At 49.3% G+C, this 71692-nt stretch overlaps 1 protein-coding gene and 1 pseudogene across 1 annotated transcript; one reads left to right on the top strand and one right to left on the bottom strand.

Annotated features, from left to right (window-relative positions):
- Positions 1 to 6103: 6103 nt before the first annotated feature.
- Slc2a1 (solute carrier family 2 member 1) lies at positions 6104 to 34106 on the bottom strand. Its single transcript, XM_032899178.1, has 10 exons — positions 33886 to 34106; positions 22819 to 22914; positions 11166 to 11326; positions 10784 to 11024; positions 10140 to 10302; positions 9861 to 10048; positions 9481 to 9585; positions 8994 to 9095; positions 7462 to 7665; positions 6104 to 7191 (listed from the first exon to the last, which is right to left on the bottom strand). The coding sequence occupies exons 1-10, from the start codon at positions 33901 to 33903 to the stop codon at positions 6991 to 6993; spliced, it is 1479 nt and encodes a 492-aa protein (XP_032755069.1). The 5' UTR covers positions 33904 to 34106; the 3' UTR covers positions 6104 to 6990.
- Positions 34107 to 54458: 20352 nt separating this feature from the next.
- LOC116887123 lies at positions 54459 to 54847 on the top strand (annotated as a pseudogene).
- Positions 54848 to 71692: the final 16845 nt, after the last annotated feature.

The raw sequence follows: 71692 nt of genomic DNA on the forward strand, positions 1-71692 counted from the left end.
ACTTCTTGAAAGACAAACGTTTACAACCTTGTCACGCAAAAGGGAGCAGATGATGTAAGCTGTCTGGAACCAGTAACTAACAGACAGCCAATCAGCAACAGGAAGAGGTGGGCTTAGCAGTGAATTTTCCCAAACACTTAAGGATAAGCTATACCAAACCTCTACAGTCTTTCCTTGAAGACAGAAGCAGACACGGACTCCTAAGTTATAATTCGGCTTTAACCCGAGATCAAGAGGCCCCATTGCTTTGGAGGCAATAACCAACAACTTTCTGGTTTGATTTAAAGCCCTCCCTACAAGACAGGACTCATGCTTGATACTTTTACTGTTACCTGAGACAAAGCCCAGGGCTGGCTAAGCCCTAGGCCCAGGCGAGAACCTGCTGCCATTCTTTTGCCAAGTGGGCATATCGACAAACTGTTCTCTATGTCTTTACCTTTCTAGTCACACATTAGTGCCTCTCTCTGCCCGTATCAGAAAAGCCTCTTTTTGCAGTAGACAGAGATGAACAATTTACAGAGGTCCACATCTGGCCAACACATGGATTAGGAGGCTGTGGAGTAATCGGTCCTCAGAAATCCATAGCATGCTTCTTCCCCCCGAGACTCAGGGAATGGCTGACAAAGAGAAGGTGGGAAAATTGCAAAGGCCAGGGACTGTAGGCATCTCCAGTCAAACATTTTCTGCTCAATGTGACGTTGTTGCACCTATGAGCTCATATGCAGCTGCATGCAGGAGACGTGTACAAGATCCAAAACCCCAGCACTGCTGGTGTGGTGTTCACGAAGCCCCCTCTATCTGCAGAGCAACTGATGCAGTGCAGGATGCCAAGGGATGGCTCCTGGGGGTGGGGGTCGATTTTCTTCAGGGAGGGAGGCAGCCCCTGGAAGGGCTACCCATGCTCTAGTACATGGCTCTACATCCATGCACATACAGGCGGCACTGCATGGAGTAGGTTTAAAAAGAGAAGAGGGATTCTGTAGAGATGGTGCCTTAGTTCAGCTCGGGCTGCTCTTCCACATTTCCATTCTGAGCTCACACATGATAGCTCACAACTGTCGGCAACCCCGGATCCAGGGGGCTGACTCAGTGCCCTCTTCTGGCCTCCACAGACACCAGGCGCGCACGCGTGGCACAGACATACACACAGGCGAGATGCTCATATACAGGAGATTTTAGAATAGCTTGTCTATTTACTTATTTTGTCTGAGACAGGGTCTCACTGTGTAGCTCTGGCTGTCTTGGAATTCATTATGTAGACAGCAGGCTTTGAACCCACAGTGATCCACCTGCCTCTGCCCCCATGCCCAACTAGTTGAAATACCAAAGCAGAGGGGTGAGCTGGGCTCAAGCTCTCTCCCTTCCCATCCCCCCATCCTCCCACCACCTCTTCTCCTCATCTTCATGTGCGTTTGCTCACCCCATCACTCTCATTCTGGTTTTGTCTTTTTTTTTTTTTTTGGAGCTGGGGACCGAACCCAGGGCCTGTGCTTGCTAGGCAAGTGCTCTACCACTGAGCTAAATCCCCAACCCCTTTTTGTTTGGTTTTAATCCCAGCACCACAGAGGCAGAAGCAGGCTGATCTCAATGAGTTCCAAGCCAGTCTGTTCTCTACAGTGAATTCCACTCCAGCCAAGGCCTCATAGTGAGACCCTGTCTCAAAACAGAAAACAAAAAACACACAAAACGAGAGTGACTGAAAGAGCACACAGGAAGACCGAAGAAGAGGTTGTGGAAGGATGGGGGATGGGAAAGGAGCGAATGCTTGTGGGGTGGCGGTCGATTTGATCAACATACATGCCTGAAACTCTCATTTTAAAAAGTCTTTGAGGGAAGTATTGCTTTCTGAAAATCAAAAGGGAGAATATGATGAGACCTCAGCTGACACCTGCTTCACACTTATTCCACTTCCCCCACCCCTGGTTTTTGTTTGTTTGAGACAAGATCTGTGTAGTCCTGACTGTCCGGGAACTCACTCTGTAGACCAGGCTGACCTCAAACTCAGAGATCCACTTGCCCCTGCCTCCAGAGTGCTGGGATTAAAGGCGAGCTTCACCACCAACACCACCCGCATACTTATTCCACTTTAATGGGGCCACGGATGAGGGCACTGGGGATCAGAAGCGAAAAGAGACTTTCCCGAGATGACTCAGCTCAGAAGCAAGTCTAAAGTCAGCTGCTTCTGACTCGTTTCTAAGGCAGTGAGTGCGTAGTGCAGGAGGGTGCCCTCGGAGCGCACTTGATTACTTAACAGTTGAAGGAGTGAACAGACGCCTCACAGAGAAAGTGACAGTTAATTTGGAGTCGTGTGACCACACCACATTGCGGACGTGGAATGCTGTCCTCTGAGAAGAGCAGCCATTACCACCCAGGCTTACGGCACGCACAGCGGCACCTGGCCTCGTCATCACCGTGTCATCCAGAGCAGCTGGGATGACTCACAAGCAGCCCTGAGCTTTGTTCAGTTTCCCTCATCGACGAACCAGGTGGGACAAGTCTTTAGACCCCGCCCCCTTGAGGTTGCTCGGTCCCCGCACCTCCCCCCATGCTGTAGGCTACTATGCCCCAGCTACGCATGATCTCGGGAAGATGCTACAGTTTACAGAAGGTGAAAGGTTAATTGAAACGGGAACTCAACACCATCTGTGAGGCTGTGGACAACTCAACCCATGATGCGGAGAGAATTCTCAGTGGGGTAGCTGTTTAGGGGTCACCTGTGTCCCTGGAAGTAGGGCCAATAAACTCTTTGGTCCTCTAAGCTACATTTGGGTGGCACCTCTGTTCTTTCATTGGTTCCTTGTCTGGGGTGCGTAGATATTTACTCATGTCTCCCCAAGAAAAGTGCAGGTAAAAACGGAACAAAGGCAGACCAGGAGGGAAAAAAGCTTTCGCAAAACTGCCGGGTTAAGACAGCTCCAGGAGGTGTTTCTAGGGATTACTGAATGGTCAGCTTGCCTGGAGCATAGAGCACCAAGCATGTGGTGTGATCTTTAAGAACTATAATTCAGGTAAAAGTTCTGGACCGCATCATGAGACAGTGTGGAGTATTAAGGCATGTGATAATATGGCAGATGGTGCTTTAGTGAAATCCATTTTGAGGGACTGGAACAGGGGGACCAAATGGACCTGACCCCTTCAAAGCAATTTATTCTCTTAACGAGAGGCCGAGGTTAAAATCAGCCGTGAGTTAAATTCACCTACCAGCCACTAGTAGGCAGCAGTGCGCCGATGAATGGATAGACCCAGGCCTGGTTTTCCCACAAGAAGGGGCAGTGGTGAAAGGAACATGCAAAAAAAAACACTTTAATTTTCAGACTAAGAAAGATAGAAATTCAGATGTGCTCAATGATAAAACAGAATCAAATCTGATATGGGGGGAACCAACTACTTTCTGATTGAAACTGAGGCCCGTTCTACAGGAGAGAAGTCATGTCGGGGGTTGCAAACCCTTCCAAACCAATGGCTGGAAAGGTCACAGGCCCTAGTGGAAAGTTACAGTCATTGCTTTGCTAAATGGATGCGGCATTCCCACCAATTTGCCTTCTAATAATCATGTCTCACCCACAGACTAGTGCCAAGGCCAGTTTCAGTCAGAGGAGCTTCTTCATGCAGTAGGCAGCAGTAATTGTAGACTCATAGCTGGCTAAAGTTGTTCAGCCGTTAAGTGGGGCACTTATATGGTTCCATCTAAAAAGGTCACCGGGAAGAGAGGGTAGAAAGAATGCAGGAACAGAAGGGTCACCACCTGGAGAGTGATGGAAGGCTGGTTTCCGAACATGGTGTTGGCTGTGTCACTCATGAACTCACAGCATAAGATTCAGCCATCAGCACAGGGAGGGAGAGGAGGGACCCCACCCATCGCCAAGGATCTAGAGGCCATTGATGTTAACAGTTGCTGAAGGATAGCGTGATAGTTTCTTTGAGGTGTAGTCACTGGCAAGAAGCCCATGCTTCTGTAAACAAGCTGTCAGCCATGGTCCTTCAGGCAGTTCTAGTGAAACTCAAGAATAAGGAGGAAGAGAAGGATAGGGGAGGGAGAAGGGGAGGGAGGAGAAGGAAGGGCCAGTGAGATGGCTCAACAGGAGGAAGTGCTTACCACTAAGGTCTGACCACCTGAGTTTGATGCCTGGAACCTACAGAGGAAAACCAACTTCCACAAGTTGTTCCCTGACCTGGACACACATGGGAGGCATGTACACTCTCCCACTGCCGCCACTCCAATATAATGAAAATCTTAAAATTAAAAGAAAAAGAAAGAAATTAGAGAGGGGCTACTTGGTAGAAGCGGGGACTCGGGAGAATGAAGGGTAACAGTGTAATGGAGGGGAATATGAACAAAACACAATTCATGCATGAATAAAATGCTGTAAGGAAACCCATCATGTGTAATATATGCAGTGAAAAGAAAGACGGGTATTACCCCGAGGGAAAAAGGGTACCCAGGAAAGATTTATAAGAAGAAAGACACTAAATTTTAGAAGGATCACTACCATGAGGAGATTGAGAGGAAGCTGTAGCATGATTTGGGGAAAGCAGCTGGACGGGGGACTGGAGAGACCGTTGAATGGGAGGAGGGGCCATGAACATGCAGTTGACAAAAGACAATAGGCACTCTTTCCCTATTAATGAATGCACTTTCTGAATGGGCTCTTCTGCCTAAAACTGCATCGGAGGAATTCAGTTTGGGAAGCTAAGAGTGGGTTTTCATGCTCTCGTTAGAAGTCCTGACCAGATTCTCTGATGGAAACTGAGGTCTAAGAATAGTTTAGCCTTGCCCCTCCTTGCTCTGGCAAAAGGACTGTAGACTCCTGCCATGGATGGACAGCATTTTAATGAGGAAAATACAGGCTGCCGCCGAGTCCAGATAGTTCTCAGGGAGACTGAAGCAGGGTTGCAGATAAAGTACCAACTTGTCTAGGAGCTGGTGAGACGGGGGAGGAAGTAGCGACAGGGAGAAACCCCAGGTTACTGTAGGCTTTCAATCAGAACTGAAGGCTTCACCTGATGCTAGACAGGTGTGCCCCTCCCTAGCTCAGAGCCCGCCCCCTCACTCTAATTGGTGAGGGCGTCGCTAATCCCGCCCCCCAGCACGGTAGCCGGAAGAAGTGGCAATCTCGGCCCATTTGCGCCTGCGCGTCGCTGTGTTTAAGGACAGGCAGGCTCCAGGAGAGAAGGCTGCAGATTCTGGCTTTTTCAGCCGTGGACCCGAACTGAGTGATGACCGGCTTCTCCGGAATCTGGAGCCCTTTGGGCCTTAAGGCCACTCGCCTTGGCACGCACCTAACATGCTCCCCACCTGACCCTACCCTGTGTGTTAACGGACAAATTACTAGGCAGTGGGAGGTCTTGCAGGTAGTAAAAGGGTAATAGGACCGTACTCTAGTTTGCCTCAGTTCAGGCGTGGCCCTCCTCAACTTTAACTTGGACACCAACTGGAGTTAATTCCTTATACATTCTTTGTAGTTCCCTTTCCTTAAGCCCTTTGTCATGCTGAGATTGAATAGCTGTATGAAGGGGAAATTCCCTTTAGGCTTTGTAAAGGAGAATTTTTTTTTCAGAGACAGGGGGAGACCCATGGCACTCTACTATAGCTATTTCCAGAGTGCCTAGCCCTGGATTGAATAATGCTCTGAATCCAGGTAAATCCAGACAAGTCAGATGATACATTGCCAGTCCCTTCAGGTGCCTCTGAATTAGGTAAAGGGAGGTTCTCTGGGAAGGATCTGCCTGTTTAGTGGGGCCCAGACACCCTGGACACTCCCTCAGGTGGCCTCTATGCTTCCTTGAACACAAGGCATCACAACAGTGCACTGTGGCAGTACGATGATGGGCTCATTTTGCTGGGAGACTGGGTATGGGCAAGGAGTAAAATGTGCCTGTCAGATTCCTTCCTACCTTCACTTTCAAGGTAATGTTGAAGCTTGGAGTCATGGTTAGCAATCAGTCTGAAAGCAGTGTGATGAAATACTGACTTGAGTTTTCCTCTGGGACAGAGGTCATACAGATTTGAGATCCCCAGCCACTGCATGGTCATAGCCATGCTGCCCTTCTCACTTCCATCCAAACCTGCCTGGCCCCAATCCACAAGCATTTTGAAACCAAGTTTCTAAAAACCAGCCATTTATGTCTGCTTAGGTAAAGTTACAGGAGTTTGTTGGTGTATTTACAGGTGGGTTTGTCCAGATATATACTATAACTTAGTGTCTGTATTTAATATTGACAACCAAAAAATATATAAATATCTTCCATCTATACACAGCAGGGCAGGAGTGTCCGTGTCTTCAGCAGTAAGTTCTCAGCCTCCGAGGTCCTTCTCATGGTGTTTGTCTGGCCCTCAGTGCACAGGAGACCTGAACCTGGCAGCCCAGCCTGGCCCTTCCCTCTCCTCCCTGCACTCCAGTGCTTTCAACTGGTCTCAGGCAAGGAAAGATTAATCGAGTGGTTGGTTGGGTAGGAAGAGACAGGAATGGGCGAATCCTAAATGGAGCCTGGACCCCTATGGTGTCGAGATCCAGGCCTGCAGAAGTGGGTGGCAGCTACCGCCTCCTGCGGTAATGCCTCCTAGCTCATTGTTCAGTATTAGTGTGTCCTTAGCCAAAGGTCCAGCCCTACAGATTAGCTTGGCAAAGAAGGCATGTGTCTGGACAGGGCGTGGTCTCCACCCTCAGGCACTGGGCCAATCAAGGTGAAGACTACAGTGTGGAGATAGGAGAGTGGCTGATAAAAAAAATAATAACAAAATCAGTAATAAAAAAAATTATAAAATCTGCTGCTTATCTGAATAGATCTGAGCAACAGTCTTGCTTTCATTAAAAATTCTGGAGCCATCAAAGTCCTGAATATTCTTCTGGACTTCATTGCTGACTGAAGAAAGGCGCCCAGGCCCGGCTCGCCCGAGATCTGTCAGTCTGGAGAGGTCTCATCTAGCTGCCTGTGCTCCAGAGAGATCCTCGGGGCTGCTGGGAGCAGGCTGGGCTGGCTGTGGGCTCCTCACACTTGGGAGTCAGCCCCCAGAGGGTGGAAGAGCTCCTCAGGTGTCTTGTCGCTCTGGCTGGCACCCCCCTGCCGGAAGCCGGAAGCGATCTCATCGAAGGTCCGGCCTTTGGTCTCGGGAACTTTGAAGTAGGTGAAGATGAAGAAGAGCACCAGCAGCACCGTGAAGATGATGAAGACGTAGGGGCCACACAGTTGCTAGAAAAAAAAACCACACACACACGCACGTCACCCACCAGCCTGGCTAAAAGGACCCTGAACCTTTGATCTGAAGAAGGGAATTGCTACCAGCCACCCAGAAGTGCTGGGAAAACTGAACCAAGGGGAGGGAGAGCCTGGACCGGGCAGCCCTGCCAGGTGACCTGGGCTTCTGGGCTGTCTGTCACATGACTCGGGCCAGCACATCACATAGCGTGCTAGCTCCCTCCATGGAGTTGAGTGATGGAGGACAGTGGTGATGTGGCTCACCTCCACATATTGGAAGCACATGCCCACGATGAAGTTTGAGGTCCAGTTAGAGAAGCCAGCCACAGCAACAGCAGCAGGTCGGGGCCCCTGGCTGAACAGCTCGGCCACAATGAACCATGGAATAGGACCAGGGCCTACTTCAAAGAAGGCCACAAAGCCAAAGATGGCCACGATACTCAGATAGGACATCCAGGGAAGCTGCTCCTGTTGAGGGAGAATGGGTGAGGTTAGGTGGGATGTGACAGCTTCTCAGGAGGAAGAGAAGCTGCAGAGGGGCAGGCCTGGGGTGACTTGGATAGGCTCACGTTGGAATGTTTGGGAAGGACAGGGGGTGTGGCCTTGCTGGAGGTGTGTCATCCTCAGTAAGGACCCCAGCATCAGGCCTGCCTTCCTGCTGTGAGCTCTCTAGCATCATGGCTGTGGACTCTGCAACCATGAGCCCCCAGGTCAATTGTTTTTATAAATTGCATGGTGTCTTATTACAGCAATTAGAAAAGCAACAGACACACCCAGGTACCCTATGCAGGGTCTTGGTCTCATGGGGGTCTGTCTAGTCCATGTCTGTCCTTTAGTGCTCTTGGGCTCCATGGTGCTTTTCCTTGTTGGGTGGGACTCAGGAGAGGGATGTGTGTGTGTGTGTGTGTGTGTGTGTGTGTGTGTGTGTGTGTGTGTGTGTGTGTGTGGTGTCATAGTGGTTAGTGTTTAGTGACAGACTAGGGACCAGCTGACCTAAGATCAATTCTTAGCTTCATTCCTTATCCAACACGGGACTTTAAGTAAAATGGGAAATGCAAGGTAAACATCTCTAATCTGAAAAACCAGAAATGCAAAATGCTTCAAAATCTGAAGCTTTGGGGTTGGGGATTTAGCTCAGTGGTAGAGAGCTTGCCTAGGAAGTGCAAGGCCCTGGGTTCGGTCCCCAGCTCCGAAAAAAAAAAAAATCTGAAGCTTTTTGAGCTGGTCACATGGTTCCAGAAGGGAAAATTCCACCTGACCATGTTTGATGTTAGTCAAAATATAGATATGATAAAAATACCATTTAAATTTGCCACCAGCCTGTGTGCAGAAGGCACATATGAAACAAATGAATTCTACTTTCAGATCTAAGTAACTCATTGAATATATGCAAATATTCACAAAGGGTAGTCCTTCAGATAAGCTCAGTTCCTGGTTTGGAGAATGGAGGCAGGTGTGTTTGTGCACCGCTGTGGTATTGAGGGGACCATTATATGGCTGAGGGTTGCTCTGGAGATGAATTGAGGCTATAGAGGTAAAGACTCTACAAGGTTCAGCTTTAGGCAAGGCACTTTCGCATGGAGATGAAAGTTTGGGTCTACACGATATCCCAAGTCCCCAGGCAGGGAAGAGGAAGCTCAAGATGGGAGGGTCAGATTCCAGGCCAGAGACACACTGTATGGACAACCTAGGCTGGGTGCAATGTGGGCATTTTGGGATCTAAATCCAGGTGATATCTGCAGTCACGGCACCTTGAACATGCCCGTTGTGTCTAAATCCAGGTCCCCAGCACTCACCAGCAGGGCCAGGGCGATGGTCATGAGCACAGCACAGCCCGCCATGCCAGCCAGGCCAATGAGGTGCAGGGTCCGACGGCCAGCTCGCTCCACGACGAACAGCTGCGAAAAGGAGAAAAGCATGCTCTCTCTGTCTGGTGCCCCTTCAGAGCTAAATTCAAGGCAACACACACACTAGTGGGGGAACACCTTTCCCCACCAAGCTCTAGCTTGGGGAGCTTGTAGGGACGAGGGAAGGAATATGCCTTCTGAGCCCAGGGTACGGGGTGACAGGTACGGGAGGTCAGAGAACTAATGTATACTGGCTGTGACCTTGGGAGAGCACTTGCCTTCTCACCTCCCTGGGCATCTGAGTCAGCTGAAAGGTATGAGTAACGAGCCTCACAAGTTTACTGACATTTAGTCTGGCTCCCACAACAGGCTGCCATTCTGTCCTGATGTCCTGAACCAGACCGGATCCTGGCTGCTGACCAAAAGCACGACTTACCGACACCACAGTGAAGGCCGTGTTGACGATACCCGAGCCGATGGTGGCATACACAGGCTGCTGCACACCTGCCTTCTCGAAGATGCTCGTTGAGTAGTAGAACACCTGCCAGGAAGGGAGATCGTTGGAGACAGAGCCGCCATGTTTGTGGCCTTCTCCTTCCGCTGTGCTAGTTACAGTGGGTGTGGGACCCAAGGGGAATGAATAAGTGGGTATGTGTGTGTGTGGAGGGGGATGAACACTACCCAGGCAGGTAGATAACTGCTGCAGGTTGTGTACCCGTGGGCAGACTAAAATAATTTTCCTTGGGCCTCAGTCACGGTGTACACTGGAGCCTGGACTTGGCTGGGGCCACAGGAAGGGGTAGGTGGGGCACTCACAGCATTGATGCCCGACAGCTGCTGGGACAGCTGCAGCACCACGGCAATGAGGATGGGCTGGCGGTAGGCGGGTGAGCGGAACAGCTCCAAGATGGTGACCTTCTTCTCCCGCATCATCTGCCGACCCTCTTCTTTCATCTCCTGCAGGTCTCGGGTCACATCGGCCGTCCCTCGAAGCTTCTTCAGCACTGGTGGGACCGGAGGGAAGGTGGGGTGTCTCAGAGTGGGGAAAGGCCTGAGCTCAGGGGGGCAGGGAGGAGGGCAGGGCCCAGCCCGTACCACTCTTGGCCCGGTTCTCCTCGTTACGATTGATGAGCAGGAAGCGGGGGCTCTCAGGGCAGAAGGGCAACAGGATACACTGTAGCAGGGCTGGGATGAAGATGACACTGAGCAGCAGAGGCCACAAGTCTGCATTGCCCATGATGGAGTCTAAGCCGAACACCTGGACAAAGAAACCAGGGACTGTGAGTGCCCTGCCCTGGCCCTACTCCAGCATCCACCCCAGCCACCAAGCGGGCCTTCCCTGCCCACCAGCTGCTGGGCGAGAGGGAAGGACCTCTCTGACCCCGTTCTCTCATCTGCAAAACCAGCTCATATTATAAAAGACAAGGGATAAAGCCACGTATAAATGTGTCTGCACACATGTGGGGGTTGCTACTCTGGCTGTAGGACTAAAGGGTGGGTGGAGGGACCTCCAGAAGAGGAGTACCCTACTCATGAAGGCTTCTAGGCCTGGAAGCCCAAATGAAGGCCAAGGGCCCTAGCTGTAGGCAGGTGGGCCTGGGGCTCCTGTGTGCTCTGGGATCTGCCTACCATGAGGCTGTCCTAGGCAGGGCTGGGTAGAAAAGCTCTGCTCGACTGTGACCCGAGGGACAAAGCTGTGCCAGAGGCAGTGCTGGTCAGGTAGACCCAGACCGGCTTACCTGGGCAATAAGGATCCCAACGACGATGCCCAGCTGGTGCAGGGTGCCTAGGGCTCCACGAAGAGCTGTGGGTGACACCTCCCCCACATACATGGGCACAAAGCCGGTGGTCAGGCCACAGTACACTCCAATGATGAAGCGGCCCAGGATCAGCATCTCAAAGGACTTGCCCAGTTTGGAGAAGCCCATAAGCACGGCAGACACAAAGGCCAACAGGTTCATCATCAGCATGGAGTTCCGCCTGGGGATGGGTCACAGGTTAGCCAGCACCCAGGACCCTAGGCTCCCCAGGGATGAGGCCATAGTCAGGGATGTTTCTGCCATCAGCTTCCCCCAGAGCTCCCCATGCAGGATGACGTGGGCTGGCGTCTTTCCTGCTTACCTGCCAAAGCGATTAACAAAGAGGCCCACAGAGAAGGAACCAATCATGCCCCCGACAGAGAAGATGGCCACGGAGAGAGACCAGAGTGTGGTGAGTGTGGTGGATGGGATGGACTCTCCATAGCGGTGGTTCCATGTTTGATTGTAGAACTCCTCAATTACCTGCAGGGAGAAGAGCCTGGGTAGGTGTGGCCACCTCACCACAGATGCCAGAACTTGGCTCTGCTGCAAACTACTGTGTTCTCCAGCCAGCTCAGTGTCCTCCTCGGCTCTCTTCCTAAGTTGTTCAAGACTCTCTGGGGAAGATGGCCAAGGATGACAGCTGGTTTTGGGCACAGAGCAGGAAGGTACAGGAAAAGAAATGCTTCTGCCCAACTGGCCCCTTTCAGATGGCTCCCAGCACACTCTAGGCCACAGCTGTAGGCCCTGGGCCCTATCCCAACCCCCTGCCAGGGAGGAAGGGCAGCTGGACAGACAGGTTATGCCATTCTCGAGCCTGTAGGAAGTGTACACTCACTGACTCTGCATTTTGAGCCTGCAGGACTAAGGGACACGCTCCAAGGCACACTGTCACTTCTGTCTCCCAGGCCCAGCTCCCCTGTGGCTGGCTGGAAACGCCACCTGAAGGAACCAAGGCCTCCTTTCCTTTCCAGGTGCTCATCTGGGATGTTCAGGGAAAGGCCCGAGGCAAGAAAGTGGTTCCAGGAACTGGAGAATCTGTCCTGGTGTGGGCCTGCTCACGAGCCCTGCCCCCACACCAGAGGGCCTAACCTAGTGCCAAGGATATGGCCATGGGCAGGTGGCACTGGTTCTGACACACTCACCACTGTCAGGCAACACTGACAACACCCAGTGCCACAGGCCTAGCCGGACCCACCCAGCACATATGCAGCCACAGACAGGCCCAAGTACACACAGGGAAACAACTTTCTGGTCCACACCCTGACGTGACACAGCATAGCTTGCATTTCACTTCACTTTTTTTCTTTCTTTCTTTGAAACAGAGTCTCAGGAGCTCATAGCAACCCTCCTGCCTCAGCCCGTTGAATGTTAGGATCATAGATGTGAGTGGCCGGGCTTGGATCATATGTACCCATAAGGCTCCCGGTTTCGGCCAGCCACAGCCCCTCCTCCACCATCACTTGTAGCTTACCCAATCCCCACACTAACACAGGTGCACACTGCATGCCCCTGTGCATGGAACAGCACGTGGCCTTCACAGCCATTCGGTATCCAGTCCTGATTCTAAACCTCAAGTATGGCAGAAAGGAAGGAGTGCAGAAAGGAAGGCAGTCAAAGTGTGTGGAAGTGGGGCAGCCGAGGTCGGTTGCCCTGGTCCTGGGCCCTCGTCCCTCCTCCTCTTTACCCCTGCTCTGTCACAATGGTTTGTGGGTCAAGTCCAGAGACAGAGCAAGCCAGGCTCGATTGGGAAAAGGCAGCCTAAGCACATACTGTATACAGAGTAAGCACCTGCTGTACACAGAGAAGCCAGGCAGCACAGGGATCAGAAGCTGGTTCTGAATGGGAATGCAGTCGAGTTCTCATCCCAGCTCACTCCTTTGCTCCCGGCTACTGTGGGCATGGTGAGCAGCTGTGAGCTCCAACCTCCTCCTTCTCTAACACCAACTTCGGCATTGTGGTCATGCATCACTTAAACGGGGCCCACTCTCTGAAATGTGTTATTAGAGTGCATTTGGAATAAAACTAAATGGTGTGGGTCATTCAGGGTTCTTGATGCAATTAAGGGATGGCAAACATGAGATACGCCAGGATGCTGCCCTGTAACCCTGAAGGGTGTTTTAGGGCAGGCTGTTCTAGAAGGAACTCTCTGTGAAATTATGATTAAAAAAATAAACCCAATAAACTAATGATGGCTACCTACTTCTGTTACCATTTATAATTTTTGAAAATTTTATTCTAAAGTCTATGTGTTTATCTGTATGTGGGTATGCGCACCTGAGTGCTGGTGCTCATGTGGGCCAGAAGGGGGCGTCAGATTCCCCCAGGGCTGGAGGTATAGGAAGTTGGCAGCTACCTAAACCTGCAAGAGCAATCTGTCTTTTGCACCGCTGAGCCGTTCCTCCAGCCCCTATTGTCATATATGGTATTGTTACTTGAACATGACCGTGTGCTAAACATGTTTCTGTCATAGTGAAGACTAAAACTTGGGGTCCTGGGTACACTAGGCAAGGGCTCTAGTGCCTGTTTAGCCCCGTGCTAAACTTTAATGACTGGCAGCACAGTGGGTACATTTACAGACCCATGAGTAAATGTGCCAATGTTGCTGGATCACAGAGCTACTCTTTTCTACATGGCTTTGTTTTGCGGTGCTGGGGATAAGCTCAGGGCCCTGCACATGTTGGTCACATGTTCTACCACTGAGCTACTCTCCAGCTGTTACAGCATGGCCAGTGTGCATACACTGTCACGGAAAGTCTTTATGTGTGGCACACACTGCTTCCTCTACAGTGCCAGAAGAAACTGAGGAAACACACTTATGGTACCTACACCACATGGTACTGGCCCCAGTTCAGTGAAAGCCACTGTCAAAGTCTGACTACACTTTCCCGCCATAATTCAACATTGAGGGCCGTACCTTGCTAATCCAGCCTCTGCTCTGATGGCCATCTTCCACATGTTACCTCCCTTCCTGCTGTCACTCCTGCCTCTGAGATCCAGCCCAGATTTCCAGACTCCCAAGAGTTTGTCCTCCCTGAGGTCAGGACCACAGCCAGTGGTAGGGGTATCTTGAGTCAACAAAGGGTCCTAGGCTCTCTTCCTAGAAAACTTTGGTACTTCAGGGGTCAGAGACCGGGCCAACTCTGGCAAACAGAACAAAGTGCTTGTGTTCTTCAAGGGATGCACACCCCAGAGAGCGGCTGGAATGGCCAGGCCTGTTTATCAGGCTCTACAGAGGACAGGCTGTTCTGAATAAGGGAGCCACACAGATAAAAAAAAGTGCCTCTCCAGGGCCTACAGCTGGGAACTGGGGCTCTTTCCCTTTGGTTGTGTAGGGTGACCAAGCAGATCCACAAGCAAAACTGAAGGGTAATGGGGGCCTTGTAGACAAAGCACTCATACACATAAAAAAAGTTTTTGAGACGGGTCTGTCTATGTAGTCCTGGCTGTACTGAAATTCTCTATATAGACACCAGACTGTCCTTGAACTCAGAGATCTGCTTGCTCCTGCCTCCCAAGTACTTGGGACTAAAGGCGAATGTCACCACAACTGATTAAAAATTCTGTTTTGAAGCCAGCTATTGGAGCTGTTCAGACTTAAGCTGCCTACATGAACTTCAGGACGAGCCTCTCTTCCTTCAGCTCAAGTCTTTATAGCTCTCCTCACAGTGCAGGGACAGAAGCAGCTAAGTGATGATGTGCTCCCAAGCTCTCCCACATCCAGGGAAGTTGCTGGCCTGGGTTGTCAGCAGGGAACCAAAGCTCACCCTTTCCCAGCTCCTCTATGCTGCTAAGCCATCTGCTGAGCATGAAGAAGCAGGGGCAGCCAGCTGCCTATATTGTAACAGTGGCCCCACACTCAGGGACAGCAGAGGCTGAGCAGGGCTTCCCATGAGAATCAGAAATACTGTTTGAGAAGTTTCTGGTTTTCTAGTCCTGCTGCTCTCTCTGGGAGACTCCTTTTATAAAGCCCTCATGGGGCTTCAAGCTGACACTGGCTCAGGAAAGAGAGGGCAGCCCCAGAGAATCCTAAGAATTCTCTATGGGGAAAAGTTCTAGGGTCACCTGTTCTATCCAGCTCCTGCCCGTAGCGTCCATCCGGGAGAAGGGTGTCCGGCAGGGACAGAGCGTCTGCTGACCACTCCCTCACAGGATCCAATGAAGCAGCCTTCTCAGCCCTGGCTTACACGTAGGGTGAAGAGTGGTAGCTGCCTGTCCTGAAGGCTCCCACCCCTTGTGCCAATCACAAGCCCAAGAGCTATCCCTGATGCTGCCACTGTGCCCACCCCAGGCATCCCAGGTCTGCTGAAAGTGCCTCCCATCAGTCTGCTGTGCTATGTGGCATCCGCACGAGGTCCACCCTGTGTTGCTGTCTTTCACCCCCAAAGCAATGCCTTTATGAGGGTAATGAACTAGCACAGTCCTCCACTCACCCCTCCTTGTTGGGAGCATTTGCGTGCACTGAATTAGACCAGTAAGAGGCAACAGTTGAGGTTAAGGAGGCCTATTCGGAAGGGCCTGGGCACAGCTCTCACTTGCTTCTCATACAATCCTTTTAAACTGTAAAACAGCAGGGCTGGAGAGGGGGCTCAATACTTTGTTCTCTTGCAGAGGACCCAGGTTCTGTTCCCAGCACCCAAGGGCAGCTCACAACCATCTGCAATGCCACTTCTAGGGATCTGATGCTCTTTTTGAGCCTCTGTGAACACATGGTGCAGATATGTATAACAAAACACCCTCCAAATGTAAAATAAAAAATAAAATGTGAAACCATTTCCTCCTGGGTTCATGCTGATGAGATAGGGAGGGCTCTAATCAGTTGAGAGATCTGTCGTGAGGGCTGACATCTTAGAGATGCTCTTTGTTGGCGCAGAGGGCACTCAGGCTTCCTTGACCACACTCATGGTAAGCACATTGCTCGGTGCAGCTGAGGCCCCTGGGCTGAGACAGTTTACGAGAAAAAACCTATTCCTCACAACCTGCTCGCTCCCTAGAGTCAGGGGTGGGACCTGCACACCCACCCCTGGCTTCTTAGAAAATCCTAGGCCACACTCTACCAGGCCGGGGCAACTGTGTGTGAGAATGCCTGCTCTCTACAGAGGAAGTACTCGCTTCCTCTCTGTGGTGGCAGGGTGGTGTCTGTCTGTAAAGGGACGTGAGGCAGAACACGTAGCCTACTCACAGAATAAGCCGGTATTGATGTTACTTTTGCTCCCCAGGAGAGAAGCCACCTTTCAGAGAGAAGCAACGGGGGGCTAAGCTGACTCTGCTGTAGAGAGCTCGCGTAGCACACCAAGGTCTAATGTTCCAGCCTCAGGACAGCAAAGACATTCGAAATAGAAAAATACCTAAACTACAGAGGAGCATCTGAGACAGGGCTCCCAGCTTACACTGCCAGGGATATACGGACTACAGGGGGCAAGAAGAGCCTGAAGGATCTGGGGGCTTGACTCAGGAACCCTAAAGGCTCTGTGGCCTGAGAGCAGAAGCCCCAGGCTCTTAGGTTTTTGATAAGAGGCTCCCCACCTCAGGAGTGGGAGCTCCCTGTTGTAGGGGACCTGCAGGGAGCGATCCAGAGCCGTAAGAGGAAGCATTCCTATGAAGGGTAAGTCTGAAGCCACATACACCCTGCCACTTGCTTTTCTTCCAACCCTTTCAAATGTGAACCCCACTTTGCCTTACAGGCCATATGGGGTACTGGCTAGCTTGGCCGGCCTGCTGACCTTAGGATCTGAGACTGCTGCAGAGGTGTTGGGACCTCTGACTCCTCACGGTACCCATCCTCGGATATTCTACTTCCAGGCCTGACTCTTCTCTCCCGTCCCAGCAACGATCCCCTCAGCTCTTTCCCCATGTTCTGCGGGGATGAAGGGGAAGTGGCCCTTCTATAGGTTCACTGCCTTCCCACTCCCTTACAAGAAGGAAAGGGTCAAGTTGTCTAGCTCAGTCTCTCAGCCTGCTCTTGACCCATACCCCCCAGCCTCTCATCTTTCCCAGATCGCTAGCCCCTGAACCTCTTTTCCCCTCAGATTAGCCCGGGGCTCAGATAACACCACACCTGAGGATCAGCTGTGAGGCGAGGGCCAGGTGCTGCAGGTGGGGCTGGACATAGTCCCACCCACTGCATCCCCAGAGGCCCCCTCTGAAGCCTGGGAGGAAGAGGCTCAGGTTAAAGCTCAAGGAGCATCAGACAAGGAAGGATGCTTCAGATCATCTAGAGTTGGTCTTCTTCCTCACTAAGGACACTGCCCTGGCTAGTGGTCCCTTCCCTGCTCTACAGCCTGCAGGAACTTCTCACACAGACAGAGCTTCACCTCACTGTGGCTGTGGCTGTGGCAGCAGTCAGGGCCACCTCAGCCCTCAGGATGAAGTTTCTTCAGCAGCACTCTGACTCACATCCTCTGGGCAGACAGTGACACCCACATCTCAGACTACTTTCCTTCTATTTGATCACCTTTCAGGGAATGCAGTTCCCCTCTGAGAAGTCCCCCTGGCCAGCACCCTCCTCCATCGAAATCGTGTCTACAATACCTGCTGTCATCCTACTGAATATAGGACAGCTCATCACAATAAATACCAAAGGGCTGTCCAGTGCAAAGTACCCATAGTGCTAAGTTTGAAAAACATCGTTAGGGCCAACTGCCACCTCTGCCCTACTGTGCCCGTCCATGTTTCTATTGCTGTCTTTGGAGAGCTGACTAGAAGACACTAGCTATGTTCTAGATCAGACCTCAACACTGCTGCTGGGTACAGGGAACCAGGGGGGCTTGCAATGATGGGCCATGATGGCATGAGGGATTGTGCAACTGTTGTGTGGGAAGCTCTTGAGATCTGTACATGACCGGGCTTGACTCAGCTCTGAGCTCAGAGCACAGTGGGCCAGTAGTGTGAGAAGTTGTGAGCAAGGGTCCAGAGGCAGAAGCAGGAAGATGGGAATAGGAAGAGGGAGAGACAGGGAGAAGGGGGAGGGAGGAAAGGGAGGGAGGGAGAGAGAGAAGGAAAGGGAGGGGCAGAGGCAGGGAGGCAGAGGGAGAGACAGGGGAAGGGAGGGGGAAGGGGAAGGGGGAGGAGGAGAGAAAGAATATCCACCCACTATTGCTCAGTGCCTGTCTCCCAGAGGTTGAGCAGAACACAGACCAGAACCAGACTCACTGGATTTAAACTCCAGCTCTGCTCTGTGCTAGCTGTGTGTCCTTAGTGTAGTTTCTTTACATCTCTGTGCTTGTTTCTTACAAAGTGGAGGTTATGGGGCCTACTTAGTGAGGTTATCATGAGAACAACTGAATGACCACCTTTAAAGCACTTAGAATACTGAAAGGAGAGTAAGTAAGTTGTAAGGGTTTGTGGTGGTGGGCCACATTAAAGCTGTTGGTATCCCCCAAAAGATGAGACCAGTCTTGAGCTTAGAGTCAGCTCAGCCTCAGAAGTGCTAGGCTGGGGGTAGGAAGCAGGTCCAACTGGGGTCATTTCTGACACTGGCCAAGCCAGGTCACTTAGGGCCAGGTCACTTCCTCTGCAGACCAGGATCCTCCCTTGTCAAACAAGAAGGGCTGAGCTAACACCAGGCCCCTCCCAACAGCCTCTGGGTTCCAGAATGCCTCTTTCTCAAGAGTGCTTGGTCCTACCCCTCATCAAACAGAGGGAGGCTGTGTAGGTCAGCCCCGGACGGTATCCAGGGTGTCACTGTGCAGTCACTGCAACCCTCTGTGGCCAGGCTCACCCTTTCCACGCCAGGGCGGGGCCCACACCCCTCCCCTCCCGTCCCGTCCCACTGCAGCTCAGCCTCTCACTTGCCAGCCAACCTTGCTTCCTTTCCTTATCCAGGAAAAGGAAGACAGTCTAGTCCTGTGTGCTAGGCTCACAAGGTGCAGGGAGAGGAGGTAATTTGAGGGCAGGTGCAATATAAACATTAAGATAATATCATGATTAATTACCACTCCCCGCAGAAGCCTTTCAGGCCTGTTTTATGGCAAAGAGCAAACTCCCAGTGAATGTATGTCTGCTCACTGTGGGCAAAGCTACCTCAAGACCTTGGCCACCCAGCCTCACTCCCTCAGAAGTACTCAGAACAGACAGAGTGCCCAGTGTGCATACACAGATTCCACCCCAGGGAAACCCCTTCCATGACACTTTTTGCCTGGCATCTGACCCTCCTTGTTGTGGGGTCACTCCTCATCCAGGTAGGAGTGGGCTGCCAAATCCTTCATCGTGTCTTTCTGCTGCCCTCCCCTAACCTCTCCACTTTTGAAATCTGTGGGTTCAACCGGCTGGGGAACATAAATATTTGTAAGGAAACTCCATCTGTGCTGACCACGGACAAATTGTTTTGTCTTTAATCCCTAAACAATACAGCAATCCAGCAACTTCTGACAAAAGCACTTACAGGGTCTCAGATGCAGGTGATGTGGGATAGAGTGTGAGGGGGGCTGTGCACAGGCTTGGGTGGTGCTGTGCTATATTACATGTGGGGTCTTGACTGTACAGATTTCAGTACACATGGGGGATGGGAAGATCCTGGAACGACCCCTCAGATTCCCCACACACTCTCCTCTAAGGTCTACCCCCACATCATCCCTTCTAGACGGGGGACCTTAGAAGACTGTTGAGTTCACAGCCATAGCTCCTTGCTGCAGAGGGGTCTGACGGACTGGATGCTGGGTTAAGTGCTTGTTGATTGCCAGTGCTGGCAGAATTAAACAGTGCCTTCCTTGAGCAATGGGTTCAATCTTATCCCAGCATGGTGGTCACTGTGCTATATACTAGCTGAGCCACACGTCCGTGTCCTATTCTTTCTACTTCCACCCTCTCCTCATGATACATGGGAAACCCAGCCAGGCTTGTGAGAAATGTCTGCACTAGCACGGCTGTGCTTGGCTCGGGAATGTCACTCCATCACGGTCATTCTCAAGTCTGGCCCTTAAGAGGACCTTTGGATAGGCATTTCTGGCTGCCTTTGTACATGCAGTTCACTGGCTGGGCCCTCTGGCTTGCCTGTCCTCAGACACAATGGGCAGCCTCCTCCCAGCACTGACCTCCCACTGTTCCTTACTCGCTAGGAAGCCTCCAAGTCAGACAAACTCATTCCAGCTTTGCTTGTCCCTCCTTGCAGTCTCCCAGTCTCCTGCCCAGCACAGTTGCTTCCTACAGGTTCCCTAAACTTACCTCCTTAGCTTTTTCCTCTCCTCCTCTACTGATGCCTTATAACACGTTTAAAAATGAAGTCTAGAATAAAAACAAAAAACCCCACCACAAACAACCTCATGCATGCCATCCCGCCACTAGGACCTCTTCTCTCTTCTCTACCAAGTCTACTCTTTCTCTCTCCCCCTCTTCAAACTAATGTGAGGAGACTTCTACACACACTGCCCACCTACCTGCTCTCTGTAGCCACAAAGCTATCACCGTTGTTCTACACTAAGCGGTGTGGGGGTGACCGGTCCAGCTCCGAGTAGTTTCTCCTGAGTGTGAGCCTATTACAAGGACACACTTGTGGAGAGAGTAAGCTTGACAAAGACCTCCATCCTTCAAACCTCAGGTCTTCCCTTCACCTTGTGACGTTCCTGTTTCTGGGTTCTATATTTTATACTGGCTTTTCTGAAGCAGAATCTTATGTAGACCACACTGGCCTCAGACTTGCTGTACAGTCAAGGTCTTAGAACTCCAGAGCTTCCTGCCTCCACTTCTTAAATCCCCACTGGGATTCTAGATGTATGCCACCACGCCCTGCACTCCTGTCCTAGATGTCAGCTCTCCATCCTAGGGTCCTTTCCATCTGCCTGGCACTGTCCTCAAGAGCTGACCTTCGCTCTCCTTACCTCACAGATCTCCCCCATGCCCATCTGGATAGCAGTGACTCACTCAGTCTCCAGCCTGTGCACAAGAGACCACTCAGATCCGTGAGCACCTCTACACACCTCCAAAGATGGCCAACAGCCCAATCCCTGCCACCTCACACCTAGAGACAAACCAACTCCTGCCACCTTGCATCTACCAGCTCCACCCCTGAACCAGACATATAGAAGCCATTTTTGACCCCTTCTCCCTCATGTCCTCATATGGAACTTTGACTACATTACATGTATTTGTTTGTGGGGGAGGGTACATGTGTATTATGGTATGAGTGTGGTGATCAGAAGACAACTTGTAGGGATCTTTTCTTGTTTTCTACCATATGGGTCCTGTGGACTAAACTTAGGTTGTCAGGCTTGCTGGCAGGCATCTCGGATGCTGACCCTTCTCTCCAGCACCAGCATCTGTTCTTATGACATTAGTCCGTGCGTGTCTGACCCCAGCTCACACTCTCAGATCCTTCTACTCCAAGTGCATTAATATTTCCAAAGACGCAGATCTGACCAGGCCTCTCCTCCACAGGCTCAAAGGTCCTCATAATACCCACCTTCCACCTATCCATCTGGCTGTGCCAGGACAAGCTGGGGGCTAGCTATGCTGTAGATCCAAGAGACTCACGCAAGGACTATAGTGGTCCAGTTCTGGCTTGCTGTGGAGCCAACTTCTCTTCTCCCCCAGCCTAACTCCCTACACTCGTCCTTCAGAGGATGCAGCTCTTTACTTGCTGGGCATCTTACCACCTCCCCTGCGGGCCCCTCTGCCCTGCCTTTAGAGCCCTAGTTATGCCGTTAGCTCACTGTGACCAGTTACGACAGTGCTTCTCAGCTTCAGCTACCCTCAGCAACAGTTAAGGAGCTTTGCTGGCATCCCAAACCAGAATCTGGGTGTCCAGGGAGGGACCCTCAATGTGCAGCAAGCTTATCTCCCTACTTCCTCCCATCTTTCCATCTGCAGATTCCCCAAAAGAGCTGGCTGCAAAGCACACACCTTCATGGGAGCTGTTCTGAGCACTTAGTGAAAACAAGGTTTGGGATTTGTTCCAAGGGCTCACAGTTGCCATGTTAGATCCTGGAAAAATCCCATCAGGGCTGCTGCAGCTCAGTATGACTCAGCAGCCAAGCCTTCCTAGGGACTGGCTCCCCAGCATCAGGCGTGGCCCCTACAGCCAAGCCCCGCCCACTTGGAAGAAGTCCAGCTCCGATTCCACACAGTCTGGTGCCCCAGCTGTGCCCCTGGTCCTGAGAGGCCCTGGCGCTCACTGTCTAGTCTCATCAGCCTGGGTGGCGAGCATGGTCCTGACAGGACGACTGTCTACTTCCATCCCCTGATCCCGAGGAAAGTGTGAATTGTTAAGGACAAGAGAGTGTGGGTCAGGAAGCCAGCCTGAGGCTATGGAAACAAAGAGCCTGGCTGAGATGCCACCATTCACTAGTACATGACCTTGGGCCCACGGGTCACTTCATCAGCCTGGGCCTCACTTTCTGAGTCTATAAAACAGAAATCACCACTCCGTGTCAACACATGTGAAAAGCCTAATGCAAAGGAGGGGCTGTGACAATCTCCACTTCTGTTCCTAACCCGTGTTCCTTCTCTCAGAACAAGTAGGTGATTGCCAGAGTCGTCTCCAGTCTAAACACCCAGAGAGCAAGTGGGGGCAGATCTGAGATGTGCAACCTCCAGCTTCTACAGTGCCTCGGGGCAAGATGCCATGTTTGTTTAAATTGACTGGGGACTTCCAGGGACAGGAAGCAGTTTGAGTGTGGAACGGGGTATGCTGTATGTAGATGGCATGTGAGAACAGACTGCACGACAGGGTGGCACTGGGAAAGGCTCCTCTTCTCTGACCATTCTCCCCTCTGCCCGCCCGCCTGCCCAGCAGCAGTGCAGAGCTCTCAGGAGCCCCACATACTCTGTAAGTGAAGTCCCACTACACTGATCGTTGTTAAGTCTGTGCTGCTCGGGATACAGTCAAGATGGCCAACCACAGTACCACCATTCTAGGGCCCCGAGATTCTTGAATTCCCACTGGGAGGGAAGATGGTCAGTTGATATCAATGATTGACACTGCGGCAGCACCATGAGTGTTGGGGTGATGGTATATATGGGTGGAGTGGCATAGCACTTACCTTCTGGGGGGCGTTGATGACACCAGTGTTATAGCCGAACTGCAGGGATCCGAGCACTGCCCCTCCCACGGCCAACATAAGGCGGCCCGTCACCTTCTGCAGAGGGAAAAAAAAATAATCAGAGTTACAGGCATGTCTGGGCCCAGAGTACTACAGAGCAAAGTCAATGCTGGCAGGTTCCCATGTTCAGATATGCCTCGCCTGACTCCTGGCAACACACCTGTCCTTCTCCCAGGAAACCTGGCTACTTCCTGGCCTCAGGTGCCCAAACCTGCCCAGCTGACTCCTCTGAGGAGAGAGCAATCAGGCTTTCCTTTACGCAGTTAGAGGCTTTGGTTTTCTAAGGTCTCACTGTCCAGGTAGGAGTGATACTTACATTTCAGGTGGCCCCACACTGTGGGGAGGATGCGGACACAACCTTCCCTCCCACACCAGGGAGGCCTAAATGAATAAAAGGGACAGTGCAGATGGGGAAGAAAGGCTCTGGATTTGAAGTCAAGGGCAATGGCCCGAGTCCAGCCAATGGGAACTCTAGAAGGATAGCTGGGTCTCCCTGCCCCACTGCCTTCCCACCCTCCATGTGCCTATCTGCAAAATGGGAACAGTCATTGTTCAGTGCTGAAGACATGACCCTGCCCTTCTCTAGCTTTCCCACCTTCACTTGGAGAAAACAACGTTCTTGGGAGCTCAGAGCAAGAGATCAATCTACTCCAATCTACTCAGGAGTTCCCACACCAATGCCCCCACCATTACTCTCAGCAAACCATGAGTTTCATTTCAGGGTGAATTGTACCAGATAACAGAAATTAAAAAACTACATGACCCAAAGCCACTAAGTGCTAAACCAAAGAGTTCCTAAGGGGAAAAGAGTTGAAGACAGCAGCAGGAAGGGATGAGGCCAGCAGGTGAAATGGTCTGTTTACACAGAGGTGAAAGGTCAGTGGTGTCCACCCGAATAGATAAAGGTTAGGGACTCTCTCCAGCTCTTCAAATGAGGAAGCTAGGTAATGTAACTTGAGGCGGGCCCCTAACTGACTGTGAGACACGAGCTGGGGACTCATGTCAAAACAAAAGAAGCAGACCGGCACCTACAGATGCCGAACGCCTGCACAGCGCGGGGTCCAAGAGGCAAGCATAGGATCAGGAGCCCTGTGAGCCCACAGAACAGTGGGGACAGTCGGAGCTAGGCTTCAGCCTTGGGTGAGTGTCTGGGCCTGTCTCTAGATTGTTAGATAGAGCTGGGCGTAGCCCTTCCGCAGACCTGTTCCTCAGTCTTCTCATCTTCCAGAAGCCTTCAGGACAAGGATTGCCAAAACTATAGTTCTCACATGACAGTCTGAGAAGAGGAAGGCCTGGGTCTGCTCCAGTGCGCACTCAGAATGTTGGAGCCTGCCTTCTAATGGTCTGCCTGGCTCTCCTTGGCTGACCTTGCAAATTCATCCTTTACTGTGAGGCTTCCCTCCAACTCCCATCCTCTGTGAACTCAAGTCAAAAGGCTTGGCCTCTCAAATCTCCTGTCTCCCAGCTCTCTAGGGAGCCTCCAGATCCAGGACTGTGGGGTGAGTGGGCAGGGAGCACATGACAAGCTTCTGGGGAGTCATAGTCAAGCCAAGGGTCATCAGGTGACCACTGGGACTTAAGAGGCTGTGGTAATCATCAGAGGCAGGGCTCAATGGTGACAGCTGAGCCCCACCATGTGCTGGGCTATCTGCTGAGTGACGTGCTCAGGGTTGTTCAGGTGTGACACTTATGGTATACAAATATGCATTTTTCTAGTACACATTAGAATAGAAATGAAATTATCACATACCTACAGTTTAGTGAGCTGTGGCATAGCAATAATGGAACATATGATTTCATATTACTTACAACAAAGCAATCTAATAAAAAAAAATAGTAAGAGAACAATATAGACTTGTCAAAAGTTATACGGGTAGAGCATGAGCTGAGCTACTGCCATGGAGGGAGGGAGGTGGGTGCTGTGACAGAGGCCCTGTCTTACATTGAGCTACTTAGGCCTGTGTCTTCCATAAGGTGCTATCCAATCTCCAGGGATTGAGACGGGAACTACTGGGAAACAAGGACAAACCCCTTCCTAGGGGCTTTGCCATCGCAGTGGCAGATCAAGGTCTAACTTTACCTGCCTAATGTTAAGGGCGGCTAGTAGTCAAGTGAGCGCTGGTGGGGAGGGAGACCCAGTGACCACCCATAGTGCAGACTTCAGGAGAGCTGCTGGGGGGTGGGGGGTTAAGGAAGCCTTGGAAAGATCGCCTTGGGAGGATCAAAACTCAACTCCCAGTAGGTGACTTTGAAATCCGCTCGACAAGAACGCAGTCTGCCAACTGGGAAGCAGTGGCAAGACAACATTCCAGGTAGACAGAACAGTGTGTGCAGTGGTAGAAATAGGATGGCTGATACCGCCAGGTTAAGAAAATGAGGCTTGGTAAGGCTCAGTACAGCTAAGGGGAGGAATAGAGCGCCTACCCCTTGGTAGGCACATGGCTGAGATCTGTCACCTGCGCCAGCCCTCTTCCCAGCCCGCAGCACCCCATCTACCACACTTGATGACTGCTGACTCAGACTTAAGGGGAATAAGGCTGGAACAAAGTCCACCAGCTCCCTTTACCTTGTTGTTAGAGGCTGAGGGGGCAGCCCTGCCTCTGAGGAATAGGGACAGCTCGCTGTCCCAATTGCATGTTAGTGTCCATATAAGGCCTGGGAAATCTCAACCAACAAGCGTTTGCTGAGTGAGGTAAGGACAGGAAGTCACCCTCAACTTGGCCACCACTGTCCATCTCTGCCAATAGCCTGCAGATGATTGAGATCCATGAATTCAACACGTGTTTTTTTTACTAGGCTGACGTGAATGTGGTGACATAGAAGGGATGCAAACCTCATTTGAGAATGTGGGGTACCTTTTCCTTCCCCAAGTCCTCTGTGATACGCCCATAGGGATGCAGAAGACCTTTGATTCAGGTATAGAGTTCAAATCCCTTAGGCAGACCCTGAGCTCTCAGTTCATCCAACACCAGGCCTCTGCATACAAGAGGCTCTTCCATGAGCCCCTCCCCCACCTCAGGAAGTAAATGGTGAGTGTTAAGTGGGGAACCTTTCTTCCCATTATCTGAGATGATAGGTAGCCCAAGCCACAAGCCAGTGCATAGTCTTTCTTTGATCACTGCCTTTTAACCCCACCTGTGTTGTCCTTCTAGCCTGTCCTGTCCTGCTACAGGCTCTTAGTCAATATTGGCAGAGGGTGGGAAGGCTGTGACACCACCACTAGGAAGCAGAGGCAGGGTATTCCTAGGGAGGAGAGTCCCAGCTCAGACGTCACTCTTGTCTGCTGCTCCCTGTAGTCTTCAGGTGTGCTGGAGCATGAACCACTTGGCTCTTTAGCCCTGGGAGACAGGGAGGATGTTCAGCCCCCTGTACACATTATTTATTATAGTTCTTTTCTAAGAATACATCTGAATGAAGTTCTGGGCATTTTAAAAAAAAACCCGAGATTTTATAGACCCATGTGCCATCGTCACTGGATAAAGGACAGTGAGGTTGAAGAACAGGGATCCGGATTCCTCAGTAAACCTAAGGTTAGGACAGGGTTAGGGTTATGCCAGAATTTCTCTGGCCTCCTATTTCACTCCCTTAGTGATGGTTTAATCTGGGAACACCAATGTTGGCCTTCATGTGACCTTAGGCCCCCATTCCTCTTCAATTTCCTTAAAGCCTTCTAGTGATGTTAAGATTTGCATGACTGACTCCCGGGCACCCTGGTGGTGGGTGTGTCCATCAGTCTTTAAAGGGGGGAGGAGTGGGAACCAGGCACTTATCAGCAGCACCAGTAAGGTGCCAGGCACCCTGCCAGGGGCTGCTCATGTCCTGATTTAACTACCATGAACCCACTCTACTCCACTCTAGAAGAGATTGCTTCTGCTTTAGAGAACAGAAGGCTCAAAGAGGGAAAGGCTCCTACCCTGGAGTTCTTGGACTTCTCTGAAGCTTCAAATGGGAGGAGGAGGGGGTAGGTAGGGGAGGGCCTCTGGTACCACAGGATCTGCCCTTCCTGGTCAGGTTCTCTCCTCTACTTCCCGGTACTGGTTCCTGAAGGAAGCTGGTGCTTTCTATGTAGGTCAAATTCCACTCCAGCAACTCTCCAAGTCCTGTCAATTCTGAACCAGCAGCCAAAGTCTGGGGACCTGTGGGACCTTTTCACTGGATTTTACTCTAAGCCAAGGTTGGCTGACAATCACCCCTGGGCTAAGGAACGAGGTCCCACCCAGCTAAGAAGGGGCTTTATGGTTCTAAAGGATGGGGTTGAGGGAGGGGAATACATGAAAGCTACATTAAAATAGAACTTCCATGACCATTAACAAAATCGTACTCATCTGAGTTTGTTTGTGGCTTTGTGCTACGGTGGCTCAGCTGGAGTTGAGGCAAGCTAAAGCAGACAGATCTTGCCACAAAGTCAACAATATTTACTAGCCTGCCCTTTATAGAAAATGTGTCTACCTGAAACATACCTCCTTGAGCTGCTGGATGCGAAGTCAATGCCTGAACTGTGCGGGGCTCTCAACGCCTTTCAGGTAAAATGCACACCACCCTCCTTAAGCAGCTGAAAAGTGTATTCTTCCCATGAAGGGCAAACAACTACCTCCTTTGCCTGCAGGAGTGGACCTGGGGTGAATAAAGGAATCCCAAAGAAGCGGACACCCCTATGGTACACTTGGTAGTATGTTGGCACCAATTCAGCAGAGATAAAATAATAATATAATAATATGAGACTGGGCATAGACAAATGTCACTGTCACTCTTGGCAAGTTTAAGTCCCACTTTTTCACTTTGGTGACTTTATGAAAATCCGTTCCCTGTATCTTCCATTCTCTTTGAGGTTTTCCTAAGACACTGAGCGAAGACTGTGTTTGAACATGCTCCCAGAACTACCTGAGTAAATGAAGATTGATTTGGTTATTAACTGAAGCAAATCCCTGTCCGTGCGACTTGGTATGTTCGTTGGCAGCTGGAGCAGAAATGAATATATGTAATGCACCTAGTGACAGGATCACTGCTTCTCAATCAGAGCAAAACACATCTGCAATGGAATATGTGCAGCTGTTGGAAAGACTGTAAAACATCCGTATGTGCTGGAAAGAAAGAGCCCTGGGGTGGCTTGTTAGAAAGAGATAAACAAAAACAAAAGCCCCTGACGTAATTGTATTGGAAAAAGAGTTCATGACCCAAAGTCCCCTGAGTTGCTAGATGTAAAGCCAATGTCCTAACTGCGCAGGACACTGAAGTACTTACTCTGGGTTGGCGAATGGGATGGGCTGCATGACACAGACGTGTGAGCCATTACACCAATACTGCACTCGGGCACACATCTATGCATACATGAAAGGGGTCTCTGGGGTAAACACTAACTGAAAGCAGAGACTAGGCCTTTACTTTTATGCTTAGTTTGCTCCATTACTTCTGTGATTTTTAAAATCCAATTTTATTTTCCATTTACATCTGGGGATTTTACTGGACACAACCCCAGAGCTTGGCAGGCCCAGCACACTGCCTTCAGAAGTGTTGGGGAGAATGGTAATTCCAGTACGGAACTCTAGCTGAAGGTTTTACTTAGCTGGGAGACACTGCTCCCAGATTCATGAACAGGTCTGCTGTTACAAGTAAAAGTTTAGAGTAGAGAAAAAAAGGTATTATGGTAGGGTAACCTCCCTGGTGAGGGTTGACATTCGTCCAGTTGACTGTGATAAGGTGGTGGGGGCAAGGACAGGGCCGACAGAGCAAACTAACCCATAGCTGCTGTGGGCATGACCTGCTAATAGCTCTGGAGTGAAGGCTCCTTGAACTATACTCTGGCTGTTGGGGTCAGAAGAACTCTTTATAGAGAAGACAAAGGTGGTACTGAGACCAGAGGCCAAGTGTCTGGGTGAGGATGAGGATGGCACTATGGCCACACAGTACAGTGCCAACACAATGATGCAGCCCACAACCCTGAGGGCAAAGCTGGCTAACAGGCAGTTTGCGAAGGCCCACGCTCAGGCCAGTGCCCAGCTGAAGGAAATGACTTCAGCAGCTAACACTACTATCCAGAGAACTGGCACTGAGCACTGCCACACCACACTAGTCATGTGACTGACACGGCCACCACTGGCAGCACCCAAGGCTGTATGTGGCGTGGACCATGGATATTGGGTGCAATGCTGAAGACTTGCTCTGGCACACTTGGGGGCCACTTGGAGTCACCAGGAAAGCTGAGCAGGAAGCCATGGCTCAAGCTGGGAGACAGCTATAGCTTGATGCTTGATAGCTATAGCTGGGCTCCCATCCTCCTTCAGCAGCAGCCTTACGGACACCTGAATTCCTGACACCTACTGATGTGAAAACACACCAGAGATCTAACAGGCCTCACATCTCTGTGCCAACGTCAGTAGAGATGGTCTACCAGTGAGCATAGGCTGGCCACATGACAAGGAAGCAGTTTCCCTGGACATTCCCAATTTCAAGGCAGAGGACATGAACTGTGGATCAAACAATTTGGACAAATCATCTGGGGCCAGGCAGGAATGCTCTGCCACTTCTGGATGTCAAAGCCTTGGGGTAAACCAAGGCCAGGTTGGAGACCCAGTGGCCCATGGCTCAGTTACTGCAAATCTCTGTCTCTGTATAAGCTCCTGCCAGGCTGGGTGGCTGAGTGACAGAGCCTTGGGCTCCACCCATCCCTCCCTGGGAGGGAGGTAACAATTGGAGACTTGTTTTGTGCTAGGCCAGCCTGGACACAGCCTCTCAGCCACTGAGTCCCGCCAGGAGCTTTCCTGGCCTCACAATCCTGGGACAGTGGTTGCTAGACTGAATGGCTTTGTCACCTCTGTACCCAGGAGAGAGGTGAGGGGTGAGGCTGCAGGCCCCAAGCCAATGTTGCACACTTCCCCCTTTGTTCCAGGCCTCCTAGCTCTGCCAGTGGGGGGTGGGGGATACTGATGTTTGTACCCTTGGTGCTGGAGCAGATCTCTGGGCACTGACACCCTGTGACCAGAAGGCACCCAGTAAAGCTGCACTCCCCGAAGTCACAAGCTGATTAGAGGGGGATTTGGGGCTGACCCAGCCAGGGAGAACGTAAGGTAGAACCAAGGGTGACTTGACACTAAACAAGAATCATTTTGGTTTGTTTACATTGCTTTTATGTATCTAATGGAGGGGAAGGGGGTCTTTCCACACCACCCTGATTGAGAACAAGAGGAGAGTCTTCACCACAATTACCAAAGAAACTGAAACTCCCAGGAAATCCACTTCCCTTCACAGAAGCTTCCTGACGTCTACTTAGACCTAATTAATGCAACCCTCAGAGTCCCACTGTACCCAGAAATGGCTTGGCAGTCCTGAAGCCTGGGGACTTCTGCCCACTTGGGACGGGTGGAAGATGGCAGAGAACGTGGGATAAGAGGGGAAAACTGTCCGCAGAACAAATGCCTCAAACCTTAACAGTCTTGTCTTGGACTTGGCTGGCCTCAGTCTGCTCCTCTGTAAAAGGAGGCTAACCCAATTCCCAGTCTCTTCTGGAGAGTGGCTAGCTAACCCATGGCCAGGCCTCTTCCTCAGTTTCCTTTATCCTCATGCTACCTGCAAAGGCTGGCAGTGTATTTTGGAGGGTGGGAGGGGGGTGCAGCACGGAGTTGATAGTTACTTTTCTCTGAAGTTTAAGGTCACGGCGGCATGGACTCCCATTTCTCCTACAGTGCAGTTGTTAAGCCTCACACGATAGGCAAACGCTCTACCACCGAGCGGCACATGTCCTGAGCACTCTGTGGTGCTTTCCTAACTACCCGAGTGGCCATCAGAGAAATGAAACAGAAGCCCAAGGTAGGGCAGGCAACCGCACTGGCTGGCTTAGCTCTAGGTCTGGCACTTTGCCAGAATTCTCTCCACACACCAGATTCCTGACCTGACCAGTGAGAGCTTTTTTTTTTTTAAGGTTTACTTTATTTATATGAGTACACTGTCACTGTCTTCAGACACAGCAGAGAGGGCATTGGATCCCATTACAGATGGTTGTGAGCCACCATGCGGTTGCTGGAAATTGAACTCAGGACCTCTGGAAGAGCAGTCAGTGCTCTTAACCGCTGGGACATCTCTCCAGTCCTGACCAGAGAGAGCTTTAATGCTCCCTAAGTAACACTCGCAGCTCAGCATCCTGAACCCTCAAAAGCACATGCTGTTAGGAGGTAGGCTTCCGATGAGGTTGAAGGTTGCTGAAAGTTTATTCTGGGTCCAGCATGTCATAAGGAAACATTTGGAACATCTATAGGGTCTGGCAGACACATGTTGGGTCTGCTTTCTCCAAATTCATTCTTTCTTTCTTTCTTTCTTTCTTTCTTTCTTTCTTTCTTCCTATCTACTACTTACTTATGGCTCTATCTATCTATCTATCTATCTATCTATCTATCAATCAATCTATCTCTTACTTATGGCCATAGCTACTAACCTGGAACTCACTATATAAACAAGGCCAGCCTCAAACTCAAGAGATCGGCTGTCATGCCTGCCTTCACTTACTTCTTTGTGTAGTGGGGAGAGACACATGCTAGTGTGCACATGGAGGTCAGAGGACAACTTTCGGAAATCAGTTCTCTCCTTCTACCTAGCATGTGAGTCCTAGGAATGAACAAAAGTCTTCATGCATGACTGTCAAAGTGCCTTCACCCATTCAGCCATCTCTCTAGGCTTTTCCGACTAAATTCTAACAGTCTAATGACTAGGATTGCTGTCATTCTGCAGATGAGGCAACTGAACTATGTTGAGAATTTAAAACCTCACTGTGAATCTCAGATACTTACGTTCTTCTACCACCGTATCCCGAAGAACCCTGTGATTTTTAGGTAGTTATATACTGAGTGCAGAGGCTGACCAGTAAAACTAACTAGCCTACCCAGGATGGCCAGGGCATGGAGGTGAACCCCTGCTAGCCAGGAGCTTCCACTTGCCCCTCCCTATTTTCTACTTAGTTACAGAGTATACCAGAGGTGTGCCAGACAGTCAAACAGCTCTCCAGGACTCTGTTTTAATACACAACACAAAAGGCTGTGGCCCTGATTGGGAAATCTGTGTCTCCAAAGGGAAGGGCTTTTCCCAAGAATGTACACAAGATAATTAAAATGTACCTAAACTGGGTACAATACAGTGCCACACGCCTTCAATCCCAGCCAGAGGCAGGTGGGACTCTTAAGTTCAAGGCCAGTCTGACCTACAGGTCTTCACAGTGAGTTCCAGGACAGCCAGAGCCATGTAGAGTGACCCTGTCTCAAAAAACAAACAAATAAACAAAAATCGAAGTACTGCAACTGCTCTCTTGTGCTTTCTGAGTTGTTTTATTTAAGCACGAAAATCTTTTGATGTGTTGGGTGGTGATGGTGGTGGTGGCAGAGTGGCGACAGTGGCCCTGGCACACCTTAGATCCCATCACTCAACTCAGGAGGCAGAGGCAATCTGAGTTTGAGGCCAGTCTGGTCTACAGAGCAAGTCCCAGGATAGGCAGGGTTACACAGAGAAACCCTGTCCCAAGGGGAAAATCCTATTGGTGTAAATAACGGTGCAAGTGCATGAATTCATTGACATAGATATAAACCATGGGGAAGGAGGGATTCCAAGATGGAGCCAGGAAGGAAAGTTTGTGAAGTAGAGAAGCGCACGCATCCACCTGCCTCAGGCAGCATTCACTACTCTCCTTGCCGCTCACAATTTAAGAAACACTAGTGAAAAGAGACAGTGAGAACAGCCCAGACCTTAGGAACTGTATGACTTTAGGAAACTTACTTCCCTTTAGTGTGTTCCTGGTAAGGAAATACAGAACGGCATGGGAAAAGCAGTTTAGCCACGAGCCCGGTGATCAATGAGTGTAGATTTTCTCCTCTCTTATCCGCTCAAAAAATAAACATCCAGCGAGTGTGGTGGTACGCGGCTTTACAGCGCTCGTGAAGGAAAGGCAGGCTGATCTGCGAGTTTTGAGGCCAGTCTGGTCTACATAAGAATTTTAGGGCAGCCAGAGCCGGGTAGTGAGATTATGTCTCCAAAATAAAAATAAAAATCCAAGGAATTTGAAAGACGGACAAATTAACCTCGGTCTGGCGCTACAGAGGGTAAGGCAGTGCTTTCTTTTGAAGAAGTAGGGGAGAAAAGTTCTACATGGAGAAACCGAAGTTCGGAGTTTAAGTGGCCTCTGAAAGACTCCGGGGCCTCAGACTTTCATTTTTTGTCCTTTTTTTTTCTTTTTACTTAGTTACATTCTATCTCTATCACTGTGGCCCTGCAGAGACTGTTAATACGACCATCGGGAGCCAAATGGAGCTTCCTTTACTGGGTCCCACCAAAACACCCCCATTGCCCAGTAAAGGCAGCCCGGGATTTAGCACATGTTCGGGCTTTAAACAGGGAAGGGGGGCATGAAAGTGCGCATCCTTGAGCCTTCCTATAAACCAAGACCGGAAAATCCAAAAGCCTTTTTAAAAAATTTAAAAGGGACTAGAACAAACTACACAAAGCAAAGGCGATACAAGAAAGAAACAATGTCGCACACCCAGGAGGGGTTCCGTAAATCGGGCTCAAACATGGAAAGTCTGATCACAGGTGGAGAGATCCTATCCAGACAGAGGCTTGCCCCGGGGAAAGGCCCCACATTCCTGGAGGACTGCGCATCGTGCGGTCCCCGGAGCTCGTCAGCCCCCGACCCTGGCCTGGAGGAAGTGCCTTCACCTCCTAGCCAGCCCCAAGGCCCGGGTTCCGGGCGCGGCGCGGCTCGGAGCGGGTTCCGCCTCCTCCGCGCCTAGCCGGGGCTGGGCCGGGGGCTCGGCCCTCTTAGCCAATGGGCGCCGCGCTCCGGCCCCCTCCCCCGCGCGGGAGGAGCCGCCGAGGTCGTGTGCGACGTGCGGCGCCTGGGCCCCCGATCCGCGGCCCCCGCCCCGGCCGCGTGAAGCGCGCGGTGGCCGCGTGAGGCAGCGGAGACTCGGACAAGCGCCTGGGCCCGCGCTCGGCAGCACATCGCCGCCCAGGGCGCACAGCCCCGCTACTCACCTTGCTGCTGGGCTCCATGGCCGCGCTGCGCTCGAGGCTCAAGCTGTGCGGGCTGCGAAACGGAGAATGGACGTGCTGTGACTATGCGTCTCCCGCCGGACCTCCGCGCCCTGACTCACTTAAGACCCTGTAACCTAAACCGACACTCCACAAGGGATTCTTGTGTTCTTAGGAAGAGAGCGCGCGGAGCTGCCTTTTTATAGGACCGCCGCCATTGGCCCGCGCCGCAGGGGGGGGGCGTGTAGGTGGGCCGGGGGGCGGGGCCTGAGGACCACGTCCGGGGCGGGACTCCAAGGGGCGTGGTTCTGGCGGGAGGGGCGGGAGGGGCGGAGGGCGCCTGACCGCAATCTGGCTTAGGATGCTAGAATTTGCAGTCCCCGGGTGCGTGGCACCCCTGGGGGGCGCTCGCTGTGTGGCTCTGGGCTGGTTTGCACACCTCTCTGAGTCTCAACGGCCACTAGCAAAATGGTAGCGCTTGGTTCAGGGCTGTAAGCCAGTGCTAGGTCTCCGGCTTCCTCACTAGGCTGCGGGATAACTTTGGTAAACTGGCGATAATAATAGTACAACCTCCTGGGTTGTTAGGAAGATTAAGCGAGTTAATATTTGGAGGGTGTTTACAACCACGTCTGTTATGTGTATAGTGGCATTAAGTTCATTAGAGAGACCACAGTTCTCTTTCTCCATGCTCCGAGTACCTATGCCCAAGCCCAATTTCCTCTTTTGCTCCTAGACACCAGGTCCGCCACTTCTCTGAGCTGTAAAGCCGCCACCTCCCTCTATTTCTGACTGTATGGTGATACCTAAGTGTGAAGACCAGAGAAGGTGGGTGTCTAAATGGTTAAGGACACAGAACACCTTGGCATTGAACCAGCTCACCTATAAACCGCCTCTAGCTGGTTCTGGGCAAGCTCCCAGCCAATGAACAGCGGTTTTCTTCTGGATAAAATGAAATTTGTATCAAACTGGTCTCTGAGAATCACAGGTGAGCTCCTGAAGTGGTAAGTATTACAGTTGATAGCCTCTGTGGTCCCTCCGGTCTGTTTCCCATCTAGCTAGGTTCAGCTAAAGGAGGGATCTGGGAGAAGTTAATTTCTGTTGGAGACAGGAAGCTGAGCTTTGTCCCAGATGCTGGCCTAGGGGGTACCCTTGTTGGGCATGGATCCCTGAAAAGTAAAGCATGTGGAACTGGTGAGTCTGGGATCCCCTTCCTCCTGTCCCCTGATCACCACCTTGTCCCCTTCCCCTGCTTACTGCAAGATCTGTCCCCTCTGCTCTTGCTTCCTCCAACCATGGACCTAGTTCTTTCCCTCAATACATATGATGTCGAGGCTGGAACAAGGCCCAAGCCTGGTCACCCAGGCCCTTCCTTAGGGTACCAGTTCATAAATTCAACCACCCCCATTATAGAAGTACATCCTATATCTCAGTCAACAAGTCACCAATTAGCCATCTTTTTTTCCTCCTCTATTATGTTCCTGTGCTAGTCAATGTCCCAGGGACAGAGGCATTAGCCTATTACTAGCTTCAGGGAATCCTCAAGATGGAGGGACAGGGAGAGGGGCAGTGTTTACCATCACCAATACAGGATAAGTCTCCAGAGATAACTGGGGTGTGTTGTGTGTGTGTGTGTGTGTGTGTGTGTGTGTGTGTGTGTGTGTGTGTGTGTGTGTAGTAGTAGTAGTAGTAGTAGTAGTAGTAGTAGTAGTAGTAGTAGCTCTTTGGGAAAGAGGAAGTGATGCTAAGGAGGGTTTGGAAAGTAGTTCAATAAGCAGCTAGAGATGTAAGCCATTTTTGATAGAAGAGCAGTTAGTTGCAAAGGCAGCCTTTAGACGGCACCCTGAACCACAAGCTTCAAACATTGGAGTCCCAGCTCTGTAGTCATCTGCACACTGCTCACATCTCTTCTCAGCTTCAAAACCCACATCCATCTCTAAAATGGGTCTAATAGTCTCCTCCTGGTTTGAATAAATGTTTCTCAGAGTAACTGCACTAATACTTCTGGTTTGCTTTATTGAGGCAGGCACCCCAGCTGTCCTGGAACTCACTATGTAGACCAGGATGACTTCGGATCCACTTGCCTATCAAATGCTGGGATTAAAGGCTTGTGTTACCAGACCCTGCTCAAACTGCACTAATTGTTGGTGTCAGCATTTCAGCCCAGTGCCATGGTCCCATGGCGCCCACACAGAAAAAGCAGAGTAGCCAGGAAAACAGCGTTACTTTCCCCCCATTTCCCTATACCTGCCCAGACACAGATCCCATTGTCTGCTTGGAATTCCACTTCTCTGTCCTCTCTTTGTGTAAATGTTTTATAGCCCCTGGAGGCAACTGTTTAGAGGCAAATTTACTAGGAGCTATGGACACTGGATCAGAGGTTAGATTCTTAGGTGGACTATTATCTTGGAGACCGAGTCCTTGGAAACAGAATTTAACCCTGTAGAGAGCACCAGAGAAAGTCCAGGAGATACAAAGCCCTTAGCTAGGATCGTGTGCCACAGAGAGAGGGATGTGAATAGAAGCCCGGAGGAATGGCTTCTTGAAGTGTTACTGGCTCCTAGAAACTGGTGTGTGTGTGTGTGTGTGTGTGTGTGTGTGTGTGTGTGTGTGTGTGTGAGTGTGTGTGTGTGTGTGTGCGCGCGCGCGCGCGCGCACGCACGGAGTAGGAGCTGAAGAGATAGTTACAAAGACCCTGGATGCCATCCATTGAGGTAGAGGCCAGAACTTTCATTACTGGATGGGCAGTGGGGAGCCATAAAGGGTTCCAAAGATCCCGGTGACAACTCAGCATCCCCAAAACCGCCCCTACCTGAGGCTTCTAAAGAGAAGGAATTGAGGGGTCCCGCAGCGACCACCTAGACCTGGTGAGACTTGCTAGTCTGTGCCTGCACTGGCAGCTTTGTTCCCTGGAGGCTGACTTCAGCCCTTAAAGGAACCAGCCTTTCCTGGGTTGTGTCCAAGACGCTCCAGCCCCTACCAGTCTGAAAGAAAAAGAGCTCCCAGGACTTGCGGGGAGGGGCCAGGTGCACATGATGATTCGGGCAAGTGCCGGCCTGATGCGTGTCAGCCAGCACGCCTGTGGACCCAAGGCCCTAGAAATGGGCGGTGCTTCGCGGGCGGGTCCTAGCGGCAACGGAATAAGAGTGAGTAAGACAGCCCGGAAAAGGCTCTGTTGCCTTTAAAGGCAAGTGTTCCCGGTAGAGCGAAAAGGCTTTGCTGAATCAGTGGCAGCTGATGCAAGGGGCGCAGGCAGGGGATGGGAGGGGGAAGCCCTTAATCCGAAGGCTGTTTTGCAACTCAAATCCTCCCGCGCTGGAGGTAAACATGGTATAGGACTCAAGGAGGGCAGACTGGGCCAGGTAGGACAGTTCTGTGTGTTTTTATAATTCTTTCTGATTTGCACACCTGCTCCCGGCTCATCGGTGTCCCTTTATGATCATTTTGTCTCTGCAGGCGCCACCACCACCTATGATATTGATATGGGGGATGCTGAAAGGAAGTATCCCTCCTCCACTGTATCCTGAGCGCCACAACTGGCTGTCTAACTGCCTCCAAGGACAATGTTCTGAGTATCCCACAGGTGCTCACAATCACCGTGCTTAAATCTCGGCATTGCAACCCTAGTCCTCCAATTATCCCAAAGATGGCACTTCCAAACTGTCTCGGACTCCTCACGCTCAGTACCCAATATCCAGCCAACCCGAGGCTTCTGCCCTTCCAAAGGACCGTGGGCCTCCCTCACCTTCCTTCTCTTCACTCCCACTCTCCATCACATAGCGCCATTTCTCAGGTTTCTTTCCACCTTCCGTGACCGTTGTCTCAGTATCGTAGTCACCCCCTGTATTAAGCATTTTCCCATGGTATATGACAGCACGGCTAAACCTCTCAGGCATCAATCACATGAAGGGTCATATGCAAAAGTGTGTTTGTGCAGGCACATAGCATGGAAAACCTTCTGAGCTCAGAAGTCCGGAGGACAGTTCTGTCTGGAAGGGAGGGGCTCCACTGTGAGGGGGGCCTGCTGGATAATCAGGGTGAGGCCGCTGGAGAACCAATAAGTGGTTCTCCTGTTTCTCTCTTTGCCCCAAGCTGATATGACTCAGCAGCTCACGATAACTAATCCCATCTTTATTGAAAAAGTTGATGCTTTGTCATTTTTTTCTTCCCTTTTTATTATTTTTAATTTCTCAAAAATATGGCATTAAGGATGGGGATTGAACCTGAATGGTCGAGGGTTTGCTTAGCCTGGATTTGATTTCCCAGCACTGGACAGAAAAGTTGCATTAAGATTATTATTTATCTTCACAAGTAGGTTCCGGGACACTTTCACTCACCCCGGCTTGAACTTTACTTGGGATAGGAGAATCTGTCTCGCCACACCCAATTCCTGACCCTGTTGCTGTTTTTTTCATGACGATACTGATTACCCAGGTGTGTTTTGTTTGTGAAAATATCAAGCTGTGGATGTTTCTAATGTCTGTGTTTGTCTGAATGCATATTGGGCTTCTGTTTGTTTTTACTTAAAGTCTTTATGTGGTTCTAGGGAAATGTTCCCTGCCTGCGTCTTCCAGTATGGCAAGCCCACAAATCAATACCTGAAGCACACTGGGTCTCCTAACACACACACACAGACACACACACACACAGACACACATATATACACAAACACAAACAGACACACACACAGATACACACACACGTATACACAAACACAAACAGACACACACACAGATACACACACACACATACACAAACACAAACAGACACACACAGAGATACACACACACTCATATACACACACAGACACGGACAGACACACATACTCACACACACAGACACACATATACACAGAAACACAGACAGACACACACACAGATACACACACACTCACATACACACACAGACACATACACACAGACACACACAGACACACACACACAGACACACACAGAGACACACACTCACACACATACCATACATTCACTCACATACACACACACACACCCAGTCACACACACACTCACACACTCACTCACACAGTCACACACTCACATACAGACCACACAGACACACACATAGACACGCATACACACTCATACACACATACACACTCACGCACACACACACACACATTCACACCATTTTGTTTTATTTTGGTTGTTTTTCATTTGTTACTTTTTTGGACTGACTGACATTATGTCAAACTCAATCCTCCTGCCTCAGCCCCCAAGTGAGCCACTAACTCCTGCTTTTTGTGTGTTAAATGAAACAGTCTGATAATCCAATTAATTTCTCAGGAAGTCTATGAGATGAAAGTTTTTCGCTACATTCTCTAAGAAGAAAAGGCTCTACAAAGCAATTTGCCCAAATCATATAGGTGATAAATATGAGTTTTAGTAGATTTTAAAAACATGGGGCCAATGAGATGGCTCACTGGATGAAAGGGCTTGCAGTACTCGACTTTGACTTGAGCTCAAACCCTAGAACCTGCATAGAAAGCCAGAGGCTGCATCTCTAACCCGAGGATACCCAAATTGAATGGGAGATGGAGACAGGCACTCCTGGTGGCAAGACAATGGAGAAACAAAAGAGACTCTGCCTCAAAAACAAGGTGGACATTAGAGGGAGAGAATGGCAAAATTCATGATGCATAGTGAGAGAGAGAGAGAGACAGAGAGACAGACTCACAGAAACACACACACAGAGAGACCCACAGAAACACACAAACCTACAGAAACATACACAGAGAGGTGTAAAATGAATAAAACTTACAAACAAGGTAGAAGCAGAGAACTAACTACTGAAAAGTTGCCCTTTGACCTCTACATGCCCTAACTCTCACATTCACACACAAATCTTTAAACTAAAGAAGGACTGGACCAGCAACACTTGTCTAGGCCCCTGTCCCAGTACCAGCCGGGCAACTGCCTAGCCTGGTTCTAATCAATTAGATTACAATTATTTGAGCCTTATCTTCCCCTGAGATAAATACCTCTCCAGGGCAAGCCCTTTGTCATTCCCAGCTTCCTTCTGTCCGGCAAGTTAGTTGGCACCGGAAATAAGCTGTAAATGCTTAATGAGTGACAGAACCAAGGAATAAATGAAGAAGGAGGTGACAAGGTGTGGAGAAGACATAGTATAGGGCTCAACAATAGACCTGCTTCATGGTGTGCCTTGGGTGTGTGACCTGACCCGAGTCTCCCAAATGCATCCTGGGAATATCTCCACCTAAAGAACTGACTGTGAGGGCTGGAGAGATGGCTCAGCGGTTAAGAGCACTGACTGCTCTACCAAAGGTCCTGAGTTCAAGTCCCAGCAGCCACATGGTGGCTCATAACCATCTGTAATGAGATCTGATACCCTCTTCTGGTGTGTCTGAAGACAGCTACAGTGTACTTACAGATAATAAGTAAATAAGTAAACAAATAAATAGATAAATCTTTAAAAAAAAAAAAAAGAACTGATTGTGAATATGAAGCGAGAAAGTAACTATTGCATGATCGTGGCCATACAAGTAGTTAGACAATAGTAGTCATTATATCCAGGTTTGCATCCTCAGAACCCTGTTTATACCAGGGTTGCAGGCCCCTCCTGTCTCTTGCAAATTCTATATGTTGCTTTTTTTCCAGGGGCCTCTGAGAGTAGAGAGAGGATTGGATGCAGCCCTGAGACCTCCATTCCTCAAGCCTCAGGAAGGTGCTAGGAATCAGAAGTCTGGTGTTATCTCCAGAGGTGTTGTCCTAGGCCAGTCTTCCCTGTGGACGTTTCTCTCTCTAAAATGGGCCCTGAATACTCTACAAGTTGTTGGGTTCTGAGGTGGGTTCTATACTTTGTCCTGGGCCTGACACATAGTAGGCCTTCTATAAAGATTGGGTGCGAGGAGCAATAAGGAAAAAGAGCAGCTCAGGGAGAACAGACAGCCGTCCTTGGCTGGCTTGCTCTGAGAACTGACTTCGACAGAGCGGGAAACTGGGCATCCATTTCACAGATGTAACCAGCAAGGCACTGTCCCAGGAAGCTGTCCTCCATCCCCTCCACCTTTACAGGGAATCCCAGACAGGCTGAGGAAACTGTAGCTTAGAGGTTAAGGTGCTGCTGCTGCTGCTGCTGCTGCTGGAGGCTGTGGAGAGGGAGGAATTTAGTAGCAAGTTGAAACTTGGGCATCTTTACTTTAAGAATCCACCATGTAGTCAAAAGAAACACATGACCGCTCACCCCTAGCAGGTTACCTGTGTCCATCTTTCTTTCCCCGCTGTCCCCGAGGCCCCCACCTGCATGTCTCCCGGCAGTCACAGGCAGTTCATCAGGAAGAGCTGGGTGACTCACCCTGGTGCTGGAGCTGACTCATACTTTAATAGAGGGAGTGAGATCCTATCCTTATAGAAGTTTGAAGCGAGTGTCACAGATCCAGGATGGCGGGCTAGTACCTTAGCGAAGGAGAGGACTGCGGCTGGGGACTCGAGAGGGAGGAGAGTTGGCCCATCTGGGCTCGAAGACAAGTTTGCTAGTTGACTTCATCATTCTCCCTCAGACTTCAACTTTATAACCAAAGCACTGAGGCAGGGAACCTGTACAAACAAAGCAGACAGAGCCCCTCTTCTGTGTGGGACCTGGTGGAGAAAGGTCAATCTAAGTGAATTGCGGGACCTACGGGTAGTAGAACTAGGGGCAGCTTTTTCTTGTTTTTTTTTTTTTTTTTTTTTTTAAATATTTTTTCTGGTAATTTCTGGTAATTGGGTAATTTTTTCCTCACAGGAAGTTGAAGATACACGTACACAGACACACACACACACACATGCTTGTGTGTGTGTGTTACATTCATGCCGGTATTTGCAAACGCCATACAATCCCTGGCCAGGGGTAGTAGGTTTAGTAAGCTGGGGTCACTCAGAGCTCTGTCTCCCTGGAGCTAACAAGGGTGAGGATTGGCATGGGGAAGCTACTCAGGAAAGGGCTGTAACTATTCTGAAAACTAGATGAGAGAACACAGGACAGGAGAGGAAGCGGTTCCAGACTCAGTGGTTTTAAACAGCAAGGATTTGTGGCTTTGGGACCCATTAAGCCATTGCACGTGCGGCATTTCACATGACGTCAGCTGAGGTCATCCACACAGCTGTGTCTGTAGACACACGGTTGGTCTCACCTTTCCACATGGTATTGTACCCTCTTCTGCCTGTCACAAGATAGCATGGCCTCCCTCCTGCCTGCCAGCTGGGTTCTAGGACAAACCCCAGTGTAACGAGCTTACTGGCTTATTGGCCAGATATATCAATGTAGATCATTCTGGGTTTTGGTCGCTGTGTCATTTGACTATGAGCATGTCTCTGCAAGAAGAAAATCACCCAAAACATCTGCTTTTTTGGTTTGTTTCTGTATGTTTGAGACAATGTTTCATATTGCCCAGGCTGATCTTAAACACTCTATGTAGCCAAGGATGACCCTGGCCTCCTGGCCTTCTGGCCTCTAGCCCCCAAGTGCTAGGATTATAGCACATCAGACCCAACACCTTTTTCCCCATTAATTAATTTATTTATTCACTTTACATCCTCATTGCCACCTCTCCCTTCCCCCTTCACAGAGTCTCTCCTTCTATCTCCTCTCTCCTCCTTCTCTGAGAGAGTGGAGGCCACCCCCAACTGGAATTCTTTAGGTAGTTTTTATCATGAGGCAATTATAAATAACTCTATGAATAAAAATATTAATATCTTATTATAAATTTTTGTAAGAGGAATTACAAGGTGAAAAGATATTCTATAATTTTTAAGATTTTGACATATATTTTTTTGCCAGGCAGATTAAAGTGCCTTTAATCCTGGCACTTGGGAAGTAGAGGCAGGCAGATCTCTATGAGTTCAAGGCCAGCCTGGTCTACACAGGGAGTTCTAGGACAGCCAAGACAGAGAAAACCTGTCTCAAAATACCAAGAAGAAGGAAGGGGAGGAGGAGGAAGAGGAGGAGGAGGGGTATCTCTAACCCTAATACTGAAGAGCTTGAGGCAGGAGGATTATGGAACATTTGAAGTGGGCCAGGACTACAGTGTAAAACCTTGTCTCAAAATAAAAATGTATTTTTACATCTTGTTTTTCTGCCTGCTGAAGTATGAATCATGTGCTTTCTTTCAGATCTAAACTGCTGAGGGTGAATTCTAGATTGAGGTCACCCAGGCTTCACATTCTCAGTCTGCTACTACCTGCAAGTCATATTTTATTGTTGTTTGCAAGCTTGATACACACTAGAGTTATCCGGGAAGAGGACCCTATAAAGATGGACCTCTAGGCAAGACTGTAGGGCTTTGTTTGTTTGTTTGTTTGTTTGAGACAGGACCTCTCTTTGTAGCCCTGAACTCACTTTGTTGACCAGACTGGCCTTGACCCTCCAGAGATCTGCCTGCCTCTGCCTCCAGAGTGCCGGGTTTAAAGCCTTGGACCACCATGACCTTCCAGCATTTTCCTGATTAATGATAGATGTGGGAAAGCCCAGCCTGTGGTGGGCAGTGCCAACCTTGGACAGGTGGTCCTGGGGTATATAAGGAAACAGGCTGAGAGCAAGCCATGGCTGGGGCATGGGGAGGAGCACCCAGTAAACAGTGTTCTTCCATGGTTTCTGCTTCAGTTCCTGCCTTCACACTGCGTCCTTGAGTTCCTGCCCTGACTTCCCCCAGTGATGGAATATGATCTGAGAATTGTAAGAAGACATAACTTTCTTCCCAAGTTGCTTTTGGTCACGGTCAGCTGCCCTGCACGGCCTGGTCCTGGAGCCCTGACTGGGGTGATAAGGGTGATAAAAGGAGGTTTGGTCTGTTGCTATGTACTGTAGTGCTGAATTCTGTACTGAAGGTCTAGGCATATGAGTGAATTCTCACATTCACAAGCTTTTGTTGTGCAAACCTTGTACCTTGATTTAAAACTAATGGTTAAATAAAATTGACTGGGGTTGGGGATTTAGCTCAGTGGTTAGAGCGCTTGCCTAGGAAGCGCAAGGCCCTGGGTTCAGTCCCCAGCTCCGAAAAAAAAGAACCAAAAAAAAAAAATAATAATAATAATAAAATAAAATTGACTACAGCCAATTACTGAAGGGATTAGAGGTAGGTGGGTTTTGAGTTACCTGGTTGGGGGTGGAGAAGAGAGAGGAGGAAGCCACCATGACGGGAGATGGAGCATGAGTGCATGGCTAGGAGAAACAGCTAGTATCTGGGATACACAGCTGGGGAGGTAGCCAGGACAGCAGTTAGATGGAGAGGTTAGGGGTTACACCCCAGTAATTGTAAAAGCCAAACAAAATAGCCATAGTCTGAGTCTCATTTATTTGTAAGCTAGTTGGGGATAAACTTAAATGGGTTGTACTACATGAACATACAGAAAATCTGGGACGGGGTAGGATGTGAGCATTGATGGAGTCACATGACCACCAGGAGCAACCCAGACACTCGATGCCTCGTATAGGTCTGAATGGAGGAGGCAGGCTCCTTGTATATATAGCTGAACAAGGAGGTGGATTGGGGTAGGTCTCTGTTGGGGTCCTGTCTCAGGCTGCAGTCATCCTAGAGGAGAAAGTTGCAGTCGATACTTCTCACACACACTGGTCAACTGTTCATAAACACTCCTACTGGAGCAGAGGAAGGCTTTACTGCCACCCCCCCACCCCCGCGCCCCTGCCAGCCCCATCTAGGGAAGGCTTTGCTGCTCTCTGAAGCCCTGGGGTCCTTGTCATGGCTCTGCACAAGTCAACAAAACACAGTCACTCAGAACTTCATCTGTTCCCACAATACACAGCAACAGAAACCTAAGACACAGTCCCTTCGCAATCCTCATCAATACTAAGTGTCCTTTGTGGGGGTCCTTCAGTCTTTGCCCGATGAATCCGTATGAAACGGTGTCTTGTTATTTTTGACAGAGAGAAGATTCAAAGTGGCTCTGAGCCAGGTGCAGGTTGGTGATGGAGCTCTGTGGTAGACGGCTTGCCCATCCCCAGCACTGGAAACAAACAAGACGATTTGGTTTTGGTTTTGGTGTTTTCTTTGAGACAACAGACCAGCATCATGACACACAGGGACAGAGTAGGAAATCAGTACTGTCCTCTAAGCTACTGGCAGTGGGTCTAAGGTCACTGTCTTTGCTGTGCCAGCTACTGGGGCAAGCCTACTGATTTCCTGTCCTGTGTTTGTGGGCTTTGCAGTGGGGACAGGGCATGTGACCTTATCTGCCACACCTCTTTAGTGGTGATTGCTCCCTCTGACCCAGTCTGGAGGACCTGGGCCTGGCTGGGCCTGGCTGAGGCTGGCTGGGCCTGGCTGGGCAATACTAATGAGGGCAGAACAAGGGGCGGAACAAGAGGTGTACAAGGTGCAGCTCTGGGATTAGTCTTTGTCCTCAGAAACGCATGGACTCTGCTGAAGATGTGGCTGCTTGGCAGATGTTCCTTGCGTGAGAGGAGCCCTGACAGCACAGAAACAGAGCAACAGTCACCTCCTGCACTGGGGGCTGCTTCCTGAATGAAGTAGAACTCCTGAGCTCTGCCTGTGCTCCCTCCTGACTGTGGCACAGACCATGGGTCTAATGCCAGCTCCATGCCCCATCGAGTCAAGACTGATGACTTGGATACAGTACCCAGGACCCAACATAGTGGAGGAACCAAATCCTGAACATTGTCATCTAAAAGCCACATGTTTGTCATGTGTGCGCACATGCGCATGCACACCCGCACACACACACAAACACATACCGCATACAACACACACACACACAGTCAAGGCAGACATGTCTCTGAGTTCAAGGTCAGCTTGGTCTACAGAGTAAATTCTAGAATAGCCAGGGCTACACAAAGAGAGAAACCCTGTCTCAACACACAAAATTCACCAAAACCAAACGATGGACCATCTGTCTCTTCATCCTGAATAGAAGGGACTAGAGTCTCAAGGGTGAAGATACACTTCCTCTATGCCTAACACTGTGACCCTCAGAGGGACCCTCGAAGGCTGGGACTATTGTGCCCACTTTACAGATGAGCAAAGTATGACCCAATAAAGAGAACTGACTTCGCCTGAAACCCTGGGAATGAGCAGCAGAGCTGGTGGTGAACTCAGATTTATCAGGAAAACTCATCTGGCCTTGTGCAGACAGGCCAATAAAGGGCGAAGGAGAGAAAGCAGAGAAACTGGCAGCCCATGCCTGGAATCCCGCAATCAGGAACACAGAAGTCCCAGGTCATCCTCAACTACACAGAGTTCAACACCCTCACAGATTCTTTAGACATTATCTCAAACCATAGACAAAAACCCAGAGGAGAGGTAGGGAGGGGCTCTGTAACCTCTCAGGATTCAAAAGCACCTTTGACACTGAAATTTGGAAGCTTGCTGTCACCCACTGGGTGATGAAGCAAAGTTATCCATGCCATTCTCTGTGGGCATGACATGATGGCTGCATTGGGGACCCACCCCAGAGACCTGACAAGTCTCTGAGAAGCTGCCTTGAGTTGGCCCTGCATTCCACAGAGGGAGGGAAGGCCTTAGTGGACACTGTTGCCCAAGAATGAGGCAGTTACGGTGAGACCATCAGCACGTGCCCACCTGTGCCCAGTAGCTCATCTCTCAGCCTTGGCAGACACCAGGACCTTTCTCACCTTGCCAATGGAGAAACTGAAGCAGGGGGTTGGGGGAGTGGGGGAGAGGCAGGTGCCTTTCCTCAACTCGACAAGTTCAGTTTGGAATGCCGGCTAGGGCACTAAAGGAAAAGTTTGAGTGTTTCTGGATCCCTGCCTGTCTGAGAAGCAGTGACCTCAGCCAAGTCGGGCTGGCCTCGCTTCCAGGGAATCAAGGTGGGGCAGGATGGGTAGGGAGTGAGGTCAGAGGGGAAGCAGGCATGGAAGAGGAGGAGGCAAGTCCCTGGGGATTGTGGGAAGAGAGAGAGAGAAGGGAGCCTGGATAGGCTAGGAATTGGGGGTCAGCCCAAAGTAACTTAGCAAGGGGTTAAGCAGGGGCCATGTGGGAGTATGCAGCCCCAGAGTCACATGTTCTAAAGGAAAATGTTGAGTTTGGGCTAATGGTCTCCGTTCACTTCAGTGTTCCCATCCTTAAAAGAACAGAAGCCCAGTGGCTATCTGGATCGTAGCCTGGGTTAGATCCCATGTCTCCTGCCTGCTATGTGACCTGGGGCAAACGAATCCACCCCAGTGGGTGGGTTTCAGCATCCTTATCTGAGGATTAAAAAGTCCAGTATCAGAAGAGTGCTGTGAGGGTGAGGGGGTCTGGCAGACTCCTTTACCCAGTAAGTCATTTCTGCCTCCTCCTCTGCTCTTCACCGCTTGTCAGTGTCTCACCATTCTGTCCTGGTTGTCACCCATCTGAAGGGGTCCCAGGCAGGCTTACACCAAGCACCTTGTGCTAACTGTCCAGCACTGGTGCTATTAGATAATTACAGACAAAGGGGCAGATGCTGTCCAATCAGAGTGATGGAAAGCAAGAAACAAACGAGAGGCCCCGATTGTGTTCTGTGGAACAAGAAGCTGTTTCATTGCGGTGGTGAGGGGGAAGGTGGCATCTAGCCACTGGGGCTAGGTCTCCTCAGTGAATTGAGCTTGGCTGTTGGTTTAATAGTGTTGCTTGGGCCACTTTTAAAGAATCCCAGTCCCTGGTCCAAGCCATCGATATTCTGAGCCAACCGTTCTCAGGTGAGACCCAGGAGCTGTCACTGTGGAAAGCCTATGCCCACTAGAACGAGGACCGCTTTTTCTCTATTTCAGTTGTTTCTGGATCCTACCATGGCCTCTCTTAGGCCATGGGAGTATGGTAAAAATAGGTAGTGGGTCTCTCTCTGCCCACCCCAGGGGGTTCAGTCATGTTCCTTCAGCTCCTCTGAGCTTGAAATTCTTTGTCACCTGGAGTATGACTAAGAACAAGAGGACCGAGACAGGAAATGCACCCATGGGTCAAACATTTGCTTCAGGGACCATTGGTCCAGCCTCAAGTCCTTGAGACTTCCTGGTCCCCTTTAGCCCCACTCTCTCTGCCCTGGCTCAAGCTTCCCAGTGGGACTCCCACACCCTGGCCCTGCCTAGGTCTTGGTGCTCAGGATGAGAGCAAATTGTACAGCCCACCTTCCATCCCCATTCCACCCAGAAGACAATTGTCCTGAGTTAGCTCTTGCCTAGGACGAGGTCAAGGAACATTTCCTCACCGGGCAGCAGAAGCAACAAACATGAGGAAATGACCAGGATTCCCAGGATTTCAGAGCACAGAGCTCAGGTACAGGATGGACCCCCTGCAGAGAGCTGAGGCTGAGGCTTCCTCATCTCCCTCCTAGAGCCAGCTCCGTGTCTTCATGCTTTGTCTGTTCTTTCATTAGGATCCCTTGTGTGTACCAACCCCCAACTCCATTCCTGCCTCCAGTCAGCTGGTGCCAGGGATCAGCATATATATATATATATATGTATATATGGTCTTAGAGCCAGACCCAAGTATGGCTAGCGGGACAATACATCCTTACCTGGACAAAACAGCATAACTGAACAACCGTAATACAACATCGGTAATTGCCACCATGGTGTTGTATATACAGGCTCATAAAACCAGGGTGTAACTGATGGAAGGCTGGCCAGAGACTGAGTAGACACTTAAGGAGAGAGACAAAAGGGCAAAGGCGCAGAGGCGTGAGCTGGTGTTTTCAGTGGATGGAACTCAGGTGAAGTCCAAGGGTGCAGAGGGAGAGGAGGCTGGTGAAGGGCCTTGCGTGTCATGCTGAAGAACTGGCAATGGTAGCCACTGGAGAACCTGAGGGTTTGGGGGTCAGGGTCAGCTTTGTGGTTTAGAACAGCCGTGTGGAGGTTGGGCGGAGAATGGCCTGGCGAGACATCACAGCAGTGTGAGGCCTGTCTCCCAGGAGGGAGCTGCTGCTGGAGTGAGTGGCTGGGCTGTAGAGCTGGCTCCGCTGAGGGTGGCTGAGGATGGTGGAGGCTGAGTATGAGGACTTTGTGCTTGAAGATGCTCCAGCCCACACCTGGGAACCAGAGCAAAGGGCAGCCCGGGAGAAGAGCTTCCACAGTCCTGACAGGTGTCAGCTGGATCACTGAAATGTGACTCTCGGGCTGAGGAGGCCTGACCTCCTGTTTTTTAATGACTACTTGGGAAAATGAGTCAATCACACCTGAGGCATTGGGCACATTTTCTTGCTGTGTGGCTTCTCTCAGGAGACTCCCCTCAGGTGCCTCATTTAGATTCCAGTTACCATCTGCTCCAGACCTGGACCTGAAATCTGGCTTGCTCTTGGCTCCAGGCTCATTTGAGGATGAACTCTGGCTTGGTTTCACTGACCTGCGCGTGACTTCAGGAGCATGCCCACATTGCCAGGCCCCTCAGGATGCAATCCCAGGATGAGGAACAAGGAAGAGAACAGAGCTCACTCCCTTCAGCCCACTGCTCAACTAGTTCTCCATATGATATAAACGTTGTCTCGTGAGCATACCGTGCCTTCCCAGGGATTGAGGGCTAGGGCTATAGGTTGGCCCCAGTTCCATCCTTGTGCTAGAAGAATCCTGAAGCCAATGGAGACAAGCATTCAACCCAGCACGCCTGTTACAGAGCAACACAACCAGCACAACTGCCACGTGTTCTCTGACCTCCACCAGCAAGAGCATGTGTGCATAAGTGCGTCTACGTACATGTGCTCGCATTCACCCATCACTCACACATGCAACACACACACCCATATACACACACACGCATGCACACACATGCACACACATGCACACACATGCACACACACAGATACACACACATGTATGCACCCATCACTCACACATGCAACACCCCCACCCATATACACACACGCATGCACACACATACACACACATTCACACACACAGATACACACACATGCATGCACCATCACTCACACATGCAACACACCCCCACCCATATACACACACGCATGCACACACATACACACACACACAGATACACACACATGCATACACACACACACACACACACACACACACACACACACACACACACACACACAAAGGGCCCAGCCTGAGGGATTTGGAACATCAGCAGTTGGAGGAAAAAGGTGCTACTCATGGATCACCTGCTTCATTCTTGTCTCTGAACTGACACAGGGACAGCAGATTAAGACTGAAACATGTAAAGTGTCTGGCACAAATACTCTTCGGTTCAGTTTTGTTGTGTTGTGTTGTGTTGTGTTTTGTGGTAGGGTCTCACTATGTGGCTCTGCTGACCTAGAGCTCACTACGTAGACAAGGCTGACCCCAAACTCCTCACCAAAGCCATGGATTCTTTTTTTTAAAAAAATATTTTAAAAAACATGTTTACGGGGTTGGGGATTTAGCTCAGTGGTAGAGCGCTTGCCTAGCAAGCACAAGGCCCTGGATTCGGTCCTCAGCTCTGAAAAAAAAGAAAAAAAACATGTTTACTTTTGATGTACATAGATGTTTTGCCTGTGTGTATGTGTGTGTGTGGGGTATCAGTCATATCTTGGTTACAGGTAGTCATGAGCTGCCTTGTGAGTCCTGGGATTTGAATCTGGGTCCTCTGGAAGAGCAGTCAGTTCTCTTATCCTCTGAGCTATTTCTCGGACCCTCTTGGATTCTTAAAGTCAGAGAACTGAAGAACTGCAGAACCTCAGCCTTTAAAACCTTAAACATAGGACCTAACTAAAAACATAGCAGCTACTACTACTACTACTACTACCACTTTGCTGGACATACTTGTAGTTGGTCAGGTTACTTTGTGAATTCTTCTTAAAAAGGAGAGGCGAGGAGAGGCGAGGTGGGGGAGGGAGGGAGAGATCCCTGAATCTAATTACTTTCCTTTCGTTTCTTCTTTGAGCATGACGCAAACTTCAGCCAATCCCCCTAAATGAACACCTGACTACCCACCCTACCTAGCTGGACTCTAGACTTTATATAACCTCTGAAAAGTTCCCAGAATTCCAAATGTTGCACAATCGCAGAAGCATGCCTCTGTTAGAGCACGAGGCAAATCATAGTCAGCTGCTGTGGACAGTCTGAAGCAGCCCCATATCTCACACCTGGAATTAAAACAAAAACATGTTCTCATAATATTTCTGTGATTCCACAAAATTCCAGAGCTGTCATTACATATAGTAGCATACACCTGTAATCCTAGCACTTAGGAGGCAGAGGCTGGCAGATCTCTGAGTTTGAAGACAGTTTGGCTGATCTACAGAGTGAATTCCAGTGCAGCTAGGCTACAAAGTGAGACCCGGCCCCAAAACAACAACAAACATTAGAGCTTAAATATTAGCTAGAGGGGGTTGTCAAGAAGATTTCACTGTCCCTTCAGGTGGGAGTGACATTTTCCCCTCATGCTTCAGGGTCCGAGATGGCTGTATTCAGTTGTTTGGGTTTTATACTCTGTGTTCTAGAGAAGGCTTCCTACACAGACAGACAGACTGATGTGAATGGAGTCTCTTGAAACCATCTGGCTTATACTACCAAGAGGGAAGACCCTGCTTTCTAAGAGAAGCCTGCCAAATCCCCAGAGGCTCAACTTCACCTGTAGTATGTTTACTATGTCCTGGGCCACACTGACCCAGGTGTTGTGGTTTGCCCTGAAGTTACTGTATTTTGATGCTAATTCCACTGCCCCAAGGACAGCTGCCTAGTCACTACTCAGAACTCAGGTGACTTCACCAGTACCACCTTCCCATTGAATTTGTAAAGTACAGGTGAAGGGCAGGTACAGGATAGAAGGAGGCCTGTCATTGGATGAGAAGGAAGGATGGGCAGGAGAGAAGTTTGAAGGAAGAGGAGGAGACTAGAAAGGAGGAGACAGGAGGAGGAGAGGGTAAGAAGCCATGGCAGGTGATGTTAAGATTCTGCTCTGTGTATTTACAGGTTGTTATTAATGTTCCTAAGGGATGGATGGTACCGGGCTTTGTATGTTTAAGTGGGCAATTATATCTATCAATTGGATCTAAGATTATTGTGTTGTGTGTTCTTTTATATGAGGGTTTGAGTGTAGGAAAGTGTGGCTGGGATGTGTTTCCGCCAAGATATCTAGCAGATATCTTGGGGCACCGTGGTGCGGACCTAGCGGGTAAAAGACAACAATACCTTTTTATTTTTTATATTTTTACAACACCACCCAGGTGTGATTAAAATCAGATCTTGGATTTCATGCAGAAATACCATCCCCCCCAAACACTCTTTCTTTTTTTTTTTTTTTTTTTTTTTGGTTCTTCTTTTTTTTTTTTCCGGAGCTGGGGACCGAACCCAGGGCCTTGCGCTTCCTAGGCAAGCGCTCTAACCACTGAGCTAAATCCCCAACCCCCAAACACTCTTTCTTTGAGATAGGGTCTCTCTGTGTATCCATGGCTGTCCTGGAACTCAGAGATCTACCTGCCTCTGCTTCCTGAGTTCTAGGATTAAAGACGTATGAGACTACCACCTGATCTCTTAGTTTACTCTTTGAGGTGGAGTCTTGTTTATATAATGAAGGCTGACCTGGAGCTCTCTTTGTAGCCTGATTACCCTTGAACTCATGACCTTCCTGCTGCTACTTGGGATGAGAGGCATGTTCTACCACGCCGTGCTTGCTGTTTCTGTAACGTCTATCTTAGGATTCCCATCACTCTGCCTACATTGCCTGTTTGTTCTTACATGATGTCTACTTTTCCATGAGAGCTCTGAGTCTGTTAATCATCACTGGTTTAAATGCCCAGTCTGATTCTTCCAGCATTCTGTCATATCTGATTCTGGTTCTGATACTCTCTAAGCTTAGCTTGGCCTTTAGTTTGTGTTAGGATATGCTGTTGTTGAAAGTTATAAAGTGTACTTGATAGAAGGAATATAGAGTAATAAAAGGCATCTTTAGAGTCGTAGCAGGGAGGCGAAGGCAAGGGAAGGGTGTCTCAGGCCAAGGGTGGGCCTGAACCCCTGGCTGAGCTTTCCTTGTCTTTTTCGGTTTTTCCCTCCTTTAGTTAAGACCAGATGGAGAGAGAAGGCTAAAGCTATTACCCTCTCCCAAATGGAAGGCTAGAAGAAGCTGGTGTTCGATGCCCTCCCCTTCAGTCCCCAAGGCCAACCAGGCTCGTCCACAGTTCCTGAAGTCGAACTCTGACAAAATAGTTTCTCTTGAGTTCTTGTCCCAGAAGAGCAGCGTTCTCTGAGACACTCCAAACCATCATCTCTCTTTCCAGGACAAACATGATGTCTACTGATCCTTACACTCTTTTCTTTCTTTTTCTTCCTCTTCCTCCTCCACCACTACTACAACTTCCTTCTTCTCCCCCCTTTCTCTTCCTCCCCCTCTCCTCCCTCTCTCTTCCTCCCCCTTCCTCCCCTTCTCCTCCCTCTCTCTTCCTCCCCTTCCCTCCCCCTCTCCTCCCTCTCTCTTCTTCCCCCTTCCTTCCCCTCTTCCCCTTCCTCTCCCTCCTCTACTCCTTCCTCCTCCTTCCTCTTCCTTTTCTTCCTTTATTAGTGTGTGTGTGTGTGTGTGTGTGTGTGTGTGTGTGTGTGTGTGTTTGCTTACATGTATGTTTGGGCACCACATGCACACCTGGTGTCCACAGAGGCCAGGATAGGCTGTTTGGTCCCCTAGAACTGGAGTTCAGATGACTGTGAGTTGCCTTGTGTGTTAGGAGTCAAACACTCATCTTCCAGAAGAGCAGGCAGTGTTTTTAACTGCTGGACCATCTCTCCATCTCCAGTCCCTCCTTTTTGTTTGTTTTGTTGTTGTTATTATTTGTTTGTTTTGTTTGAGACACAGGGTGTTGCACGGTTCTGGCTAGCTTCCAATTGCTATGTAGTTGAGGAATGATCTTGAACTCCTGATCCTCCAGCCTCCAACTCCTAAATGCTTAGATTACTAACATATGTAATCACACTTGGTGTATAGTACTGGGACTTCATGTGTGTTCAACTGGCATTCTAGCACCAGATCCACATTCCCAGTTCCCGAACTCCTTCCAACCTTCTTTTTTTTTTTCCGGAGCTGGGGACCGAACCCAGGGCCTTGCCACTGAGCTAAATCCCCAACCCCGCTCCTTCTAACCTTCTAACTGGACATTTCAAACCTTGCCATCAAGTGCTGAGTGCTTGTGTAGAATCAAACACTTTAAATATTATCTCATTTAAACATCTCATCAATTCCTGTGGAGCAATGGCTCTCCCCCAGTCTACAGAATTTATTTTTGCAGCTCAGCAAAAAATGAAATACTTTGCTCCAAGTCATACAGTTAGCTAGAAAGTAGGATTTGAACTTGGGTCTGTCTTTTAGAAAGCCTACGTATATCCCACCTACCATGCTGTCCGCCACATCTACAAGACTCAGGATAGGGACAAGAGACAGACAGAAGCCAGATATCAAACTGGATTTCAGACCGGAATGAAGGAAGAGAAACGGAGGCTAAGAAGGTTCCCAACATTCGTTTCATTCTTGGCCTGCCAGTGTCAGGACTCTGGAGGCTACTAGTCTAAACCCAGTTCTTCCTCCTCAGAGCCCATCACTGTTTAAGCTGCATCACCTCTCCTAGCCCCAAATTCTAGTGGTCGGTGGTGAGGTTAAAACTGCCAGGTGACAGATGTTTACGGGAGCCCAGATGTCAGGTTCCAAGTGTGCAAGCCTGACCACCCTCACCAGTACCCTCCACCCTGTGGAGTACGATGTATCTCGAATGCTGCGACCCGAAAGGTACAGGTCGAGCGCTTGAGCATAAGGCCAGGCTTAAATGGGAGTGAGTATCTGCTTCAGTACAATGGCCCCAAACACCAAACACACATCGAGGACACTGCCTCGATTCATTGGACCTATGCAAGATCAGCAAATATTTATCCTAATTTCAGACTCACTCCCAAGGATTCACTTGTAGGAGCTGTGGTGGATTTGGGGCCCCTCATCTTCTGCTTTTATGTTTTCAAAACAGACAGGGACAGAAAGGAAAGACTTATCCAGGGAGGAAAATTGGACAGAAAATTTAACGTCTCCTAAGTTTGGCAAGGATGACTATATCTTGCAAAAACAAAAACAAAAACAAAAAACAAAAACTCCCGTTAATTAATCACTGAAAAAAAACCAACCAAAAACAAAAAGAAAAACCTGTCAGTGACTACATTCTGACCACTGTAGGGTACTGGGGGGAAGTGGGCAGTCCTTGAGGAGTCACTTCCTTGGTGACATTATGAGATGGGGTAGGGTCGGGGATTTAGCTCAGTGATAGAGCTCTTGCCTAGGAAGCGCAAGGCCCTGGGTTCGGTCCCCAGCTCCGAAAAAAAAAAAAAAAAAATGAGATGGGGTAGACCTATCTTTCCCATGTTGCGGGTCTCCTTCTCCTGACCCTTGACCTCAAGCACTCAGTCCCTGACAGCTTGAGAGCACAATGGGGAGCCCTCAGATCTTTGTAGACAAGTGTCCCAACTGTTGAGAAGGATGAAAGCAGACAGACAGACAAAGAAGCAAACAGAAAACCTCATAGCTCCAGCTCAGATCCACTTCTGAACCAATCTCAATGTCGATGGCAGGGCCATGAACTTCTGCTCAGGATGGCTTAAGAGACTTACACTCCTAACTGCAACAGGTTGAAAAGATAAAACAGACCAAAGGAGTGGCCCTGCGGACAACTCTGCTTGGGCAATGACAGTGACCAACATGAGAAAGGAAGGACAGCCTGGTGAGTCCCAGGGCTGCCTTACCACTGGGAGCCCCGTCTAAGGCCACTGTACTGTAAGACGTGACTGGGAGCCTGGGAAGCCAAGGACAGTGGAGCTATGGGCTGTGCACTGGGGAGAGAGCTACAGGGAAAGAGACACACCAAGAGGAGAGGGCTGGATATTCAACTGAGTATTGTCCATGGAAATCGCCTGAGGCTAGAAAAGACCTACCCAAAAAGACAACAGAACCACGTAGAACACACACAGTGCTGGGAAGTAGAGCTTGCTCTTGAGAGGCAGATAGAAAGCTTCTTAGTTCAAGGGGCACAGATAAGATTCCTAGAAAGGGCCTTGGCTGAGAGGTGGGGATAACGGATACATGACCATTCCGGTATGGCTAAGGGGAAGATCTTATTATAGATGGGGGAGAGAGAGAGAGCAGCCAGAGAGGAATCTGGGAGAGGTCAAAACAGGGAGAAAGTAGACTGGAGACAGCCAGGGCCATCTGTGAGCAAGGGGGAAAGAGCAGAGGGTAGAGGAACAGAGAAAACACAGAGAAACTGGAGCAGAGCATTAGAGACAGGAACATGGAGAGAGGGAGAGAGGAAACGCCTCAGAATAGCAGGAGGGTGAGCAGCTGCAGGGAAGGAGCTGAGGGTAGGGAGGAGGTGAGAAGGGCTAGCATGGATTCTGAAATATATAACAGGTACTTGTGATACTGAGGGAGGCCAACATGAGCTTTGAATGAGGATAGGCACCCCAGGTAGCCATATGTGCCTTCTGCCTGAGGTAAGGGAAATGACTTCTCTTGGTAGAGGGAAATCAGTTTCACAAGTTCTTGGGGGAATACTTATGGCTTTTATTAACCACCAGAAATCCTCCTATAACCCAAGGCGAGCTCATTTCTGGATTTTTCGTCTGTCTTTTGCCGTTTGGGAGACTGGAGTTTCGTTTCCACCTGAGAGGGAGGAAGTAGCTTTATGCAAATTCAGATCCAGGTCCGCTTAAACAAAGGGTCAAACTCACATTAGTCTCAGAGTAAAACATAAAATTCTTTATATAAACACAAAACACATATGTAGCACCTATGGACAAGTGTCTGACTTCCAATCAGCAGCTACCGAGAATCAAGGATCAAGGAGACAACTGCCTGTAGCTTTGAAATGGCTCGATGGTTCCTCCTTAGTGGGAGGAACAGAGTTGTTCTGTGAACCACACACACTCTTAAAAGGACTCTGCTCATAGTGAAAATATCAGTCCATAAACACTGCCTTAGCAATGATGCAGATGGCAGAGCCAACAGACAGTGACATAACAAAATGACATATTTAGGGACTGGAGAGATGGCTCAGTGGTGAAGAGCACTGGTTGCTCTTCCAGGGACCTGAGTTCAATTCCCAGCAACCGCATTCGTGGAACTGGAATGAATAGTTTCCATGGGTCTCTGGTCCTGCCAGAAATGGCCAAAGTGTTTTCAGCTCGTAGAAAGGAAGCAGGCAGGTTTGCATGGTCCGCTCAGGGTCCCAGGTCTCATCTGGCAGCGGCAGGGGCGACAAGGAGAGCCTTATCAGCGAGGTGGTCCAAGATCCAGCGATGAAAGCTTCGGGGAGAGAACTCTTGCCCAAGTGTTACAGCTCAGTAAAATAGACACTTTCAGATGATTCTTGGTAAGATAGATTACACAGTTTATTCCACGTGGACAGGGACTTTATAAACATGGAGGAGTAGATGGCCTCCCATTGTTTCAGTGTGAAATGCTGGTGATGCTGTTTGCATGGGAAAGGACTCTAGCTGTTTTCCCTAGGTGACTGATGACCATGTCCTCCCAGTGTGATGTCATGGTTGGTATTCCAGAGCAGGTAGAGGCAGGCAGGGAGCGGCCACTCCTCCCGTTCTCAATTCTGAGATATATGGGGTTTGAGCTCACTCGACCTTGTCAGTTCTTGTCTGGTGACACGGGCCACTTGCCCCACACCACACCAGATGTCTTACGACTATAACTCCAGCTCCTGGGGTTTTGGCATCTGTGGGCACCCGCCCATGCACACATGTAGACATATATGCCTATACATACATAATTTTAGGGGCTGGGAAGATGGCCAGTAAAGTGCTTGTCCTGCAAACTGGGTTCAAATCCCCAGCATCCACGGGAAAATCAGGTGTGGTAGAGCACAAATCCCAATACTGCTACTGGATGGGAACTAGAGAAAGAAGAATCCATGGAAGTTTGTGGGCTAGCCTGGTACACAGAGCTGTGAGCAACAAAGAACCCCTGCCTCACACAGGTAGAATGAAAAGGTGCATGAGCTTGTCCTCTGACCACTAGCCACGCAGGCGGGTGCTAGCACTCTCATGCACAAATATGCCCACACATCACACACACACACACACACACACACACACACACACACACACATACACACACACACAGAGTCAAAATGAAATATTTAGGGATAAATCTGATAAAATATGCCTAAGACTTATGTATCAAACTGAGAGAATTGCTGAGATAGCTTAGCATATCCACAAAAGAGAGAAACCGATAAATTCGATTACATAAAAATGAAAACTTGTTGCTCTCGGGAGCATATTGCTAAGAATGAGAAAAAGATGAATCACAAGTAGAAAATAGAGTCATCTGGGAAAAGATTTGTTTCAAAATATAAAGAGTCATTACAAGTCGGCACTAAGAAAACAAACAATGTAATTAAAATAGGGGCAAAGATTTGAACATATACTTACTTCATGGAGAAAACAGTGCACGCTGAGCCAGGCTGGGAGAGCCATGACCTCAGCGCTTGGAAAGACTAAGAGTTCAAAGTTCAAAACCGTCCTTTTTCATAGTTGGAGACAACATCTCAAAAAAAAAAAAAGCAGTTATTTAATTAATCAATTAATAATAAGTAAGTCAATGCTAAAGAGATGGCTCAGAGGCTAAGAACACTCGTGGCTCTTGCAGAGGACCTAGGTTTGATTCCTGGTACCAGCATAGAGGCTCGTACCATGTAGCTCCAGTTCCAGAAGACCTTTTGTTCTCTTCTACCCTTCAGGCACATGTGTGGTGCCCAGACGCACACACAGGCAGAACGATCGTACACAAAATAAAAGGGGCTGGAGAGATGGCTCTGCTGACTTCTCTTCCCAGAGGACCTAGGTTTGATTCCCAGCACCCACATGGTGGCTCACAACTCACCGTGACCCCTGTTCCAGGGGATCTGATGCTCCTGGCCTCCACAGATACCAGAGACAAGCAAGGTGTATCTTACATGGAGACAAAGCACATAACACATTAAACAACATCATCAACAACAACAACGAATTTAAGCTGGGTTAATTGTGCACATTTCTTTTTTTTTTTTTTTTTTTTTTTTTTCGAGCTGGGGACCGAACCCAGGGCCTTGTGCTTGCTAGGCAAGCGCTCTACCACTGAGCTAAATCCCCAACCCAATTGTGCACATTTCTAATCCCAGCACTCAAGAGTCCGAGAATAGTGAATTTCTATGAGTTTGAAATCAGCTTGGTGTATATATTGAGTTTTAGGCCAGCTAAGACTACATAGTGAGAATTGGTCTCAAAAAAATAAATAAATAAAAGTTATCTGGGTGACAGTGACATACGCCTTTAATTCCAATACTCAGGAGACAGATCTTTGTGAGTTTGAGGCTAGCCTGGTCTACAGAGCAAGTTCCAGGACAGCCAGAGCTATTACATAGAGAAACTCTGTCTCAAAACAAACAAACAAACAAGCCAATAATTAACTAATTAATTAGAAGAAAGAGATTAAGATGTGAAATGAAGCCCAATATTGAAATCCTTAAGAAATTGTAATTTAAACTAAAATTTGGACCTGGGAAGGGCTCTCTGGGTAAGGCAGTTGCTGTGCAAGCATGAAGGTCTCAGTTTGGATGGCTTCATCAATGGGAATACATGGAGCATGCAGTCCCAGCTCTGAGGGACGGGGTTTCCAGGGCTTGCTGGACAGCCAGCTTATCTGAAACAGCTCCAGGCTCAGTGTCTCGGTCTCACAAAATGGGAGCAGGGTGATTGAGGCTGACAATGATGGCCACCTCAGGACTCTACACACATGGGCACATACATGTACTTACCTGCATATACACATAGAACACACACATACACACGCTTACACACACACACACACACACACACGAATGTGATGGCATTGCACCTCTAATAGAATGTTCAAAATTAAATGACTGATCATGTCAAAGAGCAAAGAATGACATGAGGTGACCAGAGCTTTCCTGGCTGCTGGTATTTATGATCTGACACGTGTACTTTCAAAGTCTGATGGTTTCTATAAAAGTTAAGTATACAGGGCTTGGGAGTTGCCTGTCTGTATTTCAGAGGGCTGGGGTTTAATTCCAGCACCCACATAGTGGCCCACAGTCATCTGTAACTCCAGTTCCAGGTGATCTGATACCTTCTTCTGGCCTCTGTGGGCACTAGCAGGCATGTGGTGTACACATAAAGATATAGGCAAAACACTATCATCTATCTATCTATCTATCTATCTATCTATCTATCTATCTATCTATCTATCTATTTATCTAACCATCCATCTCTATCTATCTATCTATCTATCTAGTGTGTATATATATACAAGTATATATGTACATATACATATGTATACATATGCACACATACACACACACATATATATATACATATATATATATAGTGACAAATATCACATGACTCAGCTATTCCACCCCTAGTTGTTAATTCAAGAGAAGTTGAAGCATTACACAAGCTCCTGCATGAATATTTATAGTAACTTCATTTGTAATAGCTAAAAGCTGGAAGCAAGCCAGATCCTAAGGTCATGGAAACAGGAGACTGGCTTCGCTGTGGGAGTGTGCAACCCAAAAGTCAGAGGCTTCTGCAAACCGTGCAAATCAGGAGAACGGGAAGTTCTCGTGGAGAAGGGCCTTGTAACAGCGGAGCTGAGACCATGGTGAGGACCTGGAGGGGCAGTGGTCCAGGAAGAGGCCAGAGCAATGTCTCCCTGGACATGTGCCCCACCATCATCATTCTCATCATTCCTGTCCACTGGTTATCGCCACCGTCAGCATCATCAGCATGGACATTGTTATTGCTGGTCTCTACCTCCATGATTCCGCAAAGGCACACACGAATCAGTAAACGGATGTGAGCTTGTGAGATGTTTGTGGGCAGCATGGCAGGTGCCGGGAGGCTCCCAGGAAAATGTCGTATCTGGTTCAGTGGGAGGAAGGGCGAGGCAGCCCAGGGAAGCAGCATTTTAGTTAGGCCTTGCAGGGTGTGTAGAAGTTCTCCAGGCGTAGAAGGGGAGGGAGGAGATGTAGAAGGATGAGCTTTTGTTAAGACTTGGTCATGGGTAACTTGAGTGTGCCTGAAGACAAGGAATCGATTCACAAGGCCATGTGTTTGGGGTTAGCATCAAGGCTGCACAGGGACCTGAAGCCAGATCACAAGGAGCTAGGGATTCCTCAGTGGGGGCTGTGATGGTTTGTATAGGCTCGGCCCAGGGAGTGGCACTATTAGAAGGTTTGGCTGTGTTGGAGTAGGTGCGGCCTTGTTGGAGTAAATCCAGACTTGGTGAATCACACCTTTAATCCCAGTGCTTAGAAGACAGGCATGCAGATCTCTAAGTTCACTCTCAGCTCTGCCTGCACCATGCCTGCCTGGATGCTGCCATATTCCCACCTTGATGATAATGGACTGAACCTTTGAACCTGTAAGCCAGCCCTAATTAAATGTTGACCTTTGTAAGAGTTGGCTTGGTCATGGTGTCTGTTCACAGCAGTAAAACCCTAACTAAGACAGGGGCTTAAGCTGGTGTGTGTGTGTGTGTGTGTGTGTGTGTGTGTGTGTGTGTTCTAGTAAGTGTAGAGTTTCTACTTATCAATATGACATAATCATTTAGGGCTATATAATACAATGCATCGTGTGTATCTGCACAACTGCATGCACTGCAGTGTATGTGTGGAAGTCAGAGGACCTCTAGACATCGACTCTTCTCCTATCAGGGACTGAACTCAGCCATCATTGATTAATAGGATTTTTGAAATAGGGTATCTCTGGGTAGGTCTGGCTGTCTCTGGAACTCACTATGTAGACCAGGCTGGCCTAGGTAGAGCTTGCAGTGACCATTTGCTTCTGCCTCTCTAATGCTGATATCAAAGGTGTGTGCCATGGTGCCCGGCTATTTATTTCTTATGTGTGAATGTTTTGCCTGCATGTGTGTCTGTTTACCACATGCATGCCTGGTGCCCACAGAGGTCAGAAGAGAGCTTTGGGTCCCCAGGAGATGGGGTTATACATGGTTGTGAGGCATCATGATGCTGAGAATAGAACTCTGCAAAGAGCAACAAGTGCTCTTAACCCCCGAGCCACCTCTCCAGTCCCTGTGTTTTATAGTTTTAATCATGTATATGCATTTGAAACACCTTAAGACAATACCATTCCATAGTCTCACCAGTACTATTCTGAGCCAGTGTGTCTGAAACATTCCTATAGAAAGTAGTCTACAGAACCAGGAAGAGTTGATGGATTTTTAGCCAATGAACCAAATTGGAGCCAGGGAAAAGGAAGAAGTTGTAGTGTTTGAGAGAAAGAGGAGTGGGCTCTTGTTTTCTGTGGCTGTGGCTAGGGAGACCCCCGCAGTGGAATGGAACAGAGGAGGAAAGAAAGTCCTTGTCTAATGGGTAACTGGAAGCCTGCAGACGACACTGCAGAGGTCAGAACAAATCTAGGAGAGGCCACTTCCTCATTCCTGATAACATCCACTGAGATACTGGAAGCCAAAAAACGACTCTTCTTGTTTAAGCCAGTTTTCATTCATTTCTTTATTTGACAACATGTCCTGATCACTTACCCATGAGTACCACACATAATCTAAGTAGTAGTTTAGTTACATCTTTCGTGGCCAGAATCCTAAGTCCTGACCCTTAGCCATGAACTAGAACTCCAACTGACAATTTCTAGTAAAGAGCTGCTAGTTGGCAAGAAACAAGTGGCTAGCCACTGGTGCTGACTCGGTCAGAGGGGTATTAGTTAAGCATATGCATGGGACATCAACAGAAAGCCCAGGGGTATTATGAAGAGCACAGTCACAATGGACCAACCTCATGGAGGCTAATGTTGGGGAATTCATTCCCTCCCTAACCAGGAAGTTGGACATGTCTGGGACTTAATATGTCAGTTTCTATATATCAGAAGTCCCAACTAACAGCAAGATCTTTAAGCAATTTAACCCAGGACAAGATATGCGACCATGTTCATAGATGGTTGATAGGTAATTTTCAGCTGGATAGATGTGATAATCTTTATATGCTTCCTAAAAGTTTCATTAGGTGAACACATTAGCACTTTAAACGTGTGGTATTAGGACTTTAAAATCATTGCCAGTGTTGAGCATATTTTCACTTCCTGGTTGAACTCAAGGACAGCCTTTGTTTTGTGGCCATTCTGAAAGATATGTGGTATGGTGGTATTTCACTGTGGCTAAAGTCTATACTTTTCTAATGACTAATAATGTTATGAATCTTATTTTAAATTATTTTTTAGGGACTGGGGTGATGGCCCTGTGGTCAAGAGCAGTCATTGGTCTTACAGAGGATCCTGCGTCAGTTCCCATTATCCACATGGGTACACCACCACCCATAATTCCAGGACCAGGGTTGTCCAACATCATCTTCTGACTTCTGTGGTGATGCACACACAGTGTAGATCCACACTGATACATATAAGATGGATATGTCTAGCAAAAACAAAATTTCAAGATATATTTTTTCTATAAAATTTATTTATTTTTATTTTATATGTATGAGGAGGGAAGGCATGCCTGGTACTTTAAACCCGTGGCTAGGGAGGTCATAGGTGTGGAGTCAGAAGGAAGAAAGCATGGCTTACTTCTGCTGTCTTACTAAATGGTGCTGTCAAGTTACCGTCTAAGCATCGTGTTTTTTTGTTTTTTTTTTCTTTTTTTTTTTCGGGGCTGGGGACCGAACCCAGGACCTTGCGCTTGCTAGGCAAGCGCTCTACCACTGAGCTAAATCCCCAACCCCAGCATCGTGTTTATACAGAGATTAGTCAGGCTCTCAACCTTGGCGAGAAAAGCTTCTCTCTGCATTGGGCAGCAGTTAATGAAGAGACTCATAACTGGTCCAAGCTCTGAGAATAAGTGACTATTGAATGTCAGGGACTCTGTATTACCCTACTCCCCCAGGCTCATGGAACATTGCGGTAAGTTGTGTGGAGAGAACGTAAGACCTAGAGAATGGGGGAGGTGTGTGGTGAAATTGTGTCTCCTGAATGTTGAGTGACTATTGCACCCATGACCTCACTGTAGCTATGGTTACCCACACAAGGTCAAGCCAACATCAGTCAACATTTCAACCTTTCAACAAACAGCACTAATTAGATTTAGGGAGAGAAAGAAACAAGAAAGGAGAAAGGAAAAAGGAAGCTGGTATTGTGACGCACACTTTTAGTCCCAGCACTCAGGAGGCAGAGATGGGTGGATCTCTGTGAATTTGAGGGCAGGTTGGTCTACAAATGAGTTCCAAGACAGCCAGGGCTACACAGAGAAACCCTGTCTCAAAATACAAAACAACAACAACAAAACAAAGAAAAAAAGGAGGAAAGAAAAAAAGATGAGGGAGAGGAGAAGAAGAAAAAGAAGAAAAGAAGAAGGAAAAGGAGGAGGAGGAGGAAGAGGAGGAGGAGGAAGAAGAGGAGGAGGGGGGGGAGGGGGAGACATCCTGAGTTGGAGAGGGGATCTTCATGGTCTTCATGCTTAGGGAGTGCAGATGACCCAAGTACACTGATTATGCACCCCATTGCCAAAGAATAAATAAAAGATATTCTAGTAAACATTTTATATTTCTCCTATGATGACTTCCTATGTGTACAGAATATTTTGATCATATGCATTCATTACTCTCTCTTATACCCCTATTTCCACAGAACCCCTTGTTTCCAATGAGTTTCCCCATCCTACTTTCTTTTCCTTCCTTCCTTCCTTTCCTTTTTTTTTTTTTTTTTTTTTTTTTTTTTTTTTTGAGAGGTTTCAAGGTAGAATTTCACTATGAAGCTCTGACTATCTTAGAACTCTATATAGATCAGACTGGTCTTGAACTCACGGAGATCTACCTGCTTCTGTGGAGATCTACCTGCTTCTGTCTCTGAAGTACTAGGACTATTGGTGTGTGTCACCAGGCACCGTGTGTGTGTGTGTGTGTGTGTGTGTGTGTGTGTGTGTGTGTGTGTGTCCTACTGAGTTTAATTAGGGCTGGTTCCGTGAGCATGAGTTTAGCTTTTATTTATCACATTACTTACTGAAGCATGGGCGACTGACCAGTGGCTATATTACCAGGGAAGATGGCTTCCCTATCTCATTACCATTACCTGACCATTAACTGCAATAGTAGAGTCCCTAAGAGTCTTTATGCATACCCATCCGCCATTTAGACATCTTCCCTGATGTAGTATCTGTTCAAATATTTAAGTTGTTCCTTGTTATTAAATTGCAAGAGCTCTTTACTATATCTGATGTTTTTACCACTGTTATCACACCCCTGTTATCACACCCCTGTTTTCTTCATTGAACTCACAAATGCTAACTCTTCCTTTGGCTTCTCTGTTCAGTTGTCCCCTACATAGGCTCAATCTCTGGACTCTCCCATGCCATGGCTTCTCTGCCTTCACTCCCCTATCACATTTTCCCAGTTCAAGTCCCCATCCAATTAAGCCCATCTCGTCTTTCCTTCTATCAATGACTGTTGGGCCGAAGATACTTAGTCTGTCTGAACTATTTAACTAAATGGCTTGCTTATGTGCAACAGAAATTCTTTGTAGTTCCAGAGGCTGGGATGTCGGTGATAAGCAGAAGGTGTCCAGTTTGGGCCCCTTCCTCAGTCATAGATAACACCTTCTTGCCACTGTCCTCATATGGTGGCCCAAGCTGATTAACGTCTCAGAGTCTCTCGGTACTTGGATCCCAATCATGTCTACATGACCCCATAGTCCTCAGCTAATGTTACCTCCTGGAGCCAGCATTTCAACGTGTGAATTTTGGACATAAACACTCAGACCAAAGCAGAGGATAAGGGTCCACAGGTCAAATGAATGTTGTTGGGCAATTGCAGTTGTGGACAAACCTCTCCCTCTTTTTAAATTAATTTACTTATTTTATGTATATGAGTACTTTGTCTTCATGCACACCAGAAGAGGGCATCCGATATCATTACAGATGGTTGTCAGCCACCACGTGGTTGATGGAATTGAACTCATGACCTCTGGAAGAGCAGTCAGTGCTCTTACCCACTGGGCCATCTCTCCAGCCCCCAACTATCTCTCCTAATGACACCGGTCCTATAATGAACACTTCTAACTCCAGCTTTACCTGGAGCCCTCACTCCTCCCAATCTTTGAGGTTTGCTATTTCTTCCTCCAGTCTGTGAAAGAGAGTCAAACTTGCTTTTAGGACTGAACTTTTTTTTTTTTACCATTCGGTGTTAATTGTGTTCATTTTCTTTTCTAAACCCTTCCCCTCCCCACTGTTCACTCACAGAACTAAATCATGCCGGACAGTCTGGACCTTTGGCAGCAGAGAAGAAGACAAATCTCGAGAGGCTAAGTGGCTTGGCCGAGTTGATTAGCAGAGCAAGTCAACGCAGAAGCAAAATTAAACATCGGCCTCCTGGTTTCCCCATGAGTGGTTTTCCCCTCTAGCCAGGACTCGGTGCCAGTTGGCACCGCCTGCTGCTCTGACCTCCCACTGGAGTCTGTGGACAGGCAAATTGCTGCTTCATTCCAGAGGAGGCAGGCAGGGCACAGGGCAGATGACAACTGTGATCCTGAGAAAGTAGCCTGTAGGCAGAAAGGATGCCCCAGAGGCTGGCACTTTGACCTGCTGAGAGATCTCAGAGGATACCCCAAGTCACGCTCTTCTCCCTCTCAGCTCAGGGAGAGGCTGTCTGTAAAATTCCCTTATCTAACTGGCCAGATCCACCCAGAGGGAAACACAGTTGCCTTCATTCTTCTGAGTTTGACTAGAAGTAGAACCTTGCTGGAGCAGGACCATAAACGCCCATGTGCCGGAAGAACGCCTGTGGTCTGTCAACACCGTAAGGTGGACTTTTGTCATATACCATTGTCCTCTATTTTGGTCCCAAACAGAATAATTTACAATCCCATTACCTGTTCTTGTCTTAGACTCTTAAGAACTGTATGTCCCTACTTCTGTGAGCCCCTCCCAAATTCACTCACTTACCAGTCCTCTGAAAACTCTGTCTTTCTCTATCCCCATCACACTCCTGTGATCTCCCTGCTGCTGGAATGTTTCCCTTCCTGTTTCCATCTGTCTTTGACAGTGTAATCCAGCCAAACTTTGAAGGGTAGAGGAGAACCCTCCCTTCGCCCTAACACTGACACCCCACCTTACCAGAGTCTGACTTCAGAGCTTAGCTGCTGGCTGAGTGCCTCCACAGGTCCAGGTTTGGCTAGGCAGATGCAGGAGACCACTGGTTGAATGCTGCGGGGACACTAGACCTATCTTAGTGTCCCGTGGTTGCTGGGACCACGCCAGCTGGGCGCCTGGCAATACCAGGAATGTGCTTTCCGTGCTGAGGAGGAAGTCCCAAAGCAAGTGGCAGCAGGTTTCCTGCCCTTCCACACCTCTGTGGGAGAACCTGGTCTTTGTCTTGTCCAGCCTTTGGTGGCTGCAGACGTTCCGTGGCTTGTGGGTACATCGCCCCCATCTCGGCTTGCCTTTGCATCACACACCTCTGCATAGATTTGCATTCTTCTTCTCCTTTTTTCAAAGCTGCTTGGAGGGCCTTTGGGGCTTGCTTGGACAGATGAGGAAAAGATGACTTTTGTCCTGGAAGGTGGTGATATTCCGAGGATTCAGATCTGGTATGAGCACTTTCCCAGACACCACTTTCAGCTCAGTCTCCTTCCGCCGTATTTCACAACAGACTGAACTGTGGGAGGGGAGAAGAGCAGTGGGCCCAGCTCTGGTTTTATTTTTTGGTGTTTGTTGTTGTTATTGTTGTTGTCGTTTGCTCCGTTTTGATTTTTAGGTAGGGTCTTACCATGTAGCTCTGGCTGTCCTGGAACTTGTGTAGGTCAGGCTGGCATCGGGACTCACAGAGATCCACCTGTCTGTTTCTTCCTGAATGCTGGGATTAAAGAAGGCCTGTGCCCTGTGCCTAGCCCACAATTCATTCTTTAAATTTGGAAGTATAGGGGAGATGGGGAGGGCATGGGGATGGAGGAGGTCAGGGAGGGAGAAAAAAAGGAAAGAAAGGACAGAGGGATGGAGATTGGGAAGATACACCTTTGCCCTCCTACTCTGGATTCAGACATGTGTTGCTGTTCTCTTTGAATCAGCTCGATTGGTTTCTTGGGGAGGAATTAGTATTCCCATACTACAGGTAAGGAAACTGAGGCTCACAGAGGGGCCAGTTCACCTAAGCAACTCATCTGAGTGGTGCATGTCAGATGTCTGGCTTTGAAGGCTGTGCTCTGCTGGGCTTTGCTGGGAAGTTCACAGCCAAAAAAGGCCAGTGTAGGCCTGCATGTGCTGATGCCACATCTCTGCCTTCCAAAGTGGATTCCCAGTGCCTCTACCGCAGCACATGACCTGTGTGCTCTAGGCTCTCAGGTCCCAGCAGAAGGTGGGGGAAGGAGGCAGAGGGACAAAAGGGGACAAAGCGCTGGTCTTTGTTGCTTTGCAAGGGCTGGAGCCATAGGAGGAAAAGGTATGAAAGTTCCCTAGGAATGTCAGGTTGATGGTGGGGGGTGCGTGGTAGCCTGGGTTACAGTGAGATCACACACACACACACACACACACACACACACACACACAAACATACATACATACACACACAGACACAGACACACATACAAAAATACACACACACACAGAAACATACACACATAGACACACACACAAACATACACACATACACACACAAACAGACACAGACACACATACAAATATACACACACACAGAGAAACATACACACACAGACACACACAAACATACAAACACTCACACACACACAAACTCACACACACACACATACATACACACAGAAACATACACACACAGACACACACAAACATACAAACACTCACACATACACACAAACTCACACACACACATACATACACACAGAAACATACACACACAGACACACACACACAAACGTACACCTCCATAAAGAAACAAAACAAGAATGTCCTCATGGAGGATGGGAGGTATTAAGAGAATTCATCAGGGGTCCCAGCTGGGCATTTATGTCACATGCTGGACCCCACTTCCCTGTCTGCCGAATGGGCAATTTACTGAGTTTGTAAGGTGATGCCCAAATCCTGAATCTCTGTGACTGAAAGCGTTCTAATGAAAAACAGCCTTCAGATTCGCCTTCCGGTTTTCACGCGCCACTTAGCATTCAGTGAATACTGCCTTCCATCACTGACCCTGAGTTAGATAATCCTGGGTGACCGTGGTTACAAGGACAGAGGAACAGCAGCTCCTGTGGTCTGGGACCTGTTGGTGTAAATACACGGCTTAGAACGGAAAGGAGGGAAGAGGATGCCGAGGGAGCTGAGGGGGAGGGGGCGGTGCTGCCTAGGACCCCAGTCTTCCTCTGAAGCAACCAAGATGTATTTGTATCTTTTACAGATAACACAACGAAAGCCCAGAGAGAGAAATGGCGTCCAAGGTGGCCAGTCTTGCCTACAAGCAGACTTTTGTCGTAATGCCCAGCTGCCATCCACCACAGCAGTCCGTAAGCTGGAGGAGGGACTGAGTCTAGGGAAACCCTGTAGCGCCGGTGGTGAGCACTGACTGCTCAGGAAGTACTACAGGACCTGCCATCTTTGTGTATCCGGGCTTGGCCAGGAGCTGAACTACAGGGCTTCCTGATTCTAGGAAGATGCTACCTGACCACCCGAGGGTCAGAACAATGACATTCTGCTGCAAGCCCCAGCTTTCTCTGCAGTTGCCTCCCTGGGCTGACACATTTATTCATTCATCTACACTTAGATTTTCTCTGCTGTGTTTGGGAACTTCCCTCTTCTTAAATCCCGGTCTTGAGCCCTGAGCATCGGTGCAGTGGCTACAGCATCCCTGGGACCTGGGTATGACCTCTCCAGAACACCCATAGACTACTTCACCAGGCTGCGTGGTACCTCAGAGCTTCTCTCTCCTGCTCTGTGCTCCCCGGCCTAAGAGTGAAGACTCCAAGTCAGGGTTGTTAGAATCAGGGCACCTGGGCACCTCTCCCCAGGGGACTGAAGGGAACCCCACATCACAGCCACAGGAGTCGCCCACTGTACTGGTGAGGAAACAGAGGCAGGCATAATCTCCCATCCAGTAGGGACTCAGTCAGGGCCGATAAGCTTCCTTTTCTCTTCTGCCCTCAAACCTTATCCTGGGTGGTCCTCTGACCTACATTTGGTGGCTTTGGTGGGGGATGGGAGGTCACTCTACAATGAGTTGGGCTGTGAGGCCCTAGGAGAGGGCAGCTGCTTGGAAGCAAAAGACTTCCCTCCCAAATTACCTTTGTTCTCCCTGAGCCCTGGGTTGCCCGCCCCGCTTCCAAGCAACAAAATGTGAGGAGTTGGGCTGGAGGGGGAAGGGATATGACCCCCAAAGGGTCATTCTGAGTTCAACCTCCAGCTCTTCTTGCCTAGTGGGGTGTAGCTGACCCACCTGCTTGTGTGTGTGGTCAGGTGGGGACAGAACTTGAAAATTTAATCAGGGCCTGTGTGAGTACCTATAATAGAGGTATCCTGTGGAGACGGCGACGTGCGGTGGCGACGTGGGTAGCTTGAGTCTCCTAACCTCAGCGGCGCCATCCCTCCCCCATCCTGTTTGGGACGAGGTTTCAGAATCTTGTGCCACTTAAAACCCGTTCATCCAGGTAGACTAATGGCCTCCGCGATAAGGCATTCCGCAGCCAGCATCAGAATGTACACATCAATCCAATCCCGCCCTGGGGCCTGAGGCGGTCCTTGTACTCGCACTGAAGTGGGTGTGTTGACAGGACCACCAAGAGGTCACCTCTTCCCTAGCCCGCCTAACCTAGGGCTGTACTTTGTGGGGCTGGGCTCCCCTACAGACCCGAGCCCAATCCACTTCTGCATCTGGGCCTGAGCCATCCCGCCAGAATGCTAGGATCGTGGCGCCTTCCTCGGGTGGAAGACAGATCCCTCCTGGGCCCCTGCTCTCTACCCCCACCCCACCCCTGCCTCCTCCTCCTGGCCCAGCCCAGGCGCCCGCCCCACACTAGCGGCTTTGTTACCTGCCCCGGCGCGCGTAGCCTACGAGTGCTACGTGCGGTTGGAGCCAGGGCGGAGACCCGGCACAGAGGACAAGGGGGCGCGGGCCTCTTTGGTTCCCCTCCTCCCGCCCCCCTCCTCACACAGCCCAGCCCCGGGCTGCTGCCACCCCTAACAGGATCTTGGTGAAATTGGGTTCTGGCATGCTTTGCCTAGCTTCAAATTTGGGGGTTCAGGCCTTGGAGCCCCTCGCTTGTTTTCTTGTGCTCCACCCTCCTGAACCCTCAGGCTCAAAGACTCCATACTTCATTTTCCACTCTGGGTTTAGGTGATCCTCCTCCCTCTGCATGCGATGCCTTTTTTTTTTTTTTTTTCTTTTAAAACTCTTCTTGTCAGTCTGTCTAAGTCTGCGCCCGAGGCCCTTTCTGGGACACGCCCTTGGGTTCCTGGCTTCGGTCAGTCTCCGAGCGCCTTCTGCTCACATCCAGAGGTCCACACTTGTCTCCCCAAGATTCAGGCCGCGCAGTCGCACTGGCTCAGGCTGGCCTGCAAAACAGATGACTTCAATAGGTGACCTAGTGGAGTTGAGACCAAAAATCCTCTCCACTGCATGGATAGCGGGCATTTCCTGTGTCTCCCAAATCACGCTCAGCTGTACTGGCCACCAGGACCTCTGGCCTTCTAGTCTCATCCGGACTATTCTTTCTGCCTCTCTCAAAACAAGTGAAAACCTGGCTTTCCCAGGACCCATCTCCCCTGGAGAAGCCAGGTCTGACCTGAGGAGGTTTGAGGTGGTGAGCGGTGCACCTGTTTGTGCCATATCGTTTACTAGTCATGCTGCCTTTGTCTCTCCTAACAACCCGGTAAGGTGAACCGAGAGCCTAG

The sequence above is a fragment of the Rattus rattus genome, chromosome 1, assembly GCF_011064425.1.
Source record: "Rattus rattus isolate New Zealand chromosome 1, Rrattus_CSIRO_v1, whole genome shotgun sequence".
In the NCBI taxonomy this organism is placed as follows: Eukaryota; Metazoa; Chordata; class Mammalia; order Rodentia; family Muridae; genus Rattus; species Rattus rattus.

Excerpts from the sequence above, each read along its gene's own strand:
- Slc2a1 (XM_032899178.1), bottom strand. Across the intron at positions 9,096-9,480 it reads CGGCCTTCACTGTGGTGTCG|CTGTTCGTCGTGGAGCGAGC; the intron begins GTAAGTCGTGCT and ends TCCTTTTCGCAG. Across the intron at positions 7,192-7,461 it reads TGTGCTTCCAATATGTGGAG|CAACTGTGTGGCCCCTACGT; the intron begins GTGAGCCACATC and ends TTTTTTTTCTAG.